At 37.5% G+C, this 72,089-nt stretch overlaps 2 protein-coding genes and 4 pseudogenes across 2 annotated transcripts; 2 read left to right on the forward strand and 4 right to left on the reverse strand.

Moving 5' to 3' along the window:
• Window positions 1-3,001: 3,001 nt before the first annotated feature.
• Window positions 3,002-7,511, reverse strand: LOC116116841 (nodulation protein H-like). The gene is made up of 6 exons (XM_031402887.1): window positions 7,096-7,511; window positions 6,327-6,595; window positions 5,989-6,247; window positions 3,878-4,057; window positions 3,636-3,791; window positions 3,002-3,392 (listed from the first exon to the last, which is right to left on the reverse strand). Exons 1-6 carry the CDS (start codon window positions 7,123-7,125, stop codon window positions 3,225-3,227), a joined length of 1,062 nt encoding a protein of 353 aa, XP_031258747.1. The 5' UTR covers window positions 7,126-7,511; the 3' UTR covers window positions 3,002-3,224.
• A 7,110-nt stretch (window positions 7,512-14,621) lies between these two features.
• LOC116116839 (patatin-like protein 1) lies at window positions 14,622-18,517 on the forward strand. The gene is made up of 8 exons (XM_031402884.1): window positions 14,622-14,827; window positions 14,957-15,138; window positions 15,258-15,444; window positions 15,877-15,898; window positions 16,404-16,543; window positions 16,653-16,958; window positions 17,982-18,157; window positions 18,333-18,517. Exons 1-8 carry the CDS (start codon window positions 14,690-14,692, stop codon window positions 18,403-18,405), a joined length of 1,224 nt encoding a protein of 407 aa, XP_031258744.1. The 5' UTR covers window positions 14,622-14,689; the 3' UTR covers window positions 18,406-18,517.
• Window positions 18,518-27,786: 9,269 nt separating this feature from the next.
• On the forward strand, window positions 27,787-32,263 carry LOC116116843 (annotated as a pseudogene).
• A 1,264-nt stretch (window positions 32,264-33,527) lies between these two features.
• On the reverse strand, window positions 33,528-35,019 carry LOC116116834 (annotated as a pseudogene).
• A 90-nt stretch (window positions 35,020-35,109) lies between these two features.
• LOC116116835 lies at window positions 35,110-40,764 on the reverse strand (annotated as a pseudogene).
• An 8,605-nt stretch (window positions 40,765-49,369) lies between these two features.
• LOC116116837 lies at window positions 49,370-59,754 on the reverse strand (annotated as a pseudogene).
• Window positions 59,755-72,089: the final 12,335 nt, after the last annotated feature.

Here is a 72,089-nt window from a genome sequence, read left to right on the forward strand (position 1 = left end):
ATTGATTGAAGAATTTTCGTAATTTTCAGGCCTTAATTGAGAGATTGGCATTGGAATGATATTGGAATTCAAAGCGTGAAGAAATTGAGATTAGTTGACAAGTTTGAAGGCCATGGCCTTGCCTTGGTGGCTCACCATGGCCTGGTGGTGGAATGAAGATAAAATATCGAGGACAGGAAACACCATGGCCTAGGCTATGGTGACGTACATTTAGACACGGCCTAGGCCATGTCGGTACTTTTGGGTTTTTTTAGTTTTTCTTTCTTTTTTGTTTGGAACTATTTGGGTATTAAGGATGATTAAGATTACTCCTTAGGAGCCGAATTTACCCTTCTTGAGAAGATTATTGGTAACAAAAGAGAAAGGAGAATCAAGAACAAAATTCATCAAGAGTTTGTTTTTACTTTCAATATGATTATTTCTTGGATTCTTCTCTTGTTTCTTTATTATGAACTATTTTCTCAGGCTAAGACTAGGGTTAGTCTATTTATGGATCTGTGATCAATCTTTTACTCTTTGGTTAGTGAATTATTTTTCTAATGATGAGTTTATATTATGTGCTTAATGCTATTAGAACTTGATCATTTCTGATAGAATTGTTTTGTGGATTGAGACTGAGAGGAGATATCACATGAGTGCTCTAGTAATATAGGCCATGGATTAATTGGATATGGAGATATATGAATTGATACATGCAATAGTCATAGGCAGGATTAACTTGTGCTGAAAGCTAGAGGATTCATAAAGCTTAATGCTCGTCTATTTCATTAAATCATATAGAGATATCAGGTTATGAAATAGAAGTGAATTAATATTGCTTGAAACAATATTGGTTAACCTAGGAAATCCCGTTGTCACATTAATTATAAATTCATTGACCATAGTAATTGAGGGGTGCAGAGAAGTTATAGATGAGCCTGAAGTCTTAGCCGTTTTCTCTCATTGAATTCTTAATTTTAGTTTTACTACAATTCGTTTCTAACATTCCAGATTTTAATATTTTAGTTTTAAAGATCACCTTTCTAAGTTTTGATTATCTAGATAAAGTTAAGACTAATTTATATTTCAGTACTTGTTTACGCAATCCCTTGGGTACGATAACATGTATTTTTTATACTGTATTACTTGAGACTAGTACACTTGCTAGTAGTTGTTGCAAACAACACAACAGTGGTTGCTCAATGAAGGGCGGTCTCAAACTTTGCGGTGTGAAGAAGTGAAGATGAGGTGGTGGAGGTGGAGGTGAAATAAGCTTGAAGGGAAGGGAAATGTCTCTGTTTTAGGGATTTTGCAGCCGAGTGTCTTGTTTTAGATTTTAGGGCAAATCTGATCTTACACAAGCTGAAACGATCGATCAAGCTCACGAGCTTCGCCGACGCGAGTAGTTCGAATCGAGCCCAGAAAAGCTCGACACCTTTCGCGAGCTTGAAGGTGAGCACGAACTCGTGAACTACTCGTCTTTTGACGAGCCGAGCCTACAGTTCGTGACAAGTCGAGCCCGAGTAGCTCACGAGCTAGTCGATTCAACTGCACCCCTAATTCCACCTGCCCAAAATATTATTATTTTTCTACTGTATTGTAATTAGCATTTTAATTTAGGAGTCTACATATATATGCTAATTTGGAAAGAATAGAAGGCCAAATATTTGTTAATGGAAGACTGTAATGAAAATAATCAAGTTGAAATTATAAAAAAATAAAATAAAATAAAAAAGAAGTAAGATGTCATGAATTCAATACATGAAATATTTAATTTTGTATCGACATACTCTGATACTCTCTCACGCAAAATCTCTCTTCTTGGCTTCTGCTTTATCAAGTAAAATGAAATTAATAGTACCTTCTTGGCAACTGAACTGATTTGCCATGTTATTCAAGAAGTGAAAACTTTTATTAATTATCTCTAATATGAACTCTTTCGCTCTTATATATGTAATTTATAAAAGCAAAGTAGCAGCCAGGCTAGCTTAGGGTTGTATGTTGTCACATGGTCAGTAAAAAGTTTGCATGCAGCCGCCACTTATATTGAGTTATTTTTTTAATAAAAAAATTAGTCTCTCTACTTAAAATTGAATTGAAGAGTGATGCGGTGCAAAAACATTCGTAGATCTGAGAGTGTAATTAATTAATTAACCATCCATTCCATTTGAAGTTGAGATCATTAAGGAAACAGCTGGAGATCATATTATATTTGAATATAGTGTTAAACTTAAATCTGTCTTCTAAGACTATATAAGAATAACGTTGGAACTTGAAGTGCATAAATATAATACATGTCATACAAATTGTAAAGAGAGGTCGGTACAGACAAGTTGGCATGAACTGGTCCTCACGACGCACATTTTAGAAGTATTTGTCTTGGACCTTTTTGCTGCTCTTCTCTACTTTTCTTCAAAAGACACTATTATTTTCTGCCAGTGCTTATCTTTCCAACTAGAACTCTAGTTATATATGCTGTAACCCATCTAAATTTCCCTTTATCTATTGCTATTAAACTTTGCTAATGTTAACTTCTTAGTTCTACCGGCAATTTAACCACCAATTCTTTTCAAAAGTTAATCTTCGCTGCCAATATGCAGATAGCTTCGTAGTTTGTAGTAGAGTATGAGGTAATCATGTTGTAATATGGATTTTGAGCTCCCTCTAAATATGTATTACAGTTTACCTTAGATAAGATTGTAATATTCCTGCCTTTCATGCAGTAGGTCTCGGCTCACTTGTGCTAAGCCCATAAAAAATGCGCATTTAAGACTTTTAGGTTGGGCTTAAGAATTTTGGGATTAATTCAATCCACGCACGTCATAAATTCTAAAGACCCTAATCCAAACATTGTGGGCCTTAAGATAGTTACCCAGTTGGGCCTAACGAAACTCAGGCATAGTAATATTTCCGAGTTGGGCCAAATCCAATATAGTACTATAGCTGTTTTACTTGCGCGTGCGTGTGTGTATATATATATATATATATAGTAATTTACTAACACGAGAATGAAGAACAGGAATAAAATAAGAGCATTACTTGCTATTATAATTATTTTGATTACCTGACATTTACATGGTGTTTCTATGATCAATAAGGACCAAAGACATACTCAACAAGGGATTGAGAAAGCCAGAGATATAGAGTGGAAGCCAAAAATTCAACGGGGGGGTTATCCTGTCTCTAACTAAAATCAGTTGAAGTTGGTATTCACACCGTTTCACAAGTTAGCAGAGCAGTCATCTTTAATAGTCAGCATTCAGAAAATTCTCATACACCGTGCCATGGAGTGTTCTGTTGACTTCATCCCAGTTCTGTATATGTTCTGACAATGAGCCTTTGTGAATTTTAACCTGACGGCTTGTTAGTTCCATCTGCGGGAGCCTCAGAAACTCGAGAACATCTTTTACTTTCTGCAACAAACAATCAGAATTATGACCATTGCATAGAAACAAGAATATATAGAACCAATTAAATTAGTTGAGAGTGTAGTTGCAACATCAACATTCTCAGATTTATGTCAGTATAGATTGGCATGTTATTATGGAAGAAAATGGAATGGAATACTAGTTATGCATGGTATAAAGAATTTTCTTCCTTTCTTTTTTTCCAATTAGGAGATAAACAGGATTTCAAAAAATTGTGATAATCCTCACCGTGGGATTCTTAATGAGATCCTCATAATATAGAACAATATGGTGAGTACTATTGAAGTATTCTAAAGCCTGGGTTGCTGTCACCTCCACTTCCTTCAGATCTATCATCAATGATGTGGAATTGATGGTAGGCATATAGCTTGAAAGTGTCTCGGCCTATAAGAAGTTAATAGCAGAGAGTTCAAGATCATATATGTAGTACATATGTACACATAAAGGTAGACAAATAGAGAGAGAGAAACCTCTTGGGATGAATGCACATGAGACTTGTGGGTTCCATTCAATAGCTTAGCATAGCGGTCATAGGAATTTGCAAGTACAGAAACCATCCGACGCAACAGATTTCGTCGAAAGAGAAATATTGCAGACACACCTTTATGATTGAAGTATTCTACTATTTCTCTATGGTGCTCCATCAACCCCTGCGCAAGGTATGATAACAGAATTAAAACTCTTTCGGCTTAGTTTCCCATCAAACAAATATTTAAAAGCGAAGTCACAATTATTATGTCTTACAAAAATAACTACCAATATCTCAAAATAATGCAGAGTTTAAGTATTTAGAAACTAGATTCCTCTAAGCCGATTGCCTTGATTGAAAAGAGCATAATCCATATGTTCAAAAAAAATCACATGTTTAGAATATTTTTAAACCTGCTATTTGCAACTGTTGCATGGTAAAATCGAGCCAACAGAATACCCATATAATAGGCATATACCACAAAATTAAGTTATACCCCATTTATAAGGATGACTTAGTCCCTGCCATGAAACCACTGAAATAACCTATGAAACAGTTCTTAAGAGCACAAACGATTTTTTGCACTAAACGTAAACAGCCTGACATAGGTACTGAAACTGACTATATTGAAACAGAAAATCAGCATCCAGTGTTTTGTTCATAATGAATAATATCGTACTGAAAATAGTATGCGTCTTGTTTAAGAGCCAAATGGTCCATACAATGCATATTGACAAGTTGCTTTTCATGATAGGTGATAATCCCATTTCAGATTGCAATTGCACATCAGTTAGCATAAAAATTTCAATAAATCCAACAGAACCAAAAGACTTGGCAAATGTAGTTTCCCCAGAGCATTCCTTTTTTTTATTTTCTGCTAGAAGCTATCACCACTTTGATAGCTGCACTAGAGTTGCTTCACTATTTTGGCACTATGCACGTGACATCCATATTAAATGTTATAGTAAAGCCTTCAAAGAATATGGCTTGACTATATGCACTGTTCTCCGGTGTTTGAATCTCCTTATTTTATTTAGAACAAAAGAGCACTGGTACCAGAATTAAACATTAAATTTCCAAGTCACAGAGGTGCCTGACACCAATAATGCCATCAAACAATTAGAAATTCCTGGCAATAATGGCACCAAACAGTTAAAAACCCCTTGTCTGCATTACTGGGAAACACAAGACTCTTTGGCAGGTAGTTAAAATTTTATAATTTTTCCAAAAGTTTGGGTCACTATGTTGTCTTATAGTTCCGTATTTTCAAAAATCTTGAACAAGTACAAATAGAAATCAAGAGAATTTAGAGTTCAAATTTCAAAGCTGGCTGCCTAACCCATATTAAGAACACATCAAGTTAGCAAACTCCCAACCTTGAATCCTCAAGACATAGTTCTTCCTATAATATGTTCCCTTGTTATCTAAATGGGGATTCTCAGTTACAGTCTTTTCCAATTCTTCCTTTAAAGAACAGTTTATAAATTTTTCTTTTAAAATAACAACCAAAGCATCATAAGCACAACTCCAAGGGAGCGGGGGGTGTGCGTGTGTTGGTGCAGACTAGTATCTCAAAAACTTAATGATAAGCCCACCTGTGTAGAAAGAAATCACATGAAGAAATATACTTTGAATTAGGAACGGGATAGCTTAACTTCTGGTAAAGTTTGAAATCCATAATCATCAGACAATGGAACAGTCCTGATTCCAATGTGTAAATAGAAAATGTCACAACCATGAAAATTGTATTCCCGGTATGATAAAGCACATAATACTAAGTTGAATAGGAAGACTTAATGAAAAGCCTAGGAAAGTAGTAGACAATCTTCTTAAAAGCTTGCACTTAAAGAAAAACATCATTCACCAAATACAAAATAGTATTAAATCAAACATCAACAAAGCAAGGACCTTAAGAAATATATTTTTCTTTGGACCAATAATGAAGAATAATTTCAGACACTGTTTATAGGCAAACAGTTAGGTGAAATGATGTTTACTTGGGAGGTCTCACATTCAAATGGTAATGGGTAAACAATAGGCCTTTTACCAGCCACCAATATGTCATCTAATGAAAAGGTTATCACAAAGACAAATTAGAAGACAACATTATACCTGATTGAGCATCCACTTAAAGCCAACTGCTGCAGAACACTCATTCTTGGAAGCACTAGTTAACCAATCCAAGTTGTAAACTTTATCAAGAGTACTTATAATTGAAGAAATATTTCTCCTCCGATCCAATTTGGAGAAAATCTCCCCATTTGAGCTCACATTAATATGACTATTTAACAAGGTCTCAAACCATCCACTTCCTGATCTTTGCATTGATATTATGGCAAACAATCTTACAGGATTATGTTTGCATTCAGCTCTGCCCATACAACAAAACATCACATAATGAGAACAAGCTTGTGATGAAAACTTTTGGAAAATAAGAAATTCTTAGTTACCTGCTAAAAGTCTGGGGTTGTGGGTAATGCAATTGAGGAACTTCTAACTGTTTGGTGCCATTGTCGCCAGGAATCTCTGATTGTTTAATGTCATTATCAGTATAAGGTCTCCCTATGACTAGGATGTTTTGGTATTTAAATTTGGTGCCAGTGCTCATATGCTTTAACCGGATTGAGCAGATTAAAACGCCACAAACCATCGCAAATAGTAAAGCCATCATCCTTAAGAACAATGGAGATTTCTTCGCAGGCTTTATAATTAGAGCATCCTAAAGCAAAAAGAAAAATGATCAAATATTTAAGTTTGCAAATTAAATTCGTGGGCAAAAAAATTTACAGACATCTTACATTCTAATCTTATCTAAGCTAGGTAAAACATAGAACAAACACAAAACGATAATTATTAGAAAGACATGAAGAACAAAAGATTATGGGATGCACAAAAATAAAAAAAATAAAAATGTTACTGGAAAAGCAATAACAAGACACAATGTCTATAAAACTTGTGAACAGCCCAAATAAGTAAACAAAGCAAAACAAAATACCAAAAATAAATAAATAAATAAAATGCAATAAACTCTATAGAGAAACCCCAGATCGGAACATGCACAGAAAACAAAAATCTCATAACATCCCCCAACATAAAGAACAACCTATTAAAGGAAGAACCTTTTCAAAGAAAAATATGAACAAATAATAGAACTTTTAAGAAAGTATAAAATTTAGAGGGAAAAAAATAATATTGAAGCAAACAAATGAACCATAGTACCTTGTTGAGGAAATAAACGTATTCTGCCATTGCTATGTCCGGAATGTGAAGAGAAAAACCCAGTAAAGTTAAAAGCAGAAGCAGAAGAAGAAGAAGAAAATAAATCCCTCTTCTCCTCGTACAGTCAGCTGCACGAGAACAACGAACGGGAAGCAAAGCACAAGAAGAAGAAGACAAACAGATATGTCATAATGTTATGAGATTCGGAGAAATTTGGCGTCGTGGAAAACAAAGCCGCTTAACAAGAAAAAGAATATAAAAAAAAAAAAAAAGTCTTCTCTTCGTTTGTGTTTCCTGCGTATGAATTGCTGTAGTACTAGCTTGTCTAATTATTGAACAAAAACCTGTGTTTATGACTGGTAACAATTTCTGTTTGCCTTAAATCTGGGTAGTTCTTCTGCTCTAACCGCGGAATCACAATGTCTGAGTCCGGTAAATAAATTAAATGTAGGGAACATGAGTTTGACTTTTGTTTTGCTTAATTAATTTGTTTTTTATTTTTTTATTTGAGTAATTTTGAATCATCCATAAAATCTTTTTAAAAATTGGTAATTAATACTTCATGAATAAGATAAATAAAACAACTTTTTATCTAATTTCGTAGAGTAAATTTATTATAATCACATGATGGGAATTAATTTTGGTTTACCCTTTAATAATTATTTACAAATATGGAAAAATTGTATCCACTCTTCCAATTTAAACAATTAGCTTAAAATTTAGGCTTTTCTTATTGAGCATAAATGAAGATAATATATTCACCTGAGAATTAGTTGGTCTGTCTTGACTAATTATGAGAGGAACACCTTTGTTAAAGTTTGTAAACTTAGGGTAACATTTTATAGAATAAATTTACATATTGTAAACTTGGGACCAAGAGGCATTGATTTTGTTGAGAAAAATAAAAAAATAAAAAATAAAATGAGAAGATTGTTGCTTGCCTTCAAAATGACTCCATTGACATGGTCAATTAAATTAATTGGTCATTCTAATAAATAATAGATGGCTCTGATTTTATAATAATAATAATAAAGTCTAATTAATAAAAAGGATGGGATATATACTCTCAAAATACGCGAAGACATTAAAGTTTAGTCAGGTCTTAAATGCTGAAAAGTCAGATTAGATGTCCATATCTTTATCCCCGCAAGACTTGGCCTTAATTGCTATTACTAACAAATAAATAAATAAATAAGTTGAATGACTTTAGAAAATTTGATAAAATTAAATAATTAATTAACTTGGGCATCATTGACATCACTTGAATTGATATTTAATCTTAATTTAACCGCCTACTATCAAAATCATAATATGATAACAATAATAAAATTCTAGTTTAAGTATTATTGGGAAAATTTTGATCAGCTAAAAATTGGGAAAATTTTGGGCAGGAGTCTAGAATTTGGTAAAAAGAAACATTAGAAAATTATGAATTAAAATATTTTAAATTGAATATATGGATGGGACTTAATGTTGGAAAACTGTAATCTATATGGTTAATTATTTTTATGAGTACTTGTGTAAATAAATTGTATTATATTTTATTTGAAAATTGTAGGAAATTTAAAAAATAAATAAAACGTTTTTAAACAAAAATGATGACAACCGTAAAGACAGCTTTAGTGAAGAGATGAAACACTAGCCGTTATATATCATAATTGATAGTAACATGTATTGTAGATGATATTTGATTAAAAAGAAATGGGCAAAAACATTGTTTTCAATAAATAAATAAATAAAAATAATAATAATTAAAAAGATATGGGAAATGCCGAAATGCAATTGCCATCAATCATCATTGATAATGAATATTTCTGCCTTTTCACTATTACTTTACTTTACATAATATAAGAAACATTTTTAACACAAAAACATACTTAAAATTATTATTATTATTTACAGTCAAAAAATCAGTTGAAAATAGATAAATGTTTCTGAAAAAAATGTCAGCACAGTACCTGCAAAAACACGTGAATAATGAACATAACAATTTTAGTACACGCTGGAACTGGAACGAATACAAAGTCTAAGGAGTCTTCTGACAACCATTTCATACGTACGTTTCAACGTTTTCTTCAAGTTGAAGCTTGTCCAACTTTCAAGACATATTTTCTAGGTAAATAAAAATGAAATCATTAAACATGGCCAGCGTTTGTCTGGCAACGTGAACCCCACGCCATATATAATTGGTGTATACATATTTTTTAATGAGTCTAAATTAAAGCGAAATGTTGTATCACAACATATTAATTTATAAATATAAAAATTGTGTTTCTAGAAGTAGTTAGAATTAATATTGTGGAATGCAATAATTAGATACGTAGAGATGAAGTATTGTGGAGGGGGTGTGTGTGTTTAAACGGGGAAGTGGGATACTACAAAATGTGGGAAAATAATTGAGTTGTTGAAGGATGTACGTCAAATTTATGTATCAAATGATGTGATATTATCTTGATCGTCGATTAATTATGAATTAATTGTAACAGTATTCCAAAATGAGTATGGGAGAACATGATTGAAAATATACTTAAATTGGGGCCGATCAGTAAATGTATGGTTGTTGAGTGTTCACCTTGTTTATAAGGCCACTGTTTTTTAACCCTAGTTTATTTTTATCAGTAACTGCACTATAGAATTTAATAAAAAGTTTTTATAGTTTTCAATAAAGATTGGCCAACCCATCTCACCAAATTTCTTTCACAACACTGATATGACAATTCGTAATTAGGCAAACGAGACTCATTACGAGTTGATCAATTATGAGTTGTCATATCGAGGTTGTGAGTAAAAATTTGTAAGATTGAGTTGTAAGTGTAGTATTACTCGTTTTTAATAAAAATTGGATCACAATCTAATCTTACAAATTTTCTCTCATAATCTCGATGTGGTAACTCGCAATTAACTAGACGAGACCTATTATAAGCTGATCAATTACGAGCTATCATATCAGAGTTATGAGAGAAAGATTGTAAGTGTAGTATTCCCGATAGCTTTCATCTCATCCTTTGACTTTATCCCACTGATTCCATCCTTTCCCTCAAGCATTAACTTTTCTTCACCTCCCCCTGTGATTCAAATGATGTTTTCTAAATTTGTGCCAAATTATGACTATCCCCTTTTGCTCCTATTCCTCTGAAGCAATCACACTTCACTTATTTTGTTAGTAGAAAACTATAGTAAATAGTTCAAATTAACATTTCTGTAGCATTTCTCCTCCCTATCAAGATAATTAACATGCTTCCCTTCGAAACCAGTGTTTTTAGCAGACTTTAGTATGTGGAATTTACAATTTTATCCTTATTGTACGATAGCAGTACTGTAGTACCCAGCTGTGGAGCTTGTTATCGTAAATGGGATACTAAATGCACTTCAATTATTTCCCAAGTACACATATAATTATCTGCAAACACATTGTGGTCCATGGAAGTGTATCTTGACAAGTATATGGGATGTCCTCAGTTTACGTCAATTGAATTGAATGAACATATCCTATCAGATTGGATAGCTCAAGCAGCCACGTCGATATCGATTCAAACATCAACACTGCGATCGATCATGATCTTAGTCGTTTCAAATCTTATTCAAAATCGAATTCTGCATCTCCATAACTTTAGCCATAAATATTGCAATTTTAGACTAAAATTATTTTCTATATCCCTGCTGGGATTCAAACTCAAACGATTATCTTAAAAATTATCTACAATTTATGTTGAAGTGTTTTCTACAGGTTTGAACACTTCTACTCTCAGATCACCCACCTATTACAATTTGCCATTTTTTATTCACTATTTTAAATTGCGATCGAATTTGAGGTGGGTTTGACTCCTCACCCAATAAGGTCTTGTTGAATGGGAGGATTACTCCCTCTTATAACCCAATAGGCCTGAGAGCACCTAGTCGATGTGGGACTCCAACACTCTTTCTCACGGTCGAGCCGATATGTTGGGTCATGCCTGTTATTGGAGGTAGCTGCTAGCTCTAACTCCTCACCCACTGGTTAAGCGTTCAGCTCAATTGAACTTAGACTCTGATACCATGATAAAATTTGAGGTGGGCCTGACTCCTCAACCAATAAAGTATTGTTGAATGGGAGGATTACCCCATCTTATAACCCAGTAGGCTTGAGTGTGTCTAGTCAATGTAGGACTCCAACAAATTGGAAGAGATAAACCAAAATATCTTGACTTCACATAGCTTGCAAAATCAATTGGATGCGTTTGGTTTAATATTCCTATCCATATTCCCAATCTTATTCCCAAAATATTTGTTTGTTTAATTATTTAGGAAATATTAGTATATTTTTTAATTACTTTTAGACCCCTTAAGTTGATTAATTTCATTAAATACCCCAAAAAAAGTTTAAAAATTAACAAAAACACCCTCACCCACCTATAGTTGCTAGATTCCGAAAACCACCGTCAATAATAGCCAGAATCTGTCACAAGGGCCTAAAAACGATCGGAACTAGTCAGTAATTCACCGATTTGGCCTTTTGTGTGGATCTGGCTGAAAAAGGCCAGATCTGGTCGTCAGCGACGGCCAAAGAAATGGTCGTCGTTGGACTTTTGCGGCCGTAGATCTGCCATTTTTCGGCCAAATCCGTGGTAGATCTGGCCGGAAAAGGCCATATCGACGCCCTACTCGCCAAACCAACCGGTCTACATCGTAGCGCCATTTTCCAGCCAGATTCAGGTGGTGGTAGCCGGAATCTGGCACTGTGGGTGGGTGGGGGTGTTTTTGTCATTTTACAAAAAAATTATATATTGGGGTGTTTAGTTAAATTAGCAAACCTAAGGGGTTTTTTTGTTAATTTTTAAATTTTATCTCGTAATACTCACTTTATTCAACTACTCAATATTATTCCCAAAATCTTATCCAAAATAACAAAATAAACGGACCCTATTATTTGCCCATTTGTCTCTTAAAAATCCTTTCTTTCAAGAACAGCTTTGAATATGAGGTGATGAAGTAAAAGGGATTAGTAGAATTAGAACATTATTTGAACTTAAATTATTGATTAATTACTTAAAAGAAGAAGAAACCATCATTAGTTTTCTTGTCAATAAGAACAAAGAAAAAAGAGAACCACACGCATTCAGCCCAGGTATTATTACATTAAGCCAGGAGACAGGATAATAGGATATGGTTAACTCATTCAATAACATATCAGTTTTTTTAAATATTAAATATTTTGATCCACACTCCACATGCGCCTATCAGTCCAGAAAATTCCAAGCTTGTTTGTTGAATGTTTTTTATTTTGGATTAATATGTGTTTAACAAGAAATGAAATGCGTGGCTTTTAATTAACTTCTGAATTTTATTTTATTTTGATGGGTCAAGTAAGTTATCATCTATCATTCTCTAGTCTTCGGCTACGCGTTGAATAGGGAAAGCAAGAAGAAACTCAGCTTATTTATAGAATCATATATTATGTATATAGTTATTTATTTAAGAAACCAGAAGAAAGGACTGGGTAGTTTTAATACTTTGTGTTTGCTGTAATGACTGTTCTGTTCTACATTTGACTTTTTAGTTTAGAAATTTCCAGGGCAAAACATTTGGCTTTTTCATAATCAATAACTTCAAAGACGGGTATATTGAATTGCCTGAAATTTTCAAATGTTGATTTTCTCATCAAAGTTTCCGTGACAAGCTTAAAGTTTCCCATTTTAAAGAATTGAATTGGTTAATAATGTCTTGTTCGAGGGAGAAAGAACTACATATTTTAGTAGAATAAGTAAGAAAATTGAATAGAAAGCGTGGTGACGGGACAAAAGGTTTTACTATTTAACCTTTGCTTGAGACAGTTGGCTAAACTAATAATCAGGATTAATTAGCATAATTAATATATATATAACAAAACATAATTCATCTTTCAAGAGTTGATTAAGGTAATTATTAATATATATAAACATACTTATATATGTTACTGTGACTGCTATCATCACAGGCCTTGGCTCATGCATGCTAGGTAAAAGCTATATGTGTCAATTTTTTAATTAATAATTAAATAAAAATGAAACGACTGATAATTCCCACATTGTTTGCCTCCGACTTCTTATAGAGTACTGAATAGAGCTGGTATTGTTGTAGCTGTAGTTTAATTTAATATTGATCTGGAAACCTTGCTAATATTAGGAAGTTATCAGTTATTTTGAGCCCGTAAGAGTTTTGTGATAATTTATCTATCAAAGATAAATCACACTCTAACTTTGGTGTAACCATTCATACAAACTTCTATCAAGCAAAACTTATTAGGTGTATTATTGTTTGTTTTGGTTGGAGAAAACGAAAAAAAAAAAAAAAAATTATTCATTTGATAGCCGCTTCGCTCCTAAAATTAATACTAGGCTAATCCCCAAATTATTTGTTTATTTAGTTAAATGTTGAATGAGTTGTGGCTACCATCGAGTAACTTGTTAATTGAACAACTTAATTAATTTGACTAAAGAATAAATTCATGTTAACACAATTAATTAACGAATTATTATTTATAGTTTGATTAGCTATAGTTAATTCACTGAAAGATGAAAATAGTATTACTGAAAAAGGATAATAATATGTGCGAAAGTACAAGTTATTCTCAAAACCATAATAAATATATAAGAACGAGTTACACATAATTTTGGCAATGAAAGAAGCTGAAGAATGGAGGTCAGCCACGCTTGATAAAAGTAGTACTATGCCATGGCTTGATCATATAAAATACACTACTATAGTACTATGCCATGGCTGCTGCAACTTAATCTGTAGCAAATTAGGCTGTGCTCAAATGACATAAGGCATTTCTTCTAACCTTTAATTAATTTGTAGCAACAGTAAATAAATAATAATAATAATAATAATAATAATAAGTAGGAATTAATAACAGGTGTTATTTCACTGTTTCGTGGGGAAAACCCAGTTTGTATATATTATTGTAAAGTATATTTGGCAGCTATCGGAGATGGCAACTTCGCACCAACAATACTCTTGGATGATCAGTAGTTTTGTTCTCCAGAGAAAGCATGAGAGGTGCGCTTTAACTTAAATAAACAAAGAGCAGCTTTGATTTATTAATTTATTAAATATTAAGTACCTAGGCTTTGTTCTGACTGGCCCAAACAGTTGGCCAAGTTGACGAGTAATGGATGAACATAAGTTACGAAGAATTTGCATATACTCTATGCCGCCTTAAATTCAACACTCCTAAAACAGATTGATATATTCTTCGATAACATTATACTTATAAAGAAATCTTCAAAGATTTTCATACAAAGTGAGGTAGCAAAAAATGAATGAAAGAGTGAAACAAAAAGTCAAACTCATTAAATTCATTCTTCTATTCATTTTTTGTCACATCAATTTGTATAGACGTCTTTGTAAAATTTATTTATAAATGTAGTATTACTTTATATTCTTTCAACCTGCATCCCTCTATCTCTATATATACTTCTTAGGGTTCATCCATTAATCATAACTCCAGTACTTACACATTTGTGCCCTTCATCACCCTCTTCTTAGATTCTCTCTCTCTCTTTTTTTTTTTTTAACCTAAGTTTATCCGGTCCTTATTTTATCTTCTCTCTATTGCTTTGTTCTACAAATCAAAATGGGGAAAAGAACATCATACTTAACAGTTCAACCTCCAAAATGCGGAAAACTTATTACAGTTCTTAGTATTGATGGAGGAGGAATTCGAGGAATTATTTCGGGAGTTATTCTAGAGCACCTTGAATCTCAACTTCAGGTAGTCAATATTCTAAAGAAAAACTTATTATGAACATTAATTGTTGTCACTTGTCACGGACTTCATGTATACAGTATATACATGGTTCTAACAGTACTGCGTATTTAAATTTTGTTCACAAATATATAGGAACTAGATGGTGAAGATGCAAGGCTTGCAGATTACTTTGACGTAATTTCAGGAACCAGTACAGGAGGTCTCATAACAGCCATGTTAACTGCTCCAAATGAAAATAATCGTCCCTTATACGCGGCCAAGGAATTAGTACCATTTTACTTCGAAAATGGTCCTCAAATTTTCCCTCAAACAAGGTAATGATATTTTTATAAAAACCTCGTTAACAGTGGCATCATGCTATATCAAACACAGTTAGAATTGTCTTATGTATTTTGACCGTGCTGGTTCACCTTCTCGCTTATGAAATACACAGGGGGATGCTAGCTTGGCTTGTAAATCTATGGAAAGCTCTAACGGGAAGCAAATATGATGGGAAGTATCTCCATAAGGTGATAAGGGAGAATTTAAAGGACAAAAGATTGCACCAAGCTTTGACAAACATAGTTATTCCAACCTTCGACGTCAAGAAACTTCAGCCCACTTTCTTTTCCTCCTATCAGGTTGCTAGCTTACAAGATGATACATATACATATCTTATACACATAAACACAGCCATGAATCATGATCATATATCCACACAAACACTCAGAGAAAGAGGTTTGAGTTATAGCCATGCACAAAGTGAAAAGTTTTACTGCTAGCCATGGCCGCGGTTGCGTCTATCAGTACAATACTTATTTTATGAAGTTTTATGAAAGTGGTTTGAGACTTGAGAGCAGAGGATAAATATTTAGATAAAGCTTTTATAAGTAGAGAATAACACATCAAGTCATTAGGTTTATTATTATAGACGATATATTGAATGAAGTTAATATGAACATTCGTTGCTTGTGTTTTTCGCCGGCATTGTTAATTAGAAGCAAACAGTTTATCCAGTCCTGATAATAAAAATTGGAATATAATTTTTATATTTAATTTTTCCACGCATGCAGCTAACACCCGATACAGGCTTAGATGCTAAATTATCGGACATATGCATAGGGACCTCAGCAGCGCCAACTTATTCTCCTGCCCATTGCTTTACCAACAAAGATCATGAATTCAATCTCATCGATGGTGGAATGGCAGCCAACAATCCTGTAAGATTCTTTTTTTTTTTTTTTTTTTTTGTAAAGAAATTAAAAATCACCTACTATAAAATCAGATTGTATAAATATGTCATATTATCAATTTAATAATTAACTTAATGATTGCAGACTTTGGTTGCAATTAGTGAGGTGATGAAACAGATAACAAAGAAGAATCCGGATTACTTCCCAGTAATCAAGCCCTTGGAATATGAGCGTTTTATTGTGATTTCAATCGGATCAGGGTCGAAAAGGAGACAAGGAAAATACAGTGCTAAAAGGGTTTCAAAGTGGGGGGTGTTTTGTTGGATATACGATGATGGATCTACTCCAATAATAGATTGTTACAGTGCAGGAAGTGAGGATATGGTTGATTACCACATCTCNCTTAGATGCTAAATTATCGGACATAAGCATAGGGACCTCAGCAGCGCCAACTTATTTTCCTGCCCATTACTTTACCAACAAAGATGAAAATGGAGTTATGCGAGAATTCAATCTCATCGATGGTGGAATGGCAGCCAACAATCCTGTAAGATTCTTTTTTTTTTTCCTTTGTAAAGAAATTAAAAATCACCTATAAAATCAGATTGTATAAATATGTCATATTATCAATTTAATAATTAACTTAATGATTGCAGACTTTGGTTGCAATGAGTGAGGTGATGAAACAGATAACAAAGAAGAATCCAGATTACTTCCCAGTAATCAAGCCCTTGGAATATGAGCGTTTTATTGTGATTTCAATCGGATCAGGGTCGAAAAGGAGACAAGGAAAATACAGTGCTAAAAGGGTTTCAAAGTGGGGGGTTTTTTGTTGGATATACGATGATGGATCTACTCCAATAATAGATTGTTACAGTGCAGGAAGTGAGGATATGGTTGATTACCACATCTCTGTTGTTTTCCAAGCCCTTCATCAACAGAAGAATTACCTTAGGATCAATGTAAGCCCTTCGACACTCTAATAACTATAAGTTACTGTTTCTTAGAGTTCAATTTTTTGCTGCTTTTTTTTACTAGTGTTGAAGAAGAAAGAATTAATTAAAATCGGTTTTCGCGCAAATAAATTTTACTTAACTAGCAAACTTTGGAAGCCCTAGAAGATTATTAACTTATAAAACCATAAGAAAATAAAATAAAATAAAATTCTATCTACTTATGTCATTTTATTGAGACAGATACATCTATTTATTTTAATTAAAAAAAAAAAAACAATTCTTTGCTTTTCTCCTAAACAAACTTTTTAAAACTTCTATTGGAAGAAACATTTCTCAACGCATAGATATATATACCCTTGCAACAATAGTTCGAACATATAAGTAACCACACAAGAAGAATTAATTTAAAAAGGAATTGTTATATACGTTAGAAACATATATAAGGAGTTTTAATAGCATGATGTTAAAAATATAACATACCAACCACGAATCATTATGTATGTAATTCATAATATTTCTCCATCTGAACAAAAAATGTTAAGAATTATATACTAAACAATAGAGAATTTCTGATGTGTTGTATAATACTAAAAATCAAATTGATGATGAAATATCACTTTTAAAATGTAAAAAATAAAAGAGTAAAATGTAACGTATAAGTTATATCAGTTTATAAACCCAATAGTATTATTTAAGAAATATAATAATATGAAGAAACAGTTAATAATCTAATGATAAGAAAAGTACGCAAGTTTTGATGATGCACACGTACAGTGTGCTTTCTGGAACACCAAAGGACAACACAACCTTAGACTTTTCTGGAACACCAAAGGACAAAACAGCAGAATTTTCAATCAGGAATATTTTGTTCAATGCTGAAGAAAGATATATATATAATCATTTGCACGAGCGTGATAACTGACACAATTTATATATTCATATCTAAATAATAAAGTATTATAGAAGGGAATTATATATGACAGTACTAATCCATGAATAATCTATATTATGTTATTAATTTCAAACCAGGATGACACGCTACAAGGAGATTTGTCTTCTATTGATGTAACAACGAGACAGAATTTGGACAACCTTGTTAAAGTTGGGGAGAATTTGTTGACCAAACCAGTCTCGTGTGTAAATTTGGAAACTGGTATCAATGAACCAGTTCAAGGTGCAGGCACCAATATGGAAGCACTCCAAAGGTAACTTTTATATATATACATATAAATGCTACGAATTATTAACAATAAATTATAAACTTAAACAAGCATCTGAATTTTATCAAAATTATAATCTGGAGAGAATCCTAATTTTCCGTTAAAAAGAAGGTCACCATCTTTAATGTAAAAGCTCTGATTGTCTGTTTAATGTTTGCAGGTTTGCAAAAATGCTCTCTGATGAAAAGAAGTTCCGTGAATCAAACTCCCCGCATAACAGAGCCAATGAATAAAATTAAGAGTGGATATGGAAATTAATTGGTCATTGTCGTTTACTACTTATTAATTATTTGTATGTTTTGATTTGGAGTTATTGTGAAATAAAGCTATATTGTTGTGTGTTAATCCTCCGTTACAGTGGATCTTTGATAGAAATTGGGTTGGACAATGATCATTTTGTAGGTTTGAGTAGAATTTTCTATGAAAAACTTCTTTGAAAAACCAGCTTGCCAAGAGAAGCCACATGCCTACCCCTCTCATTTTTCCTCTCAATATGGGATCCTAACACACTACCATAAACATGTTTCAATTTCATTTTTCTTATGCCATAACATAACCATTCTTTAGAGGAAAAGAAAGGGGAAAAAAAAAAAGTTTCATTGATTGGCATGGATCTACCTAGTGAGGCCAAATCATAATCGTTCGTGATCTAGCCCCTAGCCACGCAAAAATCAAATTTGTGGTTGTGTACCCATCGCCTTCCACTTTAATTATGATCTCTCTAATTATCTGATTGGATTAATCTGAGTTAGAATTCGAAATAGGGAACGTTAGGGTTTGAGTTTGTTTAGGATTTGATTTGGGAAAACTAAGGTTAGTTTAGGATTTGATTTGGAAAAATTAGGGTTAGGGTTTGTTTTAGGATTGAATTGGTAACTAGGGCTAGGTTTGATTACTATTTGAGAAAATTAGGGCTACGGCTTTTGTAAGATATGATTTGGGAAAATTTAAATCTAAATGATTTCTACAAATATAAATTAGCTTTAATTTAATGATTTTATTTTTATATTATTAATAATCGTTGGAACTTGGAAGCCCATAATTAAAATTAATCAGTAATTTTCTAAATTTATATTTAACACAAATAAAAGAGGTTATTTTCATAATTATACTAAAATGTAACGGTTTTTTAAACCTATAGATAAATTATCATTAAACTTTTAAAACGTTTAGGATACAATTGTCTATCCCCTAAATAAGAGATAGGCCTATATAATTTTTCATTTCATTTATTGTAAATCATACTTTAAATCCAATCCACGCAATGTTTAATTATGTTGTTGTCGTTCAAAAACAATTTAATTAGTATAAAGTAATTTTATTTTTATTAAATAGCAAATAATAAAAATAAATAAAAGAAGTATAAAATGAAAACAATAGAAATATAGTAAATACGCATAAACCAGTGTTTTAAAAATTGGACTAGACCGTTCGGTCAGACAGGTTTGACCAGGAGCTGGCGACATCTCCAGTCCGATGTCCTCTGAAAACCAATATTTTTAATCAAACCGGATTGAGTCGTGGTTGGACCGTCAGAATAATGCCGAATCGCTGTCCAATCGCAACTCAATCCTGCCGGATTCTGGCATCGCTCAAGGGAGAAAACACCACCATTAGACTTGATGGCATCTCCACAACAAAACCCATCCATTTTCAGTGCCTTTGTCCAGCCTTTGGTCGCTCGTCGTCCACCTATAGTTCACACGACCGTCAGACTTCCTTCTTGATTCCGACAAATATCGACGCCGGTAGAACTCCCTAACACCACCAAAAGATTCGTCACAACCTATACATCAAAAACCCCATGATTCCAAACTTCGATTGGCCATCGATCGTCGCTACCGCCACCACTCACTAGTCTCTTCATGCGACATGGGTGTTTTGGATAGATTTGAAACCTTAAGGGCATATTATTAGGGGTGTTTTTTATGAATTTTAAACATTTAGGGACTAAAAAAAATTTACAGGACAAGGTCCAACCAACCGATCCAACCAGTCAAACTGTAAATCGAACCCTTGAACGGGTCATAGTTCGGTCCGGTTTTCAGAACATTGACATAAACTCAAGTACACGCACACTTTCGCTAAACACGATTGAAACAATCAATAATTTCGTTAGACGAATGCTGCTTTTTTCTTTTTCTTCTTTCTTTTGTTTTTCTTCTTAATCTTGTTTACAGAAACACTAAATATAATGCATTGTTTTAAAAGCCGGACCGTGAACCGGTCACGTGTCCAATTCGAGTAAATATAAAACCCGGTATTGTGCAATAACCCATTTTAACCCGGTAATGGACCGCGTGAACAATGCTAAACCGTCGATCCAACTGGACAGCAAGAAAAACCGGCCCAACACTGAAAAGGGAAAAAAAATCCCTAATTTCTCACTTTCTCCCATTTCGCATTTTCTTCTTTCTCTATGTGCAAAATACTCTGAAAAAAAATTGAATGAAATCACGAAAATCTGAAATCCCACACAAATCAAAACTCAATCTTGCTGAAATTGCAACCATTCCTTGCTGAAATCGCACTCATTCGTTGTTGAAATTGATCGCAACTCCAGTCTCTGAAATCGCGACGATGTCTTCCTCACTCGCCGAAAATCGACAACAACCGAGCGATGACAATTCCATTCCTCCTCTTGTCAACGATCCAGGTAAAAAACACATTAGCCACTCTTATTTGGTTATTTTCATGACAACCATTTCAGTGGCATTGTGCTCTTTGACAACATGTCGTGTCTGCCCATTCTCATTGTTTAATCAACTCACTTCAATTTAGTCACAAAAATGTTTTTGTAAAACTGATTCTGAAAGCATTTCAACCAAACCAAATGGGTCCTCTAAATATTCTCGATGGCCATCAACAAGGATGAAACAAAAAATTTGATTTAAAGTCGGCAGAGGGGTTACAGTATATATTAGGTCCTAGAAGTTGCGCTTAGAAGGGTTAAAGTGTAAAAAAAAAAAAAAAAAAAACAAAAAAAAAAAAAAAAAAATAGGAAAGAAAGAACCAGAATCTATGACCCTGTTATTATGATTGTGCCCATTTTTTTTGATTGATTTTATGGTTGGGTTGACGAGTTGTGAGTTGTGATGATCTCACATTTGTATATTGAAATCAGTCCCCTCCATAAAGCTTTGAGAATTTGTAATATTCAGTTTTGTGCTGGTTTTATTTAATATTTTTCTTAACATTAACTTCTCAATCATAGATCGATTGGGGATTGTTGGTTTCTGAGTGTTGTTGCCGTTTCTAACGGAGGTCTCACGATATCAGAAGTGATTATTACTCCTGAGTACAGCGAGGAAGGAATCTACACTGTTCGCTTCTGTATTCGTAATGAGCTCATAATATCTTTGATCATCTTGTCAACACCTAACTCTCCTCAATACATCTCGATATTCTTTTTCTTACATATCCATAAATTAAAAAGAAATGCTTATTTTTTATGTTATATTAGATAACTTGTTTTGGTTTGAATTCTGGAAGCCTGGAACTGTGGTTTTCCTCTTAACATGGTTTCTAGATAATGTATTATTACTGCAATAATTGCTTGCTTTTGTTTCTAATTATAATATCTCTATAGGGTGAGTGGGTCCCTGTTGTTGTTGACGATTGGATTCCTTGTAATCACTGGTTAAACCAGCATTTGCCACCAGCAAGAAGGGTAATGAACTTTGGGTCTCTATATTGGAAGGCATATGCCAAATTGCACGGTTCTTATGAGGACCTGGAAGGAGGGCTGTCAGGATGCCCTTGTGGACCTTACTGGGGGTGCTGGTGAGGAGATTGACATGAGGAGTGCCCAGGCCCAGATTGATGTTGCAAGTGGTAGATTATGGTCTCAATTGTTGCGCTTTAAACAAGAAGGATTCCTACTTGGTGCTGGGAGTCCACAGGTTCTGATGTGCACATTTCTTCCAGCGGCATTGTGCAAGGGCATGCTTACTCAATATTGCAGGTAGTTGAAATTCCATTCAGTCCAACTGTATAGTATATATACCAGTTCAAGAATTGGCTGACTCTAATAATTTCTCTTATCATTCAGGTGACAGAGGTTGACGGCCACAAGCTTGTTCAAATCCGAAACCCATGGGCTAATCAAGTTGAGTGGAATGGTTCCTGGTCTCATTCATCTCCCGTTTGGATTTGGACTTGGATTGTTGTTAAATACTTAAATTATATTGGTTGTTGTTAAATTTGAACATTAATCATGTTGACAGTATTAAGTTGTTATTGTCTTATTAAAAAAGAAATTAAAAAAAATACAAGTTTTTTAAATGTGCTGACGACCGGCGTCCAACCGATTGAACCATGACCCGGAAAGCTGACGGGGTTGCTCTCCGGTCTGGCTTTTAAAATAATGATATAATATACAACAGAAGCAACTGACAAGTCACTGGTGGCGACTGCAACAGGAATTCCCCCAGGGACGTGACAGTATAATTACAAGGAGGGTCTATTGCACAACACTGATGAAATGAGTTTTAACATAAATAAACAAATGGTAATTAGTTTCACTGAAGTTATTACAATTTTATCTATGCAAATATTTGCTGGATGACAGTCTCAGCATTCCCATTATATTAGCAAGTAGTAGTAGAAGGCATCAGCCCTCGCAGAGCCAGAAATTCCTGCACCCATCAATAATACAATATTATGTCACACTTTCTTGCAAAAAGATGCAAGTTTGGACCGTTCTGAGACTTGAGTTGAGAAGCTCATCTCACAAAAAGAATCCATCAAAGCAAAGACAGTAATATGAAAATTAGTGACAGTTAAAATAATACTTTGAAGTGAAGAGAAGGTACAAAAAAAAAAGCTCAGATAAAGAAAAAAAGTTATTGATGCATTTTAATATCAGGAACATCATGCGATGATTAGATTGTAGAAAAGTATTTGTTAGTTAGACTTTGATAAATAAATGTGTATGCTCCAATTACCATTACTTTGAGTATCATTTTCATCACAGACACATCCACATCAGAAGACACTTGAGATGGGCTGCTACCATCTTCTGACAGCCTGCATTTGAGATATCGTGGCTTGGGAAGATCTTGAGTACAACTATCTGCATTTGACTTTGACATGACACAGCAGCACCACAAGTAAAGGAGTATTACCTTCTCACGAATCAATCCTCAGAAGACCTTCGAAGCGATCTTTACACATTTGAAGTTTAAACCACCCGTGTGTGTGAAGGTAGCTCTTATGATCTTCATAAGCTGTGGCTCTTCAATACAAGTGCATCCTCATATCTCAATGTCATTGGAAAAACTGGATCATATGCTGTAAATGAGCTCTTAAGACAGATGACATTAATCCAGCAATTTCAAACCTCCTCCTTTCTGCCCACTGAAACGTGTACATCGCATTGTTAAGACATTTTATTTTACAAATGGTAGGTCATAAATAACTTTCTTCGGGTTATCAATATGGCATTAAGAAAATTAATATAAAACAAATATTGACTTAATTTCATCTAAAATAACATCTACAATGGAGAAGACAAAACTATAAAGAGAAAAAGAGATACAAAAAAAAAAAAAAAAAAAAAAGCATGTTTGAAAATTTATAGTAATAAACATGCAAGTTTCCATTTCCCAGTGACAGATTTTCTTAAATGCCATCCAACAACTAAATTTAGAAAATTGATGAGTCAAATTTTCCTAGTTCAGTTCGTAAAAACCCTATACATTGAAAGAGCCATCAAAGCTATGCATACTAATCAAATGAGGCCACTGTTTTATTGAATCCGCAATAATTTGATTGGCAGCAGTAGGCTTTCACACTCAATCTAAGTGAGATCCAGATTCACAGTATCTGATCAATGGCTCAACCATGTAAGGCAGCACTAACACAAAGCATTTACGCCTATCTTTGGAACAGATAAATTGCATCTTAGACTCCAAAACAAAGCAATCAAATTCTTTAAAACCTATTTCCCTCAAAAGATTATTTATGTTATTTAAGCTATATTTAATATTAAACTCCAATACTAAATTTAATTGCTTAATACAGTCCCTAATTCTGATTTCATATACAATTCTACCATACTCCAATTCGAAATTGAAATATTATCATTACAGATAATTAATTTACAAAAATATGTAAGGAACCCAAGATGTAGACAACAAGAAATGGTAACACATACAGCTATGAAACTAACATGTATTCTGCAGACATTTAGAATGCAAGTTTAAATGTTCATGTTGTGTTCTTAAGTTTTTAAATTAAAATTTCACATACAGGCAAAGTTGAGTGAAGTGTTTATATTTCTACTCTTAAAGAAGTCAAATTACAATTTCTTAAAAATTAGTTACTTCCTTACCTACCTAACTTGAGTATAAATAAGAAAACTTTAAGCACGAAGTATTACCCAGTAGAATACCATTTTCACCTTGCTTATAACAATTACAAGTGATAATAGAAAATTTTCTCAATTAAAAAGCACTGTTTGTACCCACTAACATTTTGACCTTGTGGGGAAGTGAAACCAATTCCAGTGCAAACTTATTCAGAAAGTTGAGAATAATTATAGAAAACAATTCCAGTTCTCCAGTATAAAAATAATGCCAACTCTAACTAAAGAGTTGGAGCTTAATTATTATTTGAAGTCCTACCTAAAAGCTTATGCTTTTAGATTAAATGATAACTTAACAATAGGAAAAGAACCTTCTTTTTCTCTTTGATAGACGAGGAAAGAAAAAGGCACCACAAAGGTAAAGCTATAAATGAAGACCTATTGTTACTCACCTCATTTGCTACAGGAGATGTCTGATCATCTTTGTCATATAAAGGCAAGAAGGACATGTTGAATTCCTCATATGCTTCCTTAAACACAAATATAGACATCTGTCAGACAATTATCCTCCAAAAAGAGAAAATGCTTGACAATGTTTGTTGAACCAAAAAGAGAAAAATGCTTTGACTTTGTCCCACTCATTCCTTCCTTTCCCTCAAGTATTTAACTTTTCTTCACCTCCCCCTGTGGTTCAAATGATGTATTCTAAATTTGTGCCAAATTATGACTATTCCCTTTTGTTCTTATTCCTCTAAAGCAATCACACTTCACTTATTTTGTTAGTACAGAACTATAGTAAGTAGTTCAAATTAACATGATTTCTGCAGCATTTCTCCTCCCTATCAAGACAATTAACATGCTTCCCTAAGTTCCCTTCAAAACCAGTGTTTTCAGCCGACTTTAGTATGTGGAATTTACAGTTTTATCCTTATCGTAAAAGAAAGTGCGTTTATTGATAAAACAGATGGCTCTTGATTTTACAAAGAAGGGAAAGATTTTGCTGCATTTGGATGTATGAAATCAGGTTTGAGGAGGTTGATGGGATGGGCCTTGAAATCAAATTCTAACACATTGTGGTCAGAACTCAGAACTAGAGAATGTAGATGATAGATATGGTGGATATATTCCTACAATTTTAATATAACATCCTTTTTTTTATAATTTTATTTTAAGACCACTTAAAATTTTCCAAATCGGTCAAGTAACACTGTAATACCACTGCCAATTACTGCGGGTTTAAATTGTAACGCAGTGTGTAAATTCCAAATGGGTCCTGCTTGCAATCTTTATGGGCCATAGTAAGATATCAGTACTGCAGTACCCAGCTGTGGAGATTTTCATCGTAAATGGGCTACTAAATGCACCTCAATTTTTTCCAAGTACACCTACTGTTTTCTGCAAACACATTGTGGTCCATGGGGATGTCCTCGGTTTACGTCAATTGGATTGAATGAACATATCCTATCAGATTGGGTAGCTCAAGCAGCCACGTCGATATCGATTCAAACATCAATACTGCGATCGATCTTGATCTTAGTCGTTTCAAATCTTATTCAAAATCGAATTCTGCATCTCCATTACTTTAGCCACAAATATTGCAATTTTAGACTAAAATTATTCTATATCGATCCCTGCTTGGATTCAAACTCAATCGATTATCTTAAAAATTATCTACAATTTATGTTGAAGTATTTTCTACAGGTTTGAACACTTCTACTCTCAGACCACCCACCTATTACAATTTGTCATTTTTATTCACTATTTTAAATTGGAAGAGATAAACCAAAATATCTTGACTTCACATAGCTTGCAAAATCAAAATCAGGTATATTATTTGCCCATTTGTCTCTTAAAAATCCTTTCTTTCAAGAACAGCTTTGAATATGAGGTGATGAAGTAAAAGGGATTAGTAGAATTACAACATTATTTGAACTTAAATTATTGATTAATTACTTAAAAGAAGAAGAAACCATCACTAGTTTTCTTGTCAATAAGAACAAAGAAAAAAGAGAACCACGCGCATTCAGCCCAGGTATTACATTAAGCCAAGAGACAGGATATGGTTAACTCATTCAATAACATATGTCAACTTAAAATAATTATAAAAAAGAACAACTCATTGTTTTTAAATATTAAATATTTTGATCCACACTCCACATGCGCCTATCAGTCCAGAAAATTCCAAGCTTGTTTGTTGAATGGTTTTTATTTTGGATTAATATGTGTTTAACAAGAAATGAAATGCGTGGCTTTTAATTAACTTCTGAATTTTATTTTATTTTGATGGGTCCAGTTATCATCTATCATTCTCTAGTCTTCTGAATATGGAAAGAAAGAAGAAACTCGTATTATGTATATAGTTATTTATTTAAGAAACCAGAAGAAAGGACTAGGTAGTTTTAATACATTGTGTTTGCTGTAATGACTGTTCTGTTTTACTTTTGACTTTTGAGTTTAGAAATTTCCATGGCAAAACATTTGGCTTTTTCATAATCAATAATTTCAAAGATGGTATATTGAATTGCCTGAAATTTTTAAATGTTGATTTTTTAATTAAAAGTTTCATTTTAAAGTTTCCCATTTTAAAGAATTGAATTGGTTAATAATATCTTGTTCGAGAGAGAAAGAACTGCCTATTTTAGTAGAATAAGTAAGAGAACTGAATAGAAAGCGTGGTGACGGGACAAAAGGTTTTACTATTTAACCTTTGCTTGAGACAGTTGACTAAACTAATAATCAGGATTAATTAACATAATTAATATATATATAACAAAACATAATTCATCTTTCAAGAGTTGATTAAGGTAATTATTAATATATATAAACATACTTATATATGTTACTGTGACTGCTATCATCACAGGCCTTGGCTCATGCATGCTAGGTAAAAGTTATATGTGTCCATTTTTTAATTAATAATTAAATAAAAATGAAACGACTGATGATTCCCACATTGTTTGTCTCCGACTTCTTATAGACTGAATAGAGCTGGTATTGTTGTAGCTGTAGTTTCATTTAATATTGATCTGGAAACCTTGCTATTTGCTAATATTAGGAAGTTATCAGTTATTTTGAGCCCGTAAGAATTTTGTGATAACTTATCTATCAAATATAAATCATACTCTAACTTTGGTGTAACCATTCATACAAACTTCTATCAAGCAAAACTTATTAGGTGTATTATTGTTTGTTTTAGAAAAAGAAAAAAAAAAAAGAGAGAGAGAGAGAAATAAAAAAATGTATTCATTTGATAGAAGTTGCTCAATTAACTGATATATCCTTTCAACCTGCAACCCTCTATCTCTATATATACTTCTTAGGGTTCATCCATTAATCATAACTCCAGTACTTGTACATTTGTGCCCTTCATCACCCTCTTCTTAGATTCTCTCTCTCTCTCTTTTTTCCCCAAAGTTTATCCGGTCCTTATTTTATCTTCTCTCTATTGCTTTGTTCAACAAATCAAAATGGAGAAAAGAAAATCATGCTCAACAATTCAACCTCCAAAATGCGGAAAACTTATTACAATTCTTAGCATTGATGGAGGAGGAATTCGAGGAATTATTTCGGGAGTTATTCTACAGTACCTTGAATCTCAACTTCAGGTAGTCAATATTCTAAAGAAAACTTATTATGAACATTAATTGTTGTCACGTGTCACGGACTTCGTAGCACTATAAATGTATATATATAGTTCTAACAGTACTGCGTACTTAAATTTTGTTCACAAATATATAGGAACTAGATGGTGAAGATGCAAGGCTTGCAGATTAATTTGACGTAATTTCAGGAACCAGTACAGGAGGTCTCATAACAGCCATATTAACTGCTCCAAATGAAAATAATCATCCTTTATACGCGGCCAAGGAATTAGTACCTTTTTACGTCCAAAATGGACCTCAAATTTTCCCTCAAACAGGGTAATAATATTATAATAAAAACCTAGTTAACAGTGGCATCATGTTATATCAAACACAGTTAGAATTGTTATATGTATTTCGACTGTGCTGGTTCACCTTCTTGGTTATGAAATACAGAGGGGGATGCTAGCTTGGCCTGTAAATCTATGGAAAGCTCTAACGGGAAGCAAATATGATGGGAAGTATCTCCATAAGGTGATAAGGGAGAAATTAAAGGACAAAAGATTGCACCAAGCTTTGACAAACATAGTTATTCCAACCTTCGACGTCAAGAAACTTCAGCCCACTCTCTTTTCCTCCTATCAGGTTGTTAGCTTACAAGATGATACATATACATATCTTATACACATAAACACAGCCATGAATCATGATCATATGTCCACAAAAACACTCAGAGAAAGAGGTTTGAGTTATGGCCATGCACAAAATGAAAAGTTTTACTGCTAGCCATGGCCGCGGTTGCGTCTATCAGTACAATACTTATTTTATGAAGTTTTATGAAAGTGGTTTGAGACTTGATAGGAGAGGATAAATATTTAGATAAAGCTTTTATAAGTAAAGAATAACACATCAAGTCATTAGGTTTATTATTATAGACGATATATTAAATGAAGTTAATATGAACAGTCGTTGCTTGTGTTTTTCGCCAGCATTGTTAATTAGAAGCAAACAGTTTAACCAGTCCTGATAATAAAAATTGGAATATAATTTTTATATTTAATTTTTCCACGCATGCAGCTATCACCCAATGCAGGCTTAGATGCTAAATTGTCGGACATATGCATAGGGACCTCAGCAGCGCCAACTTATTTTCCTGCCCATTGCTTTACCATAGGTATGCGAGAATTCAATCTCATCGATGGTGGAATGGCAGCCAACAATCCTGTAAGATTCTTTTTTTTTTTATTTCTAAAGAAATTAAAAATCACCTATAAAATCAGATTGTATAAATATGTCATATTATCAATTTAATAATTAACTTGATGATTGCAGACTTTGGTTGCAATTAGTGAGGTGACGAAACAGATAACAAAGGAGAATCCGGATTACTTCCCAGTAATCAAGCCCTTGGAATATGAACGTTTTCTTGTGATTTCAATCGGATCAGGGTCGAAAAGGAGACAAGTAAAATACAGTGCTGAAAGGGTTTCAAAGTGGGGGGTTTTTGGTTGGATACACGATGATGGATCTACTCCAATAATAGATTGTTACAGTGCAGCAAGTGAGGCTATGGTTGATTACCACGTCTCTGCTGTTTTCCAAGCCCTTCATCAACAGAAGAATTACCTTAGGATCGATGTAAGCCCTTCTACACTCTAATAACTATAAGTTATTGTTTCTGAGCGTTCAATTTTTTGCTGCTTTTTTTTACTTGTGTTGAAGAAGAAAGAATTAATTAAAATGGGTTTTCGCGCAAATAAATTTTACTTAACTAGCAAACTTTGGAAGCCCTAGAAGATTATTAACTTATAAAACCATAAGAAAATAAAATAAAATTCTATCTACTTATGGCATTTTATTCAGACAGATACATTTATTTATTTTAGTTTAAAAAAAAAAAAAGAAAAAAAAACAATTCTTTGCTTTTCTCCTAGAAGAAACATGTCTCAACGTATGGATATATATACCCTTGCAACAATAGTTTGAACATATAAGTAAGGCTGAACGACTTACGCATACCCAAAGTTTACCGAAACGACAAGTTGGTATCCAAAAGGTTTTAAAACGATAAATAGGTACCTTCCGTCATGTCCTGTTAGTGATTTTCGTTTGATAATAGTGAAAAGACTAAAATGCCCTTGAAAGTTTAATATTTTAGTTTTTTATAAATTTAAAAATTTCTAACAAACCCCCTAGGTTTGCTAATTTGACTAAATACCCCAATATATAAAAATTTTATAAAATAACAAAAACACCCCCGCCACCCGCAGTGCCAGATTCCAGCCACCACCGCGGGAATCTGGCCGGAAAAATTGCGTTACGACATAGACCCATCGGATCTGTGTCGTAACGCGTAGATATGGCATTAATTCCGGCAAGATCCGTGGCTGATCTGGCCTGAAAAGGCCAGATCTACGGCCAGATCTGGCCGTCGAGGCTGGAATCTCACCGAAAAATTGTGTTACGAGGATCTGGCCGGAAAAGGCCAGATCTAGCCGTCGAGGCCAGAAAAGGCCAGATCGATGCGTTACGACACAGATCCGACGGGTCTGTGTCATAACACAATTTCTCGGCAAGATTCCGGTGGTGGCGGCCGGAATTTGGCACTGTAGGTGGCGGGGGTGTTTTTGTTATTTTATAAATTTTGTATATATTGGGGTTTTTAGTCAAATTAGCAAACCTATGGGGTTTTTTAGAAATTTTTAAATTTATAAAAAGCTAAAATATTAAACTTTCAAGGGTATTTTAGTCTTTTTACTATTATCAAACAAAAATTACTAACAGAATATGACAGAAGGTACCTATTTATCGTTTCAAAACCTTTTGGGTATTAACTTGTCGTTTCGGTAAACCTTGGTTATGTGTAAGTCGTTCTGCCTATAAGTAACCACACAAGAAGAATTCATTTAAAAAGGAATCGTTATACGTTAGAAACATACATAAGGGGTTTTAATAGCATGATGTTAAAAATACAACATACCAACCACGAACCGTTATTTATGTAATTCATAATATTTCTTCATCTGAACATAAAATGTTAAGAATTATTAAATGAAGTGAGTTATATACTAAACAATAGAGAATTTCTGATGGGATGTATAATACTAAAAATCAAACTGATAATGAAATATCACTTTTAAAATGTAAAAAATAAAAATAAAAAAATAAAAGCGTAAAATGTAACGTATAAGTTATATCAGTTTATAAAACCCAATAGCATTATTTAAGAAATATAATAATATGAAGAAACAGTTAATAATCTAATGATAAGAAAAATAAGCAAGTTTTGATGATGCACATGTGCAGTGTGCTTTCTGGAATAGCAAAGGATCGACAACACAACCTCAGACCTTATTTAGTTTGAGTCTTAGAGAAGAAAATATACCTGGGCACATCCTACTCTTACTCTGTCAATAAGAATAGAAAACAGCCGAATTTTCAATCAGGAATATTTTGTTCAATGCTGAAGAAAGATATATATATAAAATCATTTGCACGAACGTGATAGCTGATACAATTTATATATTCATATCTAAATAATAAAGTATTATAGAAGAGAATTATATATGACAGTACTAATCCATGAATGATCAATATATATAAAATCATTTGCACGAGCATGATAGCTGATACAATTTATATATTCATATCTAAATAATAAAGTATTATAGATGGGAATTATATATGACAGTACTAATACATAAATAATCTATATTATGTTATTAATTTCAAACCAGGATGACACGCTACCAGAAGATTTGTCTTCTATTGATGTAACAACGAGACAGAATTTGGACGGACTTGCTAAAGCTGGGAAGACTTTGTTGACCAAACCAGTCTCGTGTGTAAATTTGGAAACTTGTATCAATGAACCAGTTCAATGTGCTTGCACCAATACGGAACTACGGAAGCACTCCAAAGGTAACTTTTATATATATATACATATAAATGCTACGAATTATTAACAATAAATTTTAAACAAATTATAAACTTAAACAAGTACCTGAATTTTATCAAAATTATAATCTGGAGAGAATCTTAATTCTCCGTTAAAAGGAAGGTCACTATCTTTAATGTAAAAGCTTGATTGTCTGTTAAATGTTTGCAGCTTTGCAAAAAAACTATCTCATGAAAAGAAGTGCCGTGAACATAATGGAGCCAATGAATAAAATCAAGAGTGGATATGTAAATTAATTGGTCATTGTCGTTTACTACTTATTAATTATTTGTATGTTTTGATTTGGAGTTATTGTGAAATAAAGCTATACTATTGTGTGTTAATCCTCCCTTTCCTTCGTTATAATGGGTTTTTGATAGAAATTAGATTGGACAATAATCTTTTTGTGGGTTTGAGTAGAACTCTCTATAAAAAACCTCTTTGAAAAATCAGCTTGTCAAAGGAAGTCACATTCCCACCCTCTCAATTTTCCTCTCAATATGGGATCATAACACTACTATAAACATGTTTCAATTTCATTTTTCTTATGCCATAACATAACCATTCTTTAGAGGAAAAGAAAAGGGAAAAAAAAGTTGCACTGATTGGCATGGATCTGCCCTAATGAGGCCAAATCGTAATCGTCCATGATCTAGCCCCTAGCCACGCAAAAATCAAATTTGTGGTTTTGTACCTATCGCCTTCCACTTTAATTATGATCTCTCTAATTATATGATTGGATTAATCTGAGTTAGAATTCGAAATAGGGAACATTAGGGTTCGACTTTCGAGTTTGTTTAGGATTTGATTTGGAAAAATTAGGGTTAGGGTTTGTTTTAGGATTGAATTGGTAACTAGGGCTAGGTTTGATTACTATTTGAGAAAATTAGGGCTCCGGCTTGTCTAAGATATGATTTGGGAAAATTTAAATCTAAAGGATTTTAATTTGATTCACTAAATAGCTCTACAAATATATATTAGCCTTAATTTAATAATTTTATTTTTATATTAACAATCGTTGGAACTTGGACGCCCGTAATTAAAATTAATCAGTAATTTTCAAAATTGATATGTGAATACAAATAAAAGAGGCTATTTTCATAATTATACTAAAATGGAACGGTTTTTAAACTGTTGATAAATTACATAAACTTTAACACGTTTAGGATAGATCGTCTATCCTAACTACTAGTAGGCCTATTCTAATTCATTTCATTTATTGTAAATCATACTTTAAATCCAATCCACGCAATGTTTAATGTTGTTGTCGTTCAAAAACAATTATAGTATAAAGTAAATTTTATTATAAATAGCAAATAATAAAAATAAATAAAAGAAGCGTAAAACGAAAACGATAAAATATAGTAAATACGCGTAAACTCGAGTACACCCACACTTTGACTAAACCCGATCGAAACAACAATAATTTGGTTAGACGAATGCTGCTTTTTTCTTTTTCTTCTTTCTTTTGTTTTTCTTCTTAATCTTGTTTACAGAACACTAAATATACGTACAACAGAAGCAACAGAGTCACTGTGGTGACTGCAACAGGATTTCCCAGGGACGTGACAGTTTAATTACAAGGAGGGTCCATTGCACAAAACTGAATGAATGATATTTTAACATAAATAACAAATGGTAATTAGTTTCACTGAAGTTACTTATTACAGTTTTATCTATGCAAATATTGCTGGTGACAGTCTCAGCATTCCCATTTATTGAGCAAGTAGGTGTGATGGCATCAGCCCTCGGCAGAGCCAGAAATTCCTGACACATCAATAATACAATTATAGTCACACTTCTTTGCAAAAGATGCAAGTTATGGACCGTTTTAGAACTTGAGTGAGAAGTTCATCTCAAAAAAAGATCCATCAAAGCAAAGACTAATATGAATTAGTGACAGTTAAAATAATAACTTTGATGAAGAGAAAGGCACGAAAGAAAAAGCTCAGATAAAGAAGAAAAGTTTTGATGCATTTTAATATGCCGGAACATCATGCGATGATTAGATTAGTAGGAAAAGTATTTGTTAGTTAGACTTTGATAAATAATATGTGTATGCTCCACTTACCATTACTTTGAGTATTGCATTTTCATCACAGACAACATCTCCAGAAGAACAGAGATGGGCTGCTACCATTTCTGACAGCCTGGCATTTGAAGATATTGTGGTTGGGAAATGCTTGAGTACAACTATCTGCATTTGACTTGACATGACAGCAGCAGCCCCAAGTAAAGGAGTATAACTTCCTTCAACGAATCAATCCTCAGAAGACCTCGAAGCGATCTTTACACATTTGAAGTTAAACCATTCACTGTGTGTGTGAAGGGTAGTCTTATGATCTCATAAGCTGTGGCTCTCAATACCAAGCTCCTACCGATTGCACACTATCAAAAATAAAACCTAAGTGGTTATGTTGCCATTTGATAAAAATATGAAACATAGGTACCACAATCTCAGAAAATATAAAAAAATTGGTTAGGTGAAAAGCCCAAAGAAGCCGATAATGAGTAATTAGTAATCTGAGATAGCATAAAATATTGCTTTAAAATGTGAGCAGAATAGAATCAAGCACAAAACTAAAGATTTGTGATAAATCAAGGGAGAAAATCAAAGGCAGCATGTTTAACCACTACACTACCATAGGCTTATAATAGCAGACGTTTTTTATGTAACCGCATATACGAAAGTTTGCTCATCTCAAATTTTCCCCCAAAGACAGTAACCTTCTAAAGGAGCAAGTACGTGCTATCTCCAGGTAAATCACTTGATGATCACACGAGGTAAATCTTGCATGAGCAAAAAGCTATGCACCCAGAATTACACATGATAATGCATCATTACATTGTATGTGTAAGAAATGAGCTACGACAGTAATACACTTCAAATCTATTTCTTGTTGACCAGTGATGCCAGCATCAGAAGCTTAGCTATGATAAGTGAACAAATTTTGAAAAAGAATGCGACGATAGGAGAGAGAGAAGAAGAGACAATGAACTTCCCAAAACCAGTCAGTAACATTATACCTGCAGTGAAGTTGCAAGAGCATGTAAAGGGAAGCCTTTTACAACTGCATCCTCATTAGGCCAGAGCAATGCCAACAAAGTCCTTTCAAAGGCTTAACAAATCAGGATGACTATGTGCTAAAGGACCCAAGTGCGAGCATGCACCCCGCAAGCAGCAGAATGATCACCGGAGCTGACCAGCTAAGGAATTCAACCTAATAACAACAACAAAAAGTGGATTGAGAAAATCATCAATGTCTTTTCATCAATGTTTGCGAAGGAAGCCATTTAATGCAGGATCTACTCACCTGCTTAAGTTGGAATAACAGAACAGGATTTTGCACAAAAAGTCTGGATCCTAGTATTAATCTTCAACAGCCTCAGCAGCCTCTGTAGCTAGCTCCTTCCCCAGTACAATTTCATATTTTCATCCTTTGGCTAAAATCAAACATGATATGTTTTCTGAAGCCTGCAGACCAAAGTATTTCAGTAAACATTTATTCAATTATAGTTAAAATTTCTCAACAAAAACCTGGTGTTCCTTTGACATTTTCATGCTGCTAACGAGAGTAGAAAAGCTAAGCTCTTGTTATCACACATTGAGAGAACATCAGGAACATAACCAAAGTCATCATGCCTTCCCCTCACCTCTTACGTTACTTTCCCGTTCCATGGCTTCTGTTTCTCAGAACTCTTGAACTTTCAGGCTGATGAGAACCACTGGTGTACAATTTCATGACTGCAATTGGCTCACCAGCAAATCGTATTCGACATCTGTACCTTGCACTTGTCACATCAGTATATTTTCGGGAGAAGCATCATATAGTATTACTAATGGAAGTTTCACCATCGAATGTTATGATAGTACTACAATCCACTTCAAGGGAGCGTTCCTTGATGAACAATACCCAGATCTGGTTGATGAACTTTCAGAGATTTGGAAGGGTTTGCATTCCTGTTCACACAGATTGAAAAGAAACTATCATGGTTTGAACAAAAAAAAAAATTACTGAATAATCATATTAAGTTTGGAAATACCAGGTTTACCAGAAAAAGATGCAAGAGTGGAATCAATAAGCCCCTATAAACACCATATCACGAACAAGTTCATCGAGCACAGAAACATCCAATCTCATCTGGCATAATTCATTCTGCAATATATGTCAATAAATTGCATGATGAAATGTTCAACTTAACCAAACATGATAAAAATGAAGTATAAAAATAAGACCGTGAAACTAGCTATATTAGTTATCAGGGATACGAGCATGAAGGTGTTCTAAAAAAAGTTACAATGTTAAAACATTAGCATAGAATTCATAACGCAAGCAATTGTTTCAAGTTTTTATACACCTTCATTGATGTCAACTTAGCATTGCCTAGCATATACTAAGTACACACAGGGAAACCTGTTGCCCATATTATTGGAGTGTAACTAGCTTCGCAGTAAAGGAAGGTAAATAAACAGTGCAATAAATATATAAAAATTTAAACTTAATAATTGAAGAATATTTTACAACCTGAAATGCCAGAAATAGATCACCCCGAGTGAATCTCAAGCTATCAACAGCTCTTGTTCTGTAATCTTTACAGCATGCGCAGGGCTTGTATGTCCACCTATATTTCAAAAGTAATATAAAATATACTAAGAGCAGTAGATAACTCTTCTTTTATAACAGAAGACTAACACGCAATAATGAGAAAGTTGCAAATCCAAGAATCAGAACTGTACGAACTCTCCTGTGGTTTCTTAACAACTCTGGAAATCTAAAATGTTACTGCAGTACCGTAATTTAGAAATCTCACCTATCAAAAGGAGGTGCTTCATATGTACTCTCTGGGTGTTGCAGGGGGGTCCCGTTCCTCAAGCAGTAACCTCTCAGTAAGATCTGATATGGGTGACAGAATCCTTGATGAAAGCAACCTTTGTGATGCTGCACAATAGGAATGAAATTGAAGATTAGCGTTAGACATGCACAAGGCACAACATAATCATTTAATAAGAGGGTGTTATCCAAAGCTGTGAATACCTTATCAAATATCTCAATGTCATTGAAAAAAAGGATCATATGCATGTAAATGAGCTCTTAAGACAGAGACATTAATCCAGCAATTTCAAACCTCCTCTTTCTGCCCACTGAAACGTTACATCACATGTGTAAGACATATTTTATTTACAAATGGTAGGTCATAGAATACTCTTCTTCGGGTTACAATATGGCATTAAGGAATATTATTAATTAAACAGTATTGGACTTAATTTCATCAAAATAACATCTACAATGGAGAAGACAAAACTATAAAGAGAAAAAAAAGAAGATACAAAGAATCATTAAAAAAATAATAAAAAAAAAAGCCTGTTTGAAAATTTAATAGTAATAAACATGCAAGTTTCCAATTCCCAGTGACACATTTTCTAATTGCCATCCAACAACTAAATTTAGAAAAACTGAAGTCAAATTTCCTAGTTCAGTTCGTAAAAACCCTATACATTGAAAGAGCATCATCAAAGCTATGCATACTAATCAAATGAGGCCACTGTTTTATTGAATCCACAGTAATTTGATTGGCAGCAGTAGGCTCACACTCAATCTAAGTGAGATCCAGTTGCAGTATCTGATCAAATGGCTCAACCATGTAGAGGCAGCACCAAACAAAAGCATTTACGCTATCTTTGGACAGAATAAATTGCATCTTAGACTCCAGAACTAAACAATCAAATTCTTTAAAACCTATTTCCCCCAAAAGGATTAGTTATAGTTATTTAAGCTATATTTAATATTAAACTCCAATGGACTAAATTTAATTGCATTAATAACAGTCCCTACTCATGGAAGCAACCTAATTTCCCAGTTGATTTTAGAAAAATCTGATTTCATGATACAATTTCTACCATACTCCAATTCGAAGATTCAAATATTATCTACAGATAATTAATTTACAAAAAATATGTAAGGAACCCAAGATGTAGACAACAAGAAATGGTAACACATAAACAATGAAACTAACATGTAATTCTGCAGACATTATAGAATGCAAGTTAATAGTCTTGTGTTCTTATTTTTTAAATAAAATTCACATGACAGGCAAAGTTGAATGAGTGTTTATATTTCTACTCTTAAAGTAATGCAAATTACAATATTCTAAAAATTAGTTTACTCCTTAACCTACCTAACTGAGTATAAATAAGAAAACTTTAAGCACGAGTATTACTCAAGTAGAATACCATTTTTCACCTTGCTCAAACAATTACAAGTGATAATAAGAAAATTTCTCAAATAAAGAAACTGTTTGTAAGCCACTACCATTTTGACCTGTTGAGGAAGTGAAACCAATTCCAGTGCAAACTATATTCAGAAAGTGCAGAATAATTATAGAAAACAGATTCCAGTCTCCAGTATAAAAAGTAATGCCAACTCTACAAAAAGGAGTTGGAGCTTAAATTATTTTGAAGTCCTTACCTAAAAAAGCTTAAGCTTTTAGATTAAATGATAATAACAATAGGAAAGAGCCTTTCTTTTTCTCTTTGATAAAGAGGAAAGAAGAAAAAGGCACCACAAAGGTAAAGCTATAAATGAAGACCTATTGTTACTCACCATTTGCTACAGGAGATGTCTGATCATCTGTCATATATAAAGGCAAGAAGGACATGTTGAGATTCCTCATATGCTTCTTAAACACAAATATAGACATCTGTCAGACAATATCCTCCAAAAAGAGAAAATGCTTGACAATGTTTGTTGAACCAAAAAGGCAGTTCTACCACAAAGATACAGGAAATAAAGCAAACTCAAAAAGAAAAAAAATAAAAAATTAAAAAAAAACGAAATCAAATTTCAAATTCCATTTATCAATAAAAGTACAACCATCTAATAACACTTATGGCAGCACAAAGTATAACGTCATCTGTCAACATTTTAAATAATTTCACCAAGAAGATATATTTTGAACATTCGTCTGTCACCTAGATAATGATTTTTTAGCAGAATGTTTGCTACTTTGTGAATCCACCCTGACGCTGAGCCCTCCACTTTTGGAACCATGAGACACGTCCTGCTCAGTCTGCAAGGTTCAGCTATCTACTTGAAATAGGTGAGAAGCTGCAAATACAGAGGCCTAAACCAGAGAAATCCAGCCATATCCAATCAACCTTATGCCTCACGTTTACAGGCTCTGTTACACACTTAAAGTCATCTAGACGCATGACACTTTTAAACTTTAATTTTTAGGGCTTTCTAAAAAATAAAAATGAAATTATTGAACTGTACATTAGGTTTTGACTAGATACTGATAATATTGGGATTTAATGTAGAACTAAAAAGTGAAGGTTGATGGATAGGATGATAGAAAATCACCAATGTGCGAGAATTTAGATAAAGTAGAAAAAACTCGAACAGCACCAGAGAAGAAGAAACAGAGAGAAACATGGTTTCAAGACATCAAAATACCTCTTGATATCCATTAATCAAAACTGGAGAAAATATGAGCGTTTATAGGCATCTCTAGACTTATTTTACATTTTTTCTCTTTCCTATTGAATACTAATTACCGGAATACCTCAAAACAAGAGAATCAGGAATCATAAAGTACATCACCTAAAACCGAACTAAAGATCAGCAGCACAACTAAATTAAATCACAAAATACACATGCATGATTTTATCGTTGCAAAGTAAAACTCTACATTAAGAACTGATTGAAGTTACCAATTAAAGTGATTTAACCCTGGACTAGCAGTGATCCAATTTTGAACATCTTGCAAGTTTTACAATTTTAGGCATCATATGCCAGCGTTACAAATAGAAACCCTAAACTACTGAGTAGCAACCAACTCTTTTTCTGTGGCTAATTATACTGACAAAGGCATATACTCTTCAGTTAATCCTCCACAAGCTCTTTCAACAATTGCCATCAGCAAGAAAATAAATGAATAGAAGATTATATCTAACAATTTAGAAAAGCCATGATGACAAGATGCACACTAATTATTCCGTCAATCTCTATCTAAAGAGAATCAAAGTAGGTGCCCAACAAACATCCATTGAAGAAATATTCTGACCATAACTCCCGGAATGGTACAAGCTTGGACAACATTCAATAAGGATATGGTAATCCTAATCCTAATCCTAACAGTCTCAACCTCGTCGAACTTTCAACCAAAAGTTGGGCAATAAAGGAGAAAAACCACTATTTTTTAATCATTGTAGCCTTGGGGTTAAAAACACATGCAATGCAATCCCCTTTCAAAGAAAAGTAAAGCTGATAATGCATACAAAAGGGCACTGTAATACCGGATAAGCATCAAGGGCACAAGGTGGCAGACCGTCTTCAAGCAATTTCGCCGTTCTCGATCCTCTATGGTTCTCTCCTCAACAACTCAATAAATTCTTCAAATAAAAAAGAAACACAAAAATAGTCCGATAGACGTCATGCCGGTGTTATAGCTAATTAATTTCATTCAACTGCATTTATAACAACTACCTGTTCTGCAGCCGGAAGAGAAGCCGATGATCTTCAAGAATGAAAGGCGCATGGGACCGGAGCAGGTCAATCGCAGTGTCAATGTCACCGGCCGTAACGACCGTCTGATCTGGCGAATGATCAATCCCGAGTGATAAGACGAAGAGAGAGAGAGACAGAAGATGAAGAGGAAGTCGGAGAAGATAATGGAGAAGATACTGATGATTCTTCAAAAGTACTGATTTCGCAAAATCGATAACCAGTGCGTCCCGAGCTTCCCAGTTCACGGGCGTCGACTCCATGCCTGTTCGTCGTTTGTTTCTCGGAAAAGTTTTCAGAGAAGGTTAGAGGAAAAAACCCCTATTTTTTTAATTTATTTTGATTAATTTTTCCATATCGAGGCCTGAGGGGAAATTTCCTCAAGAAGGAAAAAGGGCGGCCAGGCGAGGTGAAAAATTGGATTGGAGGTTATATATGTGCCACGTGTCGGGTAAGTGATGCCTTGTAAGAGCTGGTTGTTAGGTGTACTTGTGAGCGAGATTGGTATCTCACGTGTGTTGACGTGGAAGGACGAGTGGAAGAACCCTAGTCATAGTCAACAGCGTTGAAACAGTCAAAACACTGTCTACGGAAAGAACAGCTTCACAAATCACAAACAATTTTGGAATGTCTCTCCCTTCATGATTTTATAGACTATTATTATGAGATCGTATTTTTTTTTAAATAAAAAAAAAAACTGAAATAAACTAATTTTTGGATTTTTTTTTTTCATAAATCATATCCACTAAAATTTCTTACTCACCACTCAATCTACATGTAATTTTTCTTTAGATTTTTAAATCCCTAAAGTTAGGCGTACCTTAATTTCAACCTTCAACAATCTTTGAGTCGCTTAGATACAAAATTATGTGAGGTCAATGTAATAATAAGTTGGAGAAGGCGGAGCATCTTGTAAATGCGAACTAAGCCTCCAATCACAGTGTTCCGTCATCCATGGTACCAAATCTTTAGCAAATATAGAAGAAAAACCAGGAATGCAGATTCAGCACTCACCGTTTTGAGCACATGTTAATCAAAACTGGAAAAACTGTGGATAAAGTGTTTCGATCAAATATCAAATGCGCCAAACCATGATCAACGAAACCAAAATTCATGGAATTCCAAGAAACCGCCTCAGTTTTTTTCCATCAACTCAAATACATTATGATTTGCTGCAGAGTTGGAAGGTGGTTTAGTTTTGAAGCAGATAGGAGTCTGAGACTGGTTTTGAGTTGAAGTGTAAGTGTTCTTCTCTCCGTAAGCGCTATAAGTTGACTTCAATTCACAAAATGGAAGTTGAGATTAAGAGATTTTGCAAATATGGGTTGCCGAACTTGGCTGGAGTTTGTCTTGGCCGTTACAAAATAAGTATATCTAGATCCCAATTTGGTGGCGCCGAATACGTTATTTATGAAATTGGATACATCTATTAATAGGAATGTACATGTATATATAATACGGCTTTTTCACAATGTTTGATGGTGACATGTCGGTTTCGAACTTTCTCCAACGAGAGCAGCACCCACATTAATACTCCTCAGCCCTATATTGTACAGACTAGTTCTGTAATCTATGCTTACGTAGTTTTTACCTCGGATAATTTTTTTCCGAGCAAGTGCACGAAGTACAACAACTTAGTAGCTTAGTGTGTTCAAAACTAATTAAATGTGATAATTTTAAACTCTATTGAATTGATTAATATAGAATAGTTACATGAGAACTTGTTCATTAGTGCTATTATAAAATGTAATCCAAAACAGTATAAACATGCATAACCCAGAAACATTCATCCACCAGCACTACATAAATAACAATTAAGCAGCAAAATGAAAAAGGAAAGAGAAATAACACCAGATTTATAGTGGTTCGGTAATCTTAAAGATTACCTACATCCACTTTCATGAGCAACCAGAAAAAAGATTTCACTATGAGTTTGAGAAACCTTACAGAAGAATCGGCTCACCCCTTTACACAAGGCATCACCCCGATACAAAACCCTCCTGATTTTACACCCGTATACCCAGATGCTCTCACCACTCATATCTTAAATAGGCAGAAATCAGTACATATTTATACAGGAAAAGAAAGACTAAACAATGAGGACAGCTCACACCTACCATCACCGTTGATTCCATGGACAAACCTTGGATTTCCAGCACAGCACCTCTAACTGATTTCTCTCTCTGTTAACCAATAGAGAATCAAGAGAAGTGAGCTGCGCACAAGACCTAAAACAGATTAGGTCGTTCGAAGATAGCAAAAGACTAAACTGCCCCTCAAGCCTTAACAATTTACATTTGACCAGCCAAACTCCAAGTTGACTTCCACGTGTGTCATCAGAATGCCACATCACAACAAATCTCCACCTTGGCATTTGATCTTCTCCCTTCCTTACTGCCCTGGAAAAATCTTCTTAATTCTCTTCAACACGCAAAAGGCTCTTAAAGAGCCTTAGCTTGTCTAAGGTTACTGACTTGGTGAACATGTCTGCTGGATTCTCCCTACCAGGAATTTTCTCCACCTTGATAACTTTGTCTTTTATCAGGTTTCTTATAAAATGAAGTCTAACATCTATGTGTTTCGACCTCTTATGAAATACCTGATTTTTACACAGAAAGATGGCACTCTGACTGTCACTCTTAATAGGAACTTGTTGCTGAACCAGTCTCATCTCAACAAGCATTCCCCTAAGCCACATAGCCTCCTTGACTGCTTCTGTAATTGCAACATACTCTGTTTCTGTGGTGGATAGAGTTACAATAGCCTACAGATTAGCTTTCCAGCAAACCAGGTTATTCCAAATGGTAAAACAAAAACCAGTCATGGACTTCCTATTATCAATGTTTCCAACATAATCAGCATCTACACATCCCATGATGGGGTTTTCTTGATTTTTCCCTCTACTGTAAACTATTCCAGTGGACAGAGTACCCTTCACATATCTAAGGACCCATTTCAACTTCCCAATGAGTTTTTCCAAGACTACTCATATACCTACAAGCTGAACTAACAGCAAAAGCCAAATCTGGTCTGGTACAGACCATTAAGTACATCAGACTCCCTATGGCATTGGCATATGGTATACTGGCCATTTCCTTCTTTTCTTCTTCAGTTTTTGGACACTAGGTTACACTAAGCTTAAAATGTTGACTTAAGGGTGTTTTGAAAGGTTTAGAGTCAATCATATTAAACTTCTTGATTAGTTTTTCAGCATACTCTTTCTGAGACAGTATGAGACTTCCAGTTTTCCTATTTCTCTCAATGTTCATACCCAAAATCTTCCTAGCTTGTCCTAAATCTATCATCTCAAAATGTTTACTCATTTCTCTTTTAAATCTATCAATTTCAGAGAAATCCTTACAAGCTAGCAACATATCATCCACATATAGAGACAAATATATGTAGCATTCACCATATAGACATTTGAAATAGAAACAGCCATCAAAACTACTTCGGATGAAACTAGCATTCAATATGAAAAAATCAAATTTCCTATACCACTGCCTAGGGGACTGCTTCAAGCCATACAAGGATTTTTTCAAAAAACATACCTGATTCTTAGATCCCCTTTCGAAAAATTCATGTTGTTCCATCAGAATCTTCTCCTCTAAATCACCATTTAAGAAAGCTGTTTTAATGCCCAACTGCTCTAGTTCTAAACCAAACTTACCAAAGATAATAATATCCTAATGGTTGTATGTCTTACCACAAGTGAGAAAATTTCATTGTAATCCACCCCTTCAACCTGTGTAAACCCTTTAGCCACTAATCTTGCTTTAAACCTAGGTGCTTCTATCCCTGGTATGCCCTTCTTCCTTTTAAAAACCCATTTGCATTTAACTACCCTGCTGCCCTTAGGTTTGTCAATCAAAATCCAGGTTTGGTTTTTAATTAAAGAATCAAATTCCTCTTGCATAGCCAGTTTCCACTGCCTAGATTCTCTACAACTCATGGCTTCCCTAACAGTCCTAGGTTCCTCATTAATCTCTTCAGCAACTTGAAGAGCAAAAGCAACTATATCAGCATGTGAATACCTACTAGGCAATCTGATTTCCCTTCTTTCTCTATGAAAGAACAACATCATGAATGAAGAGTGGTGGAAATGGAGAAGAAAGCATGAAATGATGGATTCAAAAAACGGTTTTTAAACAAAGCATGGAAATGAGATTATACCTTCTCCTTTGCTTTGGATTGATGAAGATTAGCCCCAAAAAGATGAGACCTCCACACTTTAACACCACCTTGAGAGATTAGAGAGTGGCCGCGGGTTTGAGAGAGAGTTTTAGTTTGTTTTTGAGTGAAGAAGTGAAGAATGAACTAAAATGCAACCCTTTGCATTTATATATACTTGGGCCATTTTGTAATTATTTATTTTTCACTTCCAAGCCCAATAAAATCTTATTTTATAAAGGGACCCCACGAATTTATTATGCTACCCTTTGAATAATCAATATTATTCAAGGGCCCATGTAAACTAAACTAGTTTACATTAACAACCCATAAATTTACCATTTTTACCCTTTAACTATTAAAAGGTTATTTTTGTTCATCTCATTAATCTTAACACTTTAAGATATAATAATTAAATATAATTAATTATTGCTTGACCATTTTAACCCTTAAAATGTCACAAATTGTTTTCTATGTAACTATTACTATAGAAATCCCGTTATTACCCTCGGAAGGTGCTAGCCCTCTTCGGATAATCATTTCTCTCTCTCATCCTTCTCTAACTTCTCAAGGCTATTGGTGTGACCATGTAGGTCCACCGTGGATTAGCCGTGAGCCGGTTCTGGATGAATCCGGAAACCTGTCCGGAGGCCCAACGACTATGGTAAACATCTAGCAATGTGCCATAGTCCCTAAACCACGATGAAGAAATACTTCATCGAACCCATTTCAGATCATACGTACCATGCAGGTAAAGTCCCTCCATTGAGATATCCTAATCGAGTATGGATTCATGGAACGTCAAAATCCTAAACTCGATCTTCTACCGAATTGTCGATCAATATGTCCGGAACTTGTCATCACAAACTTACTTTTGTATGACTAATAATAGACTCTGGCCAGAGATTCAGTTTTCCGACATTTATCGATGTTCGTCTAGGAACTCGAATCCGGATGGAGTCAGCGGTACTCCCGATCCTATATTTCCGAGTCAATGGATCCCCTCTTGACCATCGTTCGTTTCCGCATATGAACAACGCATGACCAAATAGGCTTTATTATACGAAACATGATTAGTCTCGTACTTATACACCGTATGAACCATACGCATCCATATCGGATTCGACTACAATGTCTCAGGTCAAAGGACTACATCGTACACTGACATAACCAAATGATAAATCATTGACTACATGTTTTTCCAAGTGATTTGTCGTTATTTGGTCATGTTCGAAAAACAGTTCACCAACCATTAATCCATACCAATGCCCCAGTGACATGACTATCATCGTCATCCGTACTTGTATTAACTCATGATATCTTTCGGAAGCATCCAATATGCCTACTGTGCAATATAGTTGCCCAAATTATATTGCTTCCGTAGGGAACCCTTTTCAATAATTCATTTACCGATTAAATGAATCATCTGGACAATTCATATACATACTTTATTTTAAATGCATGACTGAATAAAGGAAGCAATTTATATATATGAATTGAAGAACTCTTTCTTCCATTATTTATGATATATATAAATACAAGATAAAATGCTCTGAAACCGACAACATGAATGGTTTCTAGGGCATACACTAATATACACTAACACTCTATCCCTAGCTAGTTGATAATTTTGAAGCTCATTTTCAACTCTATCACTATCATCACTATCCTCTAGGCTAGGTTCATCTTCCAGGGTTTGATCATCAGTATTGGGGTCTGGTTCAATATTGTCCAGGTTTGAGTTATCTCCACCTAAATCTAGGTTTATTGTCTCTGCCTTAACTGCATTTTCACTCTCACTCAACCCATTTTGATTTAGGCCAATCACCTCATCCTCATTAAACCTAACATCTCTACTGATTATGCATTTTTGTCCTACAATATCCCAGCACCTATAACCTTTTATACCATCAGGGTACCCTAAGAAGACACATCTAATGGCCCTTGGTTTTAGTTTGTCAGTTTTCTCATGAACAAAAACAGTGCATCCAAACACCCTAAGATTGCTATAATCTGCAAGATACCCAGACCAATTTTCCATGGGTGTTCTGAAACTAAGAGCTGAGGATGGAATCCTATTAATCAGGTAAACTGCTGTATGAGCAGCCTCTGCCCAAAATCTAGTGGGTAACCTAGAATAGGATAACAAGCTTCTAACTTTCTCAAGGATGGTTCTATTCATCCTTTCTGCTAAACCATTTTGTTGGGGTGTGTGTCTCACTGTTCTATGCCTCAGAATTCCACTCTCCCTACACAAGTTATCAAAATCCTCATTGATGAATTCTAGCTCATTGTCTGTCCTTAGTTTCCTGATCCTCTTTCCAGATTGGTTTTCTATCATAATTTTCCAATCCTTGAACTTCCTAAAGGCTTCTCCCTTAGTTTTCAAAAAATAGATCCAAACCCTCCTAGAAAAATCATCTATGATGCTAATGAAATACCTACATCCTCCCAAAGATGGATGTTTGGTTGGCCCCCACACATCAGAATGAATGTAGTCTAAAATGCTCTTAGAACAGTGGTTTCCCACACTAAACCTAATTATGCTCATCTTCCCATAAACACAGTGATCACAGAACCCTAGCTTCTCTATTTTATCCCCTCCTAAGACATTCTGCTTACTTAACTCAATTAGACCTCTCTCACTAATGTGTCCCAACCTTTTGTGCCAAATAGAACTCTTGTTAATTTTCTGAGATGTTATTTCTGCTGTTCCAGCAATTGTGGAACCATTTAAGACATATAAGTCATTCTTTTTCTCCCCTTTTATAACCACTAATGACCCTTTTGTAACCTTAAGTACTCCACCTTGAGCCTTGTAACTAAACCCATTTGAGTCTAAACTGCTTAGGGAAATCAGGTTCCTTTTCAAATCAGGTATATACCTAACTTCTGAAAGGATTCTAGAGCTGCCATCATGAAGACTTAATCTGACATCCCCAATGTCTAATACACTACACACTGCATTATTCCTCATTAGAACCTTGCCAGATTCTATCTTCTTAAAGTTCATCAGTGAACTCCTATTTGGAGTCATATGGAAAGTGCAACCAGAGTCCAAAATCCACTCAGATTCAGATTCCCTATTGGAAGCTACTAGAACATCAGAGCTTTCATACCCATCTGAGGCTATATCAACACTACCACTAACCTCTTTCTCCCCTGACCTCTTCTTCCTATCTGGACAATCCCTCTTAAAGTGCCCTTCTTTATGAAAATGGAAACATTTCTTGACAATTTTTGATTTGGACTTAGATCTATTTTTAAAATGACCTTTCTTTGACCACTTTTTCTCAGATCTACCCTTGACATTCAGTCCCTCTCCATCTAACTTACCCTCCTTTCTAAACTCAGTATCCTTAGTAGTAATGGCTACTACAACTTCATCTAGCTTAAGAGTTTGTCTACCATACTTAAGAGTATCAACAAAATTTGAAAAACTTTTAGGAAGAGAATCAAGAAGGATTACAGCTTGATCTTCATCCTCAATTGTAACACTGAGACCTTCTAAATCTTGTATTAGTTTCCTAAAATCATTTATGTTGTCACCTAAAACTTTGTTCTCATCCATTTTAAAATTGAAAAATTTCTGTTTTAAAACTAACCTATTTGGTGAAGACTTAGATAGGTATAAGGAATCTAATTTTTCCCAAATCTCTGCTGGTGTTTTCATCTTCTTAACCTCTTTTAGGACTTTATCTCCTAACCCTAGGATTAGAGAACCGTAAGCCTTATCTAGTAGTTCTTTCTTTTCCTTTTCAGACAAGGTCTCTGGTAAGCTCTCCTCACCTTCTAAGGTAGCAGACAACCCATCCTTGACTAAGACAGCCCTCATCTTCATCTTTCATAACCCATAATCATTATCTCCTGTAAACTTCTCAAGTTCATACTTAGACATTTCTAGGTTTCTAACCTTCCTAGTTACTTAGAAACCAAAAGCCCCAAATTCTAGAGACCAGCCGAAAAACCCTAAGTAACAAACAGAACTGTAGAAAATAGTCAAACCCTAGATTACTGCAGATTCATAGAATTGGATCTCACAATCTAGAATAATGAAACCTAGGTGCTCGAAAACAAAGCTCTGATACCAATTGTTATAAAATGTAATCCAAAACAGTATAAACATGCAATAACCCAGAAACATTCATCCACCCAGAATAAGTACAGAAATAACAATTAAGCAGCAAAATGAAAAAGGAAAGAGAAATAACACCAGATTTATAGTGGTTCGGTAATCTTAAAGATTACCTACATCCACTCTTCAAAGCAACCAGAAAAAAGATTTCACTATGAGTTTGAGAAACCTTACAGAAGAATCGGCTCACCCCTTTACACAAGGCATCACCCCGATACAAAACCCTCCTAATTTTACACCCGTATACCCAAATGCTCTCACCACTCATATCTCAAATAGGTAGAAATCAGTACATATTTATACAGGAAAAGAAAGACTAAACAATAAGGACAGCTCACACCTACCATCACCGTTGATTCCATAGACGAACCTTGGATTTCCAGCACAGCACCTCTAACTGATTTCTCTCTCTATTAACCAAGAGAGAATCGAGAGAAGTGAGCTGCGCACAAGATCTAAAACAGATTAGGTCGTTCGAAGATAGCAAAAGACTAAACTGCCCCTCAAGCCTTAACAATTTACATTTGACCAGTCAAACTCCAAGTTGACTTCCACGTGTGTCATCAGAATGCCACATCACAACAAGTGACTCCATTATCAACTGGTTCCAGGATCCCACTGCCGAGGTTCATCCTGGAAACAGGTTTCTTCAAGAGCCTTTCACCAATCCTTACAAGCTCCTGCATATTCTTCTTGGTCGCTTTATCCGTTGATGATGTATCCCCGGTCAGCATGGCATCCTAATAGCAAACTTATGATTATTATTTACTCTATATATCTTATCATACATGTTTAATTAAATCAAAAACTTATTGTTTGATTAATTAAATGGAGCTATTGAATGTGGGGTTATATAGATATAAAGAAAACCTGGACACGAAGGTAGTTTCGTTCACACCCAAGGGATTTGAAAATCAAGGACATGTGAAGGTCGACCATGTCGACATTAGCAGAGGTAAATGAATCAATTAAAGGAAGATTTCCCTGTGTGTAAAGCCTCCCCAGAATTCCCCATTTTGCAGCCATTTAAGCATCTTATTTTTTCTCTATTTTGGAATTTCTTGTTCCTAGTGATAATACTAGGACCTTCTCATATTGTAGAGCTTGTGCCGATACCTCATCTGGATTTCCTGGGAACGCGGTTCCTGTTGGGTTCATGGCCAGCAATGTCTTCAAAAGACGGTCAGAATCAAAATAAAAGTATAACTCCAAGCGACAAAGCAATTCTTAGTTTTCTAGAAAAAGGGCCTGGATAGACTTACAGGATTATTTGCTGCAATTCCTCCATCAACGAGGTGAAATGGTTTATCATTCCCATGCGAATCTTTAGTTTTAAAATGATAAGCTGGAAAATAAGTTGGGGCTGCAGAAGTAGCAATGCAAATATCTGATAGCAAAGCATCTGATTCTGACTTCATTATTAATATATGAATTTCCTAATTATTTAGCTCCAAACAATATACTTAAAAGTATTTATTGAAATGAAAAATAATTCACCAGAAATTTTGAAAAGATGGTAGGTTGAAGTAGGTTGATGTCAAAAGTACTGGGTATAACAATTCACGTTAGATTGCCATGCAGTCTTCGATGCCCAAGTATATTGTGAACAACTTTCTTAGATAGTCGTCATTGTATTTTGGTCCCAGTAAAGGCTTCATTCTCTTAAAGATTCGACTAAAATCATCAAACCACAAGTTAATTGCCCAGAAAATTACTAATGCATGTTTAACTATAGAAGAAGTAAATTAATATAACTGCACACACAGCTTACAGGGACTGAGGAAATATTTTAGGGCCATGCTTGAGATGGAAGGGAACAATATCTTTTGCAATGTAAGGAGGACGCCCTTGTTCGTCAGGAGCTATCAACATGCTTGTTATTGAACCTCCTGTGCTAGTTCCTGCAATCACATCAAAGTAATCTGCAAGTCGAGCATTTTCTCCATCCAATTCCTGTTCCATCTATCAAACAATGCACAGTCCAAAATTAGTTTGAATATTTTTTTTTTTCTTAGAAAATACAAATGCATGTAGGTAGCTTGGAACTAGAAGTGGCCATATCAGAACTATTAAGTTTCTAATATATAATAGCTAGCTATGTTAGAGGTTGCAGCAACGTGAGTGAATTTATCTAGGTGCACATGTGTAATGAAAAGTGTTCGTTGGCAAGACTAGTATGCGTACTTGTAACTTTGATTCAAGAAAACTCAATATAGTTGCTGGTATAATTCCTCTAGTTCCTCCCCCATCGATGCTTAGAACTGTAATCTTTTCACACCACACTTGTTTGATTGGTTGATTTCATCAGCGAAAGAAGGTTTTTCCATGATTTGTATCAATCTATAACTAGCACTATATTTGTGAAATTTATTAAAGACGCAAGTTGCAGATGGAAAGCTAGCTTTGGTCATGAATTTATAATGGAGAATAGAAATACTCTAGTACTATAATTTGATAGTAACTATCAGTGATCTATGTATATAATAATAGTACTTATTAGTTAGGATCTGTTGATGCATGATTTTGACATTAACGAAACGCACGTGTGAAATGTTAGGTTGGCTCAAAAGACACACGTGAATGGAAAGGAAAAATGACACTAAATGTAGTGAGAAAGGAGTTTTAAAGTGGTTCGGATGCTAAGGAAGCAAATCCCACGTCCACTAATGATTTTATTAATGATAATGGTCAGGTCGCTTTAGACGACTGACTTTACACTGATGATACAAGGTATTAAAGACTGTCTTTTCTAGAGAGAGAGAGTTTTGTCAAGAGTAAAAATGTGCGAATCCCCTTAATGAGAGAAGAGCTCCCATTTTATAGTGGGATGCCTTGAGGTAATGATCACTGAATCTACAAATTGGTGGGATGATCCATGCAAATCCTTCTTTTAGAGTAATTCACGTGATTTGCTATAGGGGTTGGACACGCGGGATCATCACAGCTCCTTGTTGGCCTGACGTGCACCCATTATTCTGACGGAAGCAAGCTATGGGGTGCAACCATGATCACACGACTCAGTTGCGCCAAAATGGCAATAGACTCTTCCCGAGATCTGACCTTTTGCACTTAACTAGGTGCCACGTCAACCCTATGTTCCCAAGCATAACAGAAATCCCCTAGTTTTTAAGGTTTGAGAACCGAACCTTGGAAACTACAAGTCATGCCGCAATTGGATGATTCCTGGAGATTCTGAAAATTCTGAAAATTCTAAAAATTCTGGAAATTCTGACCTGCCTGAAAGTAGGTCGAGATGACACTTTTTCGAGAACGACCTCGCATGTTCATTGTTTGTAGGGGACAAACGACCTGATTTCGTCAGACGTCACTTGTTGTCCTTTTTTCATGGTTGCATTTAATGAAGTAGTCCCTGCACTGACAGATGTGCCCTGTGAGTGATAAGTGTCAGCCAGATACATTAAATGCATTGTGCGTTGACACAGTACGCCTTATCAGGACATCAAATGCATTGTACGTTGGAACGACGCCCTTTATCAGAGCATTAAATGTAGATTTGAGACGCAATTAATGCTCTGAGGAAGAGAGATGGCCGTCGTTTGAGCTTTTCAACGAAAGATATGAAGGTTTGACTTTATCCAGTCGTGACGCTCACTCTTCCCCGCTGATGCGCGACACGTGGTCATGATCAACGGTGAGAAACCTTTGCCGCCCAAACACCGTTTCGATTCTAAGAAATTGAAATGCCGATTCATATGCTGTAAAAACCTCGAGTCGTTCTCAAGCAATGTCACCAAAGCCTTTTTCTTAGAGAGTAAAAGATTTTCGCAAACTTGGAACCTGTCTCTCAAACCAGCATTTTTCTAGTATTCGAAGCGGAAGCTATTCTCATACTCCGAGAGGTAAGAGCTTTTCCCTGTTTTGGTTTCGTTATCTTTCATGGCTGAATGGCATCTGTCTTCCGGTAGCCTATCGGAGACGAGATGCTTAGGTCGGGTTCAAGCCATGAATGGCGGCTCGAATCATGCCGTTAGGGTTTCCTTTGGAATTTAGGGAGTTTGTTTCCTCCCACATCATCATACGAAATAGAGTACGACGGCTAAATGACCTTTCTGCTTGTCGCTTTTGCAGACCAGCAAAATAGACCCCTCAGCAACCAAATCCAAACAGGGAACCGGTTCGTCCTTACAGGGTGCTCCAAGCATCCCTATCAAGGTCTTCTCGATTCTTATCGGGGATGAGCTCGAGAGGGTAATAAAGCAGTACGGCATCGAGGTGGATGCTTTCCTCGACGTGGCACACTTATCGCGGTACCCGCTAAGTGGTCTGGCCGTGGTCTCTGAGGAGATCACCAAAGGTGGGGGACTGATCCCCTTCCACCCTTTCATCAGGTCGCTTTTGGACCACTTCGGGGTTGCGTCGATGCAGCTGACTCCAAACGCGTACGTCATTGCCGTTGCAATGTACATCGCGTGCCAAGAGAACGGGCTAGACGAGCTGACCGCGATGGAGGTCGGTTGCTCATATTATTTGAAAAAGAGCAAGAGCAAGGACAAGGGCTCTTACTACTTGTCTAGGCGACCTACTATCTCTGATAGGATACACAGCTACCCGAGCAACGCGGGGGCCTATGAAACGAAGTTTTTCTCCTTTCATTATGATGGCCATTGCCGCTTCCAGGAACCGAGTAGGCTCCTCTTTTTTTTTTTTTTTTTTTGACAAGTTCATTGCACTCGGAACATGCTTTCTAATGACCTGATTCCTTTATGACAGTTAACAAGACGATCGACCTAGGGCTGCTCTTCGATAGAAGTAGGATCCTGTAATTCGGATCCCTACCCGAGGACAAGCGCGATGCAAAGAAACTCGTGACGACTGCAAGTTTGCGGAAATACGGTTTCTAAAACGCAAACGCGTCGTCAGAGCCCCCATTGAGTAAGTCCTCCTAACTGGTCCCTTTCTAGTCATGTAAAGTGATATTTTGGCTAATGATGCTTTGCATGCAGCGACCATGCCTCTGAAGGAGTCAAAGCAGCAGCGACGAAGGCTACTTAATTTCCCTCAGACAAAGAAAGCCAAAGCGGCTGAAACTGCTTCGAACGTTCCTCCGACAGAAGGCGCAACATCGGGCCAACCGGCGCGACCTTCCGAAACTTCTCAAGCACAACCTTCAGAGGACGTGCCAATGTGAACCACGAAGGTCTCCCAGCGATCGCCTGCTCGCCCGAGGCTGAAGACAACGGCCAAGCAAAAGAAGAGGAAATAGATTCAGGTCGAGGAGTCAGAGACCGAATCTGAGGGCGATCAATCAAAGAGGTCACGGCTGGACGCAAGCAGGTTGGGCAAGGAACCTATAGACGACACGACCGTTGCTGAGGCCATGAAGAAGGATACTCTCGTGCTGGACTTGCTAGGGAACCTGCTGGAGCACCTGCAGCCAGTGGCATACGCCCTATTGGAATGCGGACTCTCAGAATCTTTCGAGTAGTTTGCAAGTTCTAGTGACGTGGACCTAATGTCCACATCGGTCCAACACTTGAGCAAGGTGAATGAACTATCCTCGGCGAGGACTTCCCTTAGTTTCTTTTGATTAGCTAACTCTTTCTTTCTTTGTTTGCAGGCTCTTCTTTCCATGCAAATGTCCATGGAAAAGGTTCAACTGGGAGCCACGAAAGGAGGTGTTGCTCTGAAGGAAGAGAACGCAGCGCTCTAGCAAAGCTTGGAAGCTGCCGAAACAGAGAGAAACCTATTTTCTGAGTCAGTGAACAGGTACCTGAACGAAAGAGACACGACTCTTCGTACGGTGGACTTCCAGAAAGCGCAGCTCGAGAAGCATGGAGAGGAAGTAAATGAGCTGCAAAGAACTATAGCCAGACCCTCCAAGGAGGCCGGGGAGACGGACCAGGAGCTTAAAGCGATCTCTCTGCAGGTCTTACGAACAGAGCAAGAGAAGGATGCCTCCGAGAAGGAAAGGCAAGCTCTCGAAGTTGAACTTTAGGAAAGTCAAGAAAAAGTTACTTCCTTAACGCAAGAGATGTAAGATCAGGCAGCGGAGGTCGAGGAGAAGGTTGTCAAATGGGCAATGGACTCTATTTATGCCTTGCGACCGAAGAATCCGTGACTTGACTTGTCCGACCTCCTGGAAGACTGGCAAGATACACTTATGTCCATGGCGCAGGAGGATGATGAAGCAGCGGCCTCCTGAGCAGGACGTTCAGGACACGGCTCGGATAAACTCTCAGTGGACCAGCCCTAGAACAACGAGGTCGGCCATCTAGGAGCTGGATTAGGGCTTATAGTCATGTTATTTTGCCTGTTGTACTCCACATTAATGAAATACATTTCTGCTTTTACAATTTTGTTCGCTTTATTATACATGAGTACTTCCTGATTGCTTACATTTACTGAAACAAGTGTGATGACATAACACATTCACACGAACAAGATTACATGCGAACAAAATGACACTTTACAAGGAAATTATTTACACAAATTGCAAGTTAATTTACAAAGAAAGCTAAATTCGGAATTACTGATACTATGGTCGAAGGTGCTCAGCATTCCAAGCTCGGGGTACCTTAAAACCGTTCAGCCTTTTGAGATGATAAGTCCCCGGTCTTATCACTTTGTCGATGCGGTATGGACCTTCTCAGTTTGGTCCTAACACTCCCGCACTTGGTTCCCTGATATCGAGAAGAACTTCCTTTAGCACAAGGTCGCTGACCTGGAAGTCTCTTCGCCTGACCTTTGAATTGAAGAACCTCTTCGCGCGTTGCTGATAGGCTACTATCCTTAGCGATGTCTTGCTGCGATGTTCTTCAACAAGGTCTAGGCTTGCTCTCATAAATGCTTCGTTGTCAGCCTTATTATACAAGTCCCTCCGAAGTGAACCAGTTCCCACCTCTACAGGGATCATCGCTTTGCATCCGTATGCTAGCGTAAAAGGTGTTTCTGAGGTGGAGGTTCTTGGAGTAGTTATGTACGGCCATAGGACTTCGGGGAGGTTGTCAGCCCAATTCCCTTTGGCTGCGCCAAGTTTGGCCTTCAGAGTGTGCTTGATGGTTTTGTTGATAGCTTTAACTTGGCCATTTGCTTGTGGCCTTGCTACTGAGGCAAATTTTTTATGGATGCCCAGCTCGTCACAAAACTGTTTGAATTCCTCGTTGTTGAACTGTTTCCCGTTATCTGAGATGAGGGTATGAGGAATTCCGTAGCGGCACACAATATTCTTGAAAACGAAGTCCTTGAGCTTTTTGGTCGTGATCGCGGCTAGCGGTTCGGCTTCCACCCATTTGCTGAAGTAATCTACCACGACTACGGCGTATTTGACTCCCCCTTTACCGACTGGCATGGGACTGATGAGATCGATCCCCCACATGGAGAAAGGCCAGAGGCTAGTCATGGTTATCAGTACGTGGAAGGAAGCTCCGGTATATTTGCGAACCGCTGGCACTTATCACACCTTTTGACAAAGTTGTAGGCGTCATCTTAGATCCGGGGCTAATAGTACCCCTGACGAACAACCTTGTTTGCAAGAGATCGCATGACGGTGTGATTACTGCAGATCCCTTTATGTATCTCCCGCATGATATAATCTGCTTCTTTGCTGGTCACACATCAGAGGAGGGGGGCACTAAACCCTCGCCTGTAATGCGGGTCTCCGATGAAGGTGTAGCGAGCAGATCTCGTTCGTAGAACCCTTGCCTCGATCTTATCGTCAAGCAAGATCCCATCCTTAAGATACTGAGTAATGGGGGTCATCCATGAGCCCGAACCTGTTACATTCACGGTTTGTTCGATTGGGCTGATGCTGGGGATTTCGATGAATCGAACAGGAATGCTCCCTGGTGCATCCGAGTCTAATGATGAGGTTATCCTTGCCAAGGCGTCCGCCACATAATTATTTTCTCTAGGATTTGAGTGATTGTGAAGTGCTTGAACGACTCGAGTGCGGCCTTAGCTTTCTTCAGATAATTGATCATGTTATCTTCCTTGGCTTGATACTTTCCCAAAATCTGGTTAACGACCAGCATGGAGTCACTGTGGACGCTGATCACGGTTGTGCCCATTTCTTTGGCCAACCTGAGTCCAGCGAGCAGAGCTTCATACTCGGCCTCATTATTAGTTACTTTGAAACCGAATCAGAGAATGTCATGAATGCGGGCCCTTTCAGGACTCAACAAGAGAAGGCCCGCTCTGGCCCTCTTTCTATTCGATGATCCATCGACGTAGAGGGTCCAAGTCGAGAGATTTTGAACAGTTTTCTGGATGACTTCGTTGGGCTGTTCCGACTCGTTCGCTAGATGATGCGAAAACTCTTAGATGAAGTCAGCAACAGCCTGCCATTTAATAGCTGCTTTTGGTTTGTAATGGAGATCGAATTGGCTGAGTTCCATGGCCCATTTGAGCAATTTTCTCAACACCTCCAGTTTTTGGAGGACTTGTCTAAGCAAGTAATTAGTTAATACGTGAACTGTATGGGCATGGAAGTAAGGTCACAGCTTTCGAGAAGCGATCAGCAGGGCATAGGCTAATCTCTCCATTTTCGGATATCGCATCTCGGCATCCAATAGACACTTGCTCGTGTAATATACTGGTCATTACGTTCCATTCTCTTTTCGAACTAGAGCTGCACTGACCGCGAACTGCAAGACGGACAGGTACAAAAGGAGGATCTCTCGTGGGAGAGGTTTGGACAGAAGTGGTGGCTTCTCGAGGTGTTCCTTTATTCTCTGGAAGGCATGTTTGCACTCGGGAGTCCATCTGAACTTCTTATTGGCCTTGAGTACATTGAAGAATGGCAAGCAGCGATCTGTTAGCCTTGATATGAAGCGACTTAGCGCTGCTATACGCCCGTTCAGGCTCATAACCTGTTTTTTATTGGTCGGGCTCTTCATATCGAGGAGAGCTTGGATTTTTTCGGGGTTGATCTCAATTCCCCGCTGGTTAACCATGTACTCTAGGAATTTTCCCGAGGATACTTCGAATGAACATTTGAGGGGGTTCAACTTCATTTGGTACTGTCGGAGGATGCCGAACATCTCAGCGAGATATGCTACATGGTCTGGAGCGACATGGGACTTCACCAGCATGTCATCTACATAGACCTCCATCGATCTGCCCATCTGTTCGGAGAACATCTGGTTAACCAGTCGCTGGTAAGTTGCACCAGCGTTCTTGAGGCCGAAGGGCATAACTTTATAGCAATACAGTCCCCGATTTGTAATAAACGATGTATGCTCTTCGTTTGGCCCGTACATCAGAATTTGATTGTATCCCAAGTATGCATCCATAAAACTTAGCAGCTCGTGCCCTGAGGTGGCATCCACGAGCTGGTCAATTCTCAGCAGGGGAAAACTGTCCTTTGGACACACATTGTTGAGGTCGGTGAAGTCGATCAAGTCCGCCATTTGCCGTTAGGCTTCTTTACTAGAACTAGGTTGGCAACCCAGGTCGGATAGAGTGCTTCTCGGATAGACCCATTTCGGAGGAGGTTATCCACCTCAAGCTTCAAGGTAGCATATCGCTTCGGGTCCATCGCTCTCCTCTTTTGGCGAACTGGCTTGGCTTCATTGTCGATATTTAATGCATGGCAAATAACATTCGGGCTGATCCCAACCATGTTTGCATGCGACCATGCGAACACATTGATGTTTTTCCTGAGGAAGTTGGTCAGGTCAGTAACGAGCTGGGGATTTAGATTTTTACCGATCCTCAACACCCTGCTTGGCTCGGTCTGGTCGACCAGTACTTCAGTCAGGTCCTCAACTGGCCCATTGGAAGGGCAATCCTGAATGTGAGGATCTATATTATCATCGGCTGGGCTAGGCTGTGGCTCTATCTGGTTGATCACCATTGTCTGGTTGTGATCGCCGCGCGAGGTGCCTTTGCCTTTGCACGCCATCTAAACTGCTTTCACACAGCAGTCCCAAGCTGCGCGCTGAGACCCGCTAACTTCCCCAATCCCCATCGGGGTGGGGAACTTTATTTTCAAATGGTAGACTGAAGTGACCGCCTTGAAGTGTCTCAGCAGAGGTCGCCCCAGAATTCCATTAAAGGCGGATGGGCAATCCACTACCAAGAACTCAATTACTCTGGTCACTTCGTCGAAGTCACCCAACATGACTGGGAGTGAGATCATGCCCTTGGGGAATAGGTGGTCCCCTGTGAAGCCATATAGAGGGAACGAGGCAAGTTTCAGGTCTGTCTCGTCCAAATTCATTCTTTCGAAAGTTGAAGCGAACAGGATGTCCATAGCACTTCCGTTATCCACTAACATCCTCTGGACAATATGGCGCCCTATGAGGGGTGTTATCACAAGGGCATCTTCATGAAGATGATGTAGCCGGGCTGTATCTTTTTCGGAGAAGGAAATTTCCTCCTCCCGGCGAACCTTCTATGGTCGCTGCGCCACGCTCATCGCTCTGATGGGCTTGTGATGTGCCTCGCGAGCATAGCTTTCTTGGGCACCTCGCGAGTTTCCCGTGAAGTGTGATCCCCTGAAAATTAAATTGAGGGTGCACACTCCTTTCTGATCTTGGCGCTTCTTACTTGACTCCCCCTGATTTTTCTCTTGTGAGGGAGCAAAGTCATCAATATACTCCTTGAAATATCCCTGCTTGATAAGGTTTTCGATCGCCTACTTGAGAGCTCGGCATTCATCGGTATGGTGCCCATTGTCCCAATGATAGCGACAATATTTTTTATTATTTCTGGATGTCGCTGGAGTTTTCATGGGCTCGGGCTCTCTGAGCAGGCTGGCCTCCTTGAATTTATCGAGAATAGCCGATACAGAAGCGTTCAATGGAGTATATTGGTTTCTGTCACAATCACGACGAGGGACGGGGGCATAGGACTTTTTAGGCTCGTAACGAGGTTTCTTCCCTCTTCGCTGATCGTCTGCGTCCTCTTTGCGATCAGCTCTTCTACTATCCTGCCGACCAGGTGTACTGCCCGGAGCGACGTGGTGGCGATAGCGGAGTGCTGCCATTGAATTTTCTATTTGGAGGTATTTCTCTGCGAAATTATAGAATCCAGTGAGGGAAACATCGTCCTCAGCCTGTAATTCTTTCCACAGGTCGGTCTATAGACGGACTCTGGCTATGATGAGAGTCCGAACAGACTCTTCAGGAGTATGAGCCACCTTGTTGAGCTCTCTATGGAAACGGTCAATATAGGACTGGAGGGATTCATCCCTTTCTTACCTTATATTGCTAAGGTAGCTCAAAGGCATCTAGAACTTCCGATTTGCTTGAAAATGCCTTAGGAACATCGCGCTCATCTGAGGCCATGAACTGATCGATCCCGCAGGGACCGACCTGAACCACCATTTGGCATGGGAGGTCAAAGTCACTGTCAAACAATCTGAGACCTGGTGAAGCTCTATCAGGTTGTTAAATTCATACAAATGATCCTGCGGGTTGGAGTTCCCATCAAACGCCAGTATGTCGGGTATCCTGAATCCTGGTGGGAGAGGAGCAGCTAACACTTCGGTAGAGAAGGGAGACACAGATGCGACCAGACCCTGCTCGTTTTGCTGAGCTCGCAGTCTGTCTAGAGCTACTACAGCTACTCAATTTGTGGCAATGGAGCCGCTTGGGGATTGCTTTCACCCATGCGAGTTCGACCCTCGCGATTACGGTTAAGGAAAGTCTAGAGGTCGGGTTCCTCTTTGCCTCGGCCGGTGGTTCCGTCCACTCTCGACACACGTCAGCTAGAGGCATGTGATGGTGATGAAAGGTGCATGGTATTTTCACAACCTTCGCGGTGGTAAGAACCGCCCCGCGAAGTATGGGACCCTCTTGCATGGTAACAATCAGGATTGTTTTGCGTGTGGTGATGGGAATCGCCCCGACCAGCACTTTTATGGGTGCGCTCTTGCGATGTGGCATGGGACAGCTCGGGCTGTGTCCTTTCACCGAGTCTCAACGAGACTGGTATTCTGCTCGGGACGCGGTCGAAATTTGCTGGCCCTTTGGAGCCCGTGGGCTTGCTTTTTGCCATTTATTTACCTTTTCGTCTATGCGCTGCAGTGCTCGCGGCACGGGCTATTTCCCTTTGCCGTGCTTTTGCACGACCTGCTGGCATTTTTGGTAGTTGCACCGCCGTAGCTGACTTGGATGGCACGTCTTGGTCTAAATGGTCCAGCCTTCGGTTGACTGTCTAGAGAATATTGTCAAAACTCTCCAGGTAGCTTCTAATAACAGGGTCAAGCTGTGAACTGGACGAGATATCTCCTGCAGCATTTTGCGGGGCTGAAGGTTTTCTGAAAGAGGTGTCCCCCTGAACTTGGGGGAGCCCCTTAGCGCCCTGGTTGGGTTGCTCAGGTTCTGGTTGGCGGGCCATTTGTTGCTGTAGGATCGGTAGGTTGGAGATTCTCCTGATGAAGGATGAACACTAAACCAGCCCTCCTTCTAGCACCAAATTGTTGATGCGTGATTTTGACATCAATGAAACACACGTGTGAAATGTTAGATTTGCCCAAAAGACACACGTGAATAGAAAGGAAAAATGACACTAAATGCAGTGAGAAAGGAGTTTTAAAGTGGTTCGGATGCTAAGGAAGCAAATCCTACGTCCACTGATGTTTTTATTAATGATAATGGTCAGGTTGCTTTAGACGACTGACTTTACATTGATGATACAAGGTATTAAAGACTGTCTTTTCTAGAGAAAGAGAGTTTTGTCAAGAATAAAAATGTGCGAATCCCCTTAATGAAAGAAGAGCTCCCATTTTATAGTGGGATGTCTTGAGGTAATGATTACTGAATCTGCAAGTTGGTGGGATGATCCGTGTAAATCCTTCTTTTAGAGTAATTCACGTGATTTGCTGCAAGGGTTGGACACACGGGATCATCACTGTAACACCTCCTCTTTACTACTATGCTTATAATACATACTATGTAAATTATAGATATACATAGCGTATGGAAAATAGTGGGCTCAAATTTTTCTTTACTCATAAAATATAATTCTTTACAAATACAAAAGACTACGTATTTAAAAACTTTCTAATTAATACAAAATATCATAGTTGGTGGACAGTGGTGCCAATACTCTTCGCTCCTTGACATCCATCCGACCGTTGCTCTTATTTCCTGCAAAATAAAAAAGAACAACGGGGTGAGCACAACAATGCTCAGTAAGTAAATCCTCTACTACCCGTCCCCGCAACTCACTCTTTGGTTCTTTCCTTACTCTACTGTTCTTCTATTTCTATTTCTCACTGTTTTTCTCTTTCTTTCTAATACTGTTATTCTCCTTTAACTTTGTTCTGCTCTTTTTTCTTTCTTTCTCTCTGTTCTTTTTCTCTTATTCTTACTCACCATGAAGGACAATCATGGTTCTCTCTTATTCTCATCATACTCACCATGAAGGAAAATCATGGTTCTCGCCTATATAAGCTCTACATGCAATTAATACAAAAGAACTGCATGTTTCTTTCTTCTACTCTCTATTCTTATTAACTCAAACTTTCGCATTCTTTCTCATACTCTCTCTCTCTTTCTATCTCATTCTTTCTCAAGCTTTCTCATTCTTTAATTCTTTCTGTTATCTCATTCTCATTTCTGTTTCTCTTTCTCATAATTCTTTTCTGTTAACTCTCCTTAGTAGTCACGGCCTCATCTTACCGGAGGCACGGCCTGGACTCGCTCCCGCTCTACGTGACTTCTACTCATTCTAGTTGATCGGACTCGGTTATGCATGGATTCGAAACCCTTGGCCATGTGAGTGTATAATCTCTCTCTCGGGTACTCGGGTATAGCCCTCATCCGCATGCACTCTCATGGGCTACACCACTTCTCTTTCTCATACTCATGCCGCTCTCTCAATGCGGCGTACATGCGGGAATACTCCACCCATTACTCACGGGTTCCCCATCGCATAACCTACTCTATACTCTTTTCTCTCTCTTTTATTCTTTCTCATGTTTGCTCATCACTTTCTCAAGCTAGTACTCATAATATAGCTTAACTCTTAGCTTTTCTCATCTCTGTTCTTTCTATTTCTGTTCTTTCTCATTCTTACTCATTGGAATGTCACGACCTCATCTGACCGGAGGCACTGCTGGGGATCACAAAGCACCCACTCTCGTGACTCTACTCGTCACTCACAGGTTCCCCATCGCACAACTTACTCAATTCTCTTCTATAGCACTTTTCAATCTTTTATTCGCTAGTGCTCAATCTCTCTTTCTCTTTACTATCAAAGTATTCTCATTCTCTTTACTCTTAAGAGTTGCTATTCTCAACATTCTCTACTCATTCTCACTCAAACTATTACTCATAGTATAGCTTATACTCAAAATTCTCTACTCTTAAGCTAGTACTCATAAGGTAGCTCATACTCAACATTCTCTATTCTTTCTCAAACTACTTCTCAATGCACAATTAATGCATATGGATGGTTCATACTCGTTACTGCACTTATGAAATACCAAATGCAATATTGCATCAAAACAGTCATTCTACGCAGGTCACACTCAAGAAGGCATAACTTGAGTTATACACCTCAGATTGCTACAGTTTTTGCCTCTTTTAAAGCTTAGAGATAGGGCTACAACTTTTATGTTTTGGTCTAAACCCAGTTCAATCCGTAAGATGTCCAAATATCACTCAGAAAGTCACGGCTGGTTAAAATGAATAGAATTCGGATTTGGCTGTTTTAAGACTTATACTGTACATGCTTCACTGAATCAGTCATAACTGAAGTTATAGAAGTCCGATTGAGTTGATTCTTAAAGTGTTAAAAAGTTGAGAAACAGACCTAAAACTTTTTTGTTTTAGGCAAGAACCAGTTCGAATTGGAAGATAAGGTAAAAATTGCTTGAAAAGTGATGAACTATATGGCATCCAACTTCTTAATGGAAATTCCCATTTGTTTCTAATTCTAATAAACCCCTGAATAAACTTAATACCAAAATTCCTTGAATTGTATGAGAAATTAAATGAATTAAGTTAAGAAGTTTAGTAGGAGAATATAGTATGATTGAGCATGGGAGATGTTAGTCCATATGTTTGCATTCATAATGGTAATGCATATAGCTTATTTAGTTGTCTTATGAAAAATTTATGAAATGTTAAAGAATGAATTCCATGAGTCTCTTGAGGTATAAACCAAGATCAGAGGAATGGAATTCTTATGGAAACCATGAGTCCTTTGAGGTGACGACCAAGAACAAGGTAATGGTTCAAATGAATCCGATCGGATAACAAAGACTAATGAAACCGTCAAGTATATAGACAAAACAAATAAGCATGCCATGTACATGAATATTTCATAAGTCATTTATGTTCTATGTTATATTATGTATGGTTATGTTATGACTTATGTTTATGAGAAAAGTCCAAAATGTATGATATGTTTTATGAACTTGTTATGTCAAAGAATGAAGGTCATGTTTTGTAGGTAGGTAAAGTCCTAAGTAATTTACTTGTATAATGAACCTTAATAGTTTATAAATGGCCATATTCCTTACTGAGCGATTAGCGCTCACCCCACGAAATGTTTTAAAATGTTTTGCAGGTACGGATTAAGGCATGAAGCTGGGAGAGGATTCCAAGGGACGCTATGAGCATGAGGGGATGCTTTAATGATGACTATTGAATGGTTTTGCTAATATTTAGTATAGTAATTATGTTCATATCTCATAATGTAGTAATTATGTCCATGTTCTATAATGGAGTAAATATGTTGTATTAATAAAGGAAATCAAATTGCTAGTAAATTTTATAAAAGTGTGTATGTTCTAGTAAGTATTACTATGGATTTCATAATTTACTCCAAGAAAGGAAATTATATTTTTTGATTATACAATGAACTTATTATAGTTAAGAAAAAAATTAAACACATATATCTATATATATGTTTTAAACTACAAGTTTATTCTTTAAATAGGATTTTAAAATAAACTTCTTTCCTAGGCGTGCGTTTTCTAGGTTCTCAATGGCCAAGGGATACTTAGGAAATACCCGGCTAGGGAGGGGTTTTACATTTGGTATCAGAGCGTGATTTTGGGCGTTTGAAATGATGTTTTGATTAAATTGTTATAGGATTTTATATTTAATTGATGCTGGAAATGGTGTTTATAAGTAATGGAAGTATCATTCCTCATGCGTCCCCAAGATACTCTCTCCAGCCGATTGCTGTAAGTATTTTCTTTACTTGTTTAATGAATAGACTTAGCTAATGTTGATTGAAATTTGTGTGAGTAAAGGGTATGCCTATGAGGCATCCACGAAAGGTTAATTGGAGGGGCGAGGAGAATGTTAATGAAGTAGGCACTAGTTAACCAGTAGCACTCAACCAAACCCAAAACATAAACTCAACCAAAGGCCAACCAAACAACATGAACAGTATACAACTCATTTAGGGGCAATTCAGTAATCCTTTAGGCCATACCTTAAACAGTGGCTACGTATTTTAAGTGGGGTGTTACAATCACAGCTCCTTGCTGGCCTGACGTGCACCCATTATTCTGATGGAAGCAAGCTGTGGGGTGCAGCCATGATCACACGACGCAGCTGCGCCAGAATGGCAGTAGACTCTTCCCGAGATCTGACCTTTCGCACTTAACTAGGTGCCACGTCAGCCCTATGTTCCCAGGCATAACAGGATCAAAGACTTAAATTGATTGTATGGATGGCTAAATTCGTAGATACGTACAGGGGATTCACCTGCAGGGATGGGCTATTCTAATCAAAGTCAAGATGCCGAAAGCCGTATTAAAGTTGATCCAAATTAAGCAACGGAGGTGCAACAGACCGGAACAAAAAGAGTAAATGACATTTTCCCACCCAAGGTTTGCTTTAATGACACTTTTTCATCAAAAAACTTTCACAATACCACTTTCCCACCCAACTTTTGTATTCCGTTTAATACCCTAAATACACTTCACTTTCTCAGCCGACATAAAAGGTTTTTCTAGAGTGGAGACTGATGAATCGAATGATGGTGACCGATTGAATATTTGTCATTGGAATCAACTAAGAATAGGAAACTCTAACTTTGCTGTGGTCAATAATCGGCGAGAAATCAAGTGCTGAAGAGATAGAGGTTTTGTAGAGAGGAGACCGAAGGTTAAAATGGTGGTGATAGAGAAATTTTTTGTCGCGACTTTAGGTAGTAACTAAAAATTAAGTTTGGGTGGAAAAGTGGTATTTTGAAACTTTTTGGGTGAGAAATTGATACGGCAAACCTTGGGTGGGAATTGTAGTATAAAGCAAGAAAAACCTCCATAAAATAAGATACAACCCTTTGTTCTCTTTCTAGTGATTTATCCCAAGGCATTTATAGTTACGATCGCAAATTTATAGGTGTAGAATATGGGCGCTGTAGCTAGTTCAAACCTGAAAACCTAACCATCTTAGTCCATGAGGTTTAGAGAAAAAAAATTGGCCCTCAGGTATTAAGAAGTGATCCTTTCAATCCAGAACCTTAAGAATTGTGACATTTTATCTGTTTATTGTTAAAATACATTACTATTTTGTTATGCTCGGGAAAATAGGGCTGACGTGGCGCCCAGTTAAGTGCGAAAGGTCAGACCTCGGGAAGAGCTTACTGGCATTCTGGCGCAGCTGCGTCATATGATCATGGATCATGGTAACACCCACAGCTTGCTTCCGTTAGAATAATGGGTGCACGTCAAGCCAACCAGGAGTTGTGATGATCCCGCGTGTCCAATCCCTGCAGCAAATCACGTGAATTACTCTAAAAGAAGGATTTGCACGGATCATCCCACCAACTTACAAATTCAGTGACCATTACCTCAAGGCATCCCACTATAAAATGAGAGCTCCTCTCTCATTAAAGGGATTCGTACATTTTTACTCTTGACAAAACTCTCTCTCTCTCTAGAAAAGACAGTTTTGATACCTTGTATCATCAGTGTAAAGTCAGTCGTCTAAAGCGACCTGACCATTATCATTAATAAAAACATCAGTGGACGTAGGATTTGCTTCCTTAGCATCCGAACCACTTTAAAACTCCTTTCTCACTGCATTTAGTGTCATTTTCCTTTCCATTCACGTGTGTCTTTTGGGCCAACACAACATTTCACACGTGCATTTCGTTGGTGTCAAAATCACGCATCAACAGTTTGGCACTAGAGGAAGGGCCGATTTAGTGTTCATCCTTCATTAGGAGAATCTCCAACCTACCGGTCCTACAAAAACAAATGACCCGCTAACCAAAACCTGAGCAAACCAGCCAGGGCATTGAAGGGCTCCCCCAAGTTCAGGGCGACACCACCTCTAGAAAAACTTCGCCCCCGCAAAATGCTGCAGCAGATATCCCGTCAAGTTCACAGCTTGACCTTGTTATTAGAAGCTACCTGGGGAGGTTTGACAATACTCTCCAAACGATCAACTGAAGTTGGACCGTTTGGACCAAGGCGTGCCATCCAAGTCAGCTGCGGCGGTACAACCGCCAAAAACACTTGTAGGTCACGTGAAAGCGCGGCAAAAGGAAATAACCCATGCCGCGAGCACTGTAGCGCGTAGACAAAAGGGTAAACAAGTGCCAAAAAGCAAGCCCACTGGCTCCAAAGGACCGGCAAATTCCGATTGCATCCCGAGTAGAATACCAGTCTCGTTGAGACTCAGTGAAAGGACGCAGCCCGAGCTGTCCCATGCCACGTTGCAAGAGCACACTCATAAAAATGCTAGACGGGGCGATTCCTATCACCGCCAGCAAAACGATCCTAATTGTCACTGTGCAAGAGGGTTCCACACTTCGCGATGCAGTTCTTACCACTGCGAAGATCATGAAAATACCCCGCATCTTTCATCGCCATCACACGCCTCTAGCAGGCGTGTTTCGAGAGTGGCCAGAACCACTGGCCGAGGCGAAAAGGAACCCGACCTTTGGATTTTCCTCAACTGTAATCGCGAGGGTCGAACTTGCATGGGTGAAAGCAATCCCTAAGCAGCTCCATTGCTGTAAATTGAGGAGCTGCAGCGAGCTCTAGACAGATTACAAGCTCAGCAAAACGAGCAAGGGCAGGTCGCATCCGCGTCCCCCTTCTCTACAGAAGTGTTAGCCGCTCAACTCCCACCAAGATTCAGGATGCCCGACATGCGGGCATTTGATGGGAACTCCAATCCGCAGGATCATTTGTATGAATTTAACGACCTTATGGAGCTTCACCAGGTCTCAGATCTAGCAAAATGTCGTTGTTTACCAGTGACTTTGACCTCCCATGCCAAACGGTGGTTCAGGTCGCTCCCAGCGGGATCGATCAGTTCGTGGCCTCAGATGAGCGCGACATTCCTAAGGCATTTTCAAGCAAATCGGAAGTTCTCGATGCCTTTGAGCTACCTTAGCAATATAAGGCAAGAAAGGGATGAATTCCTCTAGTCCTACATTGACCGTTTCCACAGAGAACTCAACAAGGTGACTCATACTCCTGAAGAGTCTATTCGGACTCTTATTATAGCCGAAGTCTGTCCACAGACCGACCTGTGGAAAGAATTATAAGCTAAGGATGATGTTTCCCTCACTGGATTCTACAATCTCACAGAGAAGTACCTCCGAATAGAAAATTCAATGGCGGCACTCCGCTATCGCGACCACGGCGCTTCGGGCAGTGTACCTAGTCGGCGGGATAGTAGAAGAGCTGATCGCGGGGGGGATGCAGACGATCAGCGAAGAGGGAAGAAACCTCGTTACGAGCCCAAAAAGTCCTATGCTCTAGTCCCTCGTCGTGATCGTGACAGAAACCAATATACTCCACTAAACGCATCTGTATCGGCTATTCTCGATAAATCCGAGGAGGCCAACCTGCTCGTAGAGCCCGAGCCCATGAAAACTCCAGCGACAGCCAGAAATAATAAAAAATATTGTCGCTATCATCGGGACAATGGGCACCATACCGATGAATGTTGAGCTCTCAAGCAGGCGATCGAAAACCTTATCAAGTAGGGACATTTCAAGGAGTATATTGATGACTCTGCTCCCTCGCAAGAGAAAAATCAGGGGGAGTCAAGTAAAAAGCGCCGCGATCAGAAAGGAATGTGCACCCTCAATTTAATTTTCGGGGGACCGCACTTTGCGGGAAACTTGCGAGGTGCCAATGAAAGGTATGCCTGCGAGGCACATCACGAGCCCATCAGGGGGAGGAAATTTCCTTCTCCAAAAAAGATGAGGCCTGGCTGCATCATCCTCACGAAGATGCCCTTGTGATAACGCCCCTCATAGGGCGTCATGATGTCTAGAGAATGTTAGTGGATAACGGAAGTGCTGTGAACATTCTGTTCGCTTCAACTTTCGAAAGAATGAATTTGGATGAGGCAGACCTGAAACCTGCCTCATTCCCTCTATATGGCTTCACAGGGGACCACCTGCTCCCCAAGGGCACGATCTCACTCCCAGTCACGTTGGGTGACTTCGACGAAGTGACTAGAGCAATTGAGTTCTTGGTAGTGAATTGTCCATCCGCCTTTAATAGAATTCTGGGGCGACCTCTGCTGAGACACTTCAAGGCGGTCACTTCAGTATACCATTTGAAAATGAAGTTCCCCACCCCGATGGGGATTGGGGAAGTTAGCGGGTCTCAGCGCGTAGCTCGGGACTACTAAATGAAAGCAATACAGATGGCGCGCAAAGGCAAAGGCACCTCACACGGCGATCACAACCAGACAATGGCGATTAGCCGGATCGAGCCACAGCCTAGCCCAGCCGAGGATAATATAGATCCTCGCATTCAGGATTGCCCTTCTAGTGGGCCAGTTGAGGATCTGACTGAAGTAGTGGTCGACCATACCGAACCAAGCAGGGTGCTAAGGATCGGTAAAAATCTCAATCCCCAGCTCGCTACCGACCTGACCAGCTTCCTTAGGGAAAACATCGATGTGTTCGCATTGTCGCACGTAGATATGGTCGGGATCAGCCCAAATGTTATTTGCCATGCACTAAACATCGACAGTGAAGCCAAACCAGTTCGCCAAAAGAGAAGAGCGATGAACCCGGAGTGATATGCTGCCTTGAAGCTTGAGTTGGATAACCTCCTCCGAAATGCGTCCATCCGAGAAGCACTCTATTCGACCTGGGTTGCCAACCCAGTTCTAGTAAAGAAGCCTAACGGTAAATTACGGACCTGCGTCAACTTCACCGACCTTAACAAGGCATGTCCGAAAGATAGTTTCCCCCTGTCAAGAATTGACTAGCTCGTAGACGCCACCTCGGGGCACGAGCTACTAAGTTTTATGGACGCTTATTCGGGATATAATCAAATTTTGATGTACGGGCCATACGAAGAGCATACATCTTTTATTATAGACCAGGGACTGTACTACTACAAAGTTATGCCTTTTGGCCTCAAGAACGCTGGTGCAACTTACCAGCGACTGGTTAATCGGATGTTCTCCGAACAGATAGGCAAATCGATGGAGGTCTACGTAGACGACATGCTGGTGAAGTCACATGTTGCTTCAGATCATGTAGCACATCTCGCTGAGATGTTCGGCATCCTCCGGTAGTACAGAATGAAGTTGAACCCCCTCAAATGTTCATTCGGAGTATCCTCAGGAAAGTTCCTAGGGTACATGGTTAACCAGCGGGGAATTGAGATCAACCCTAAAAAAATCCAAGCTCTCCTCGATATGAAGAGTCCGGCCAACAAAAAAAAGGTTATGAGCTTGAACGGGCGTATAGTGGTGCTAAGTTGCTTCATATCAAGGCTAACAGATCGCTGCTTGCCATTCTTCAATGTACTCAGGGCCAATAAGAAGTTTGAATGGACTCCCGAGTGCGAATAAGCCTTTCAGAGAATAAAGGAACACCTCGGGAAGCCACCACTTCTGTCCAAACCTCTCCCACAAGAGATCCTCCTTTTATACCTGTCCGTCTCGTAGTTCGCAGTCAGTGCAGCTCTAGTTCAGGAAGAGAACGGAACGCAATGACCAGTATATTATACGAGCAAGCGTCTGTTGGATGTCGAGATGCGGTATCCGAAAATAGAGCGATTAGCCTATGCCCTACTGATCGCTTCCCGAAAGTTGCGACCTTACTTTCATGCACACACAGTTCACGTATTGACTAATTACCCGCTCAGACAAGTCCTCCAAAAATTGGAGGCGTCGGAAAAATTGCTCAAATGGGCCATGGAACTCAGCCAGTTCGATCTCCATTACAAACCAAGAGCAGCTATTAAAGGGCAGGTTGCTGCCGACTTCATCTTAGAGTTCTCACATCATCCAGCGAACGAGTCAGACAAGCCCATCGAAGTCATCCAGGAAACTGTTCAAAATCTCTCGACTTAGACCCTCTACGTCGATGGATCATCGAACAGAAAGAGGGTCAGAGTGGGCCTTCTCTTGTTGAGTCCCGAAGGGACCCGCATTCATGGCATTCTCCGATTCGGTTTCAAAGCAACTAATAACAAGGCCGAGTATGAAGCTCTACTCGCTGGACTCAGGTTGGCCAGGGAAATGGGCGTAACTGTGATCAGCGTCCACAGTGACTCCATGCTGGTCGTTAACCAGATTTTGTGAGAGTATCAAGCCAAGGAAGATAACATGATCAATTATCTGAAGAAAGCTAAGGCCGCACTCGAGCAGTTCAAGCACTTTGCAATCACTCAGATCCCCAGAGAAAACAATTCTGTGGCGGACGCCTTGGCAAGGATAGCCTCATCATTAGTCTCGGATGCACCAGGGAGCATTCCTGTTCGATTCATCGAAATTCCCAGTATCAGCCCAATCGAACAGGCCGTGAATGTAACGGGTTTAGACTCATGGATGACCCCCATTACTCGGTATCTCAAGGATGGGATCTTGCCAGACAATAAGGTCGAGGCAAAGGTTCTGCGAACAAGATCTGCTCGCTATACCCTCATCGGAGACTAGCTTTACAGGCAAGGGTTTAGTGCCCCTCTCCTTCGATGTGTGACCAGCGAAGAAGTAGATTATATCATGAGGGAGATACATGAAGGGATTTGTAGTAATCACACTGCCGTGCGATCTCTTGTGAACAAAGCTGTTCGTCAGGGGTACTATTGGCCCCGAATCCAAGATGACGCCTACAACTTTGTCAAAAGGTGTGATAAGTGCTAGCGGTTCATGAATATACCGCGAGCTCCCTCCCATGAATTGGTAACCATGACTAGCCCCTGGCCTTTTTCCATGTGGGGGATCAATCTCATCGGTCCCATGCCAGTCGGTAAAGAGGGAGTCAAATATGCCGTGATCGTGGTAGATTACTTCACCAAATGGGTGGAAGCCGAACCGCCAGCTGCAATCACGACCAGAAAGCTTAAAGACTTCATTTTCAAGAATATTGTGTGCCACTACGGAATTCCTCATACCCTCATCTCGGATAACGGGAAAC

Source organism: Pistacia vera, unplaced genomic scaffold (genome assembly GCF_008641045.1).
Source record: "Pistacia vera cultivar Batoury unplaced genomic scaffold, PisVer_v2 Contig785, whole genome shotgun sequence".
NCBI classification, from domain to species: domain Eukaryota; kingdom Viridiplantae; phylum Streptophyta; class Magnoliopsida; order Sapindales; family Anacardiaceae; genus Pistacia; species Pistacia vera.

Excerpts from the sequence above, each read along its gene's own strand:
- LOC116116841 (XM_031402887.1), bottom strand. The coding sequence starts at position 7,125 with ATGGCAGAATACGTTTATTTCCTCAACAAG. Across the intron at positions 6,248-6,326 it reads CAACCCCAGACTTTTAGCAG|AGCTGAATGCAAACATAATC; the intron begins GTAACTAAGAAT and ends TTGTATGGGCAG. Across the intron at positions 4,058-5,988 it reads TTAAGTGGATGCTCAATCAG|GGGTTGATGGAGCACCATAG; the intron begins GTATAATGTTGT and ends TACCTTGCGCAG.
- LOC116116839 (XM_031402884.1), top strand. The coding sequence starts at position 14,690 with ATGGGGAAAAGAACATCATACTTAACAGTTCAACCTCCAAAATGCGGA. Across the intron at positions 16,544-16,652 it reads GAATGGCAGCCAACAATCCT|ACTTTGGTTGCAATGAGTGA; the intron begins GTAAGATTCTTT and ends TAATGATTGCAG. Across the intron at positions 16,959-17,981 it reads AGAATTACCTTAGGATCAAT|GATGACACGCTACAAGGAGA; the intron begins GTAAGCCCTTCG and ends ATTTCAAACCAG.